General features: G+C 36.0%; 3 protein-coding genes across 3 annotated transcripts in view; all 3 read left to right on the forward strand.

Moving 5' to 3' along the window:
- The window catches only part of LOC136824766 (transmembrane protein 116-like), a 15462-nt gene extending 3078 nt beyond the window's left edge, over positions 1-12384 (forward strand). Inside the window, exons 6-13 of the mRNA XM_067080738.1 lie at positions 7018-7076; positions 7468-7563; positions 7839-7881; positions 8245-8340; positions 9387-9438; positions 9958-10050; positions 10574-10647; positions 11273-12384. Coding sequence (XP_066936839.1) covers positions 7018-7076; positions 7468-7563; positions 7839-7881; positions 8245-8340; positions 9387-9438; positions 9958-10050; positions 10574-10647; positions 11273-11494 — 735 coding nt within the window. The 3' untranslated portion in view covers positions 11495-12384. The remainder of the gene's footprint in view (positions 1-7017; positions 7077-7467; positions 7564-7838; positions 7882-8244; positions 8341-9386; positions 9439-9957; positions 10051-10573; positions 10648-11272) is intronic.
- A 7946-nt stretch (positions 12385-20330) lies between these two features.
- Positions 20331-50438, forward strand: LOC136824767 (protocadherin Fat 4-like). Its single transcript, XM_067080740.1, has 43 exons — positions 20331-20962; positions 24183-24320; positions 24671-24831; positions 25208-25381; positions 25835-25950; positions 26597-26718; positions 26948-27073; positions 27562-27692; positions 28115-28275; positions 28710-28864; positions 29047-29162; positions 29343-29652; positions 30018-30362; positions 30615-30779; positions 31185-31343; positions 32035-32140; positions 32546-32729; positions 32915-32975; positions 33451-33612; positions 34068-34256; positions 34682-34897; positions 35311-35705; positions 36021-36120; positions 37238-37445; positions 37739-37979; positions 38252-38458; positions 38711-38906; positions 39250-39456; positions 40109-40219; positions 40521-40774; positions 41030-41570; positions 41849-42928; positions 43331-43584; positions 43834-43966; positions 44334-44543; positions 44907-45002; positions 45300-45526; positions 45927-46389; positions 46735-47617; positions 47805-48030; positions 48706-48838; positions 49097-49312; positions 49824-50438. Exons 1-43 carry the CDS (start codon positions 20581-20583, stop codon positions 49973-49975), a joined length of 10212 nt encoding a protein of 3403 aa, XP_066936841.1. The 5' UTR covers positions 20331-20580; the 3' UTR covers positions 49976-50438.
- A 15198-nt stretch (positions 50439-65636) lies between these two features.
- LOC136824768 (ankyrin repeat domain-containing protein 53-like) overlaps positions 65637-72089 on the forward strand; it is a 13173-nt gene continuing 6720 nt past the window's right edge. The window contains exon 1 of the mRNA XM_067080741.1: positions 65637-65827. Coding sequence (XP_066936842.1) covers positions 65825-65827 — 3 coding nt within the window. The 5' untranslated portion in view covers positions 65637-65824. The remainder of the gene's footprint in view (positions 65828-72089) is intronic.

Here is a 72089-nt window from a genome sequence, read left to right on the forward strand (position 1 = left end):
CCGGCTTAAGAGATTAAAAGATGTGAAAGATGAGCTTGTTGAGTTAGTTGTGTTAGAACGTTGCCCACAAACTGCTAATCAGAACAGATCAGAAAGCCCAGTAATAATTCTATTGCAGAGCGAGTATGAGAAATAATCTTAACGAATAAAAAAACCAGCTGGAAGTTTAGCTCTTCTAAGAGATTACACATGCACTTTCTTGCCTAAAGAACCAACCCTACCCCCGCCCACTCATCCTCGACTAAAAATTTCAAAATTGGAGCTAAAGGAGATAAACATTATTAGAAGTCAATATCTCCAAGTTCTTGATTTGATTGTCCAGATAAAGTTTCGGGGAGAAAAATAGCCTAAATTAGAGGTCACGGGCTTTTAGCATTATTTTTTCTGTTGGGATAATACTTGAGGGAGAGTAGGATAAACCAAATAAAATGGTACAATAGTGTGTATGTAATAAATAGAAAATAAAATAAATTCTAATCAACTGATGAATGCGTAAGCAAGAAACTTTAAGTATTGAAAAGAAATACAACGTTTCTTAATCTTTATATATCAAGCTCTGCTTATGTATTGAGCACTCTTAATTGTGCAGAGAAACACAAGAAGAAGTAATAAATAGTGGTATATTTGGAAAAAACCTGTTTCGGGTTTGAAAAATCTTCAAAAGGAACGGTCGCCCCAGCCAATGAAATGACGACAAAGTCCAAAAAATATCATTTTCAGTTATAACACTGTGAAAATTTCTCCGATCTTGTTCAAATTTACACAGGAATTGTGTTTTAGTATCCTTTACTGAATTCTCATAGTGATATGTTTGTAAAAATCTGTGTCGGGTTTGAAAAATCAAAGGAACGGTCGCCAGCCGCGATGATTACGACAAAGTCCAAAAACGATCATTTTCAGCCATAACACTGTGAAAATTACTCCAATCTTGTTCAAATTTACACAGGAATTGTTTTTTTGTATCCTTTACTGAATTCTCATAGTGATATGTTTGTAAAAAATCCGTGTCGGGTTTGAAAAATCAAAAGGAACGGTCGCCAGCCATGATGAAATTACGACAAAGTCCAAAAACGATCATTTTAAAGCCATAATACTGTGAAAATTTCTCCGATCTTGTTCAAATTTACACAGGAATTGTGTTTTAGTATCCTTTACTGAATTCTCATAGTGATATGTTTGTAAAAAATCTGTGTCGGGTTTGAAAAATCAAAGGAACGGTCGCCAGCCGCGATGAAATTACGACAAAGTCCAAAAACGATCATTTTCAGCCATAACACTGTGAAAATTACTCCAATCTTGTTCAAATTTACACAGGAATTGTTTTTTTGTATCCTTTACTGAATTCTCATAGTGATATGTTTGTAAAAAGTCCGTGTCGGGTTTGAAAAATCAAAGGAATGGTCGCCAGCCGCGATGCATGAAATTACGACAAAGTCCAAAAACGATCATTTTCAGCCATAACAATGTGAAAATTACTCCAATCTTGTTCAAATTTACACATTAATTGTTTTTTTGTATCCTTTACTGAATTCTCATAGTGATATGTTTGTAAAAAATCTGTGTCGGGTTTGAAAAATCAGAAGGAACGGTCGCCAGCCATGATGAAATTACGACAAAGTCCAAAAACGATCATTTTAAGCCATAATACTGTGAAAATTTCTCCAATCTTGTTCAAATTTACACAGGAATTGTGTTTTAATATCCTTTATTGAATTCTCATAGTGATATGTTTGTAAAATATCTGTGTCAGGTTTGAAAAATCAAAAGGAACGGTCGCCCAATGTTTTTTTTTTGTGCGTCCATAAAACTTGAGAAGTTAGCCATATGCAAGATTTAATCACTCGAGCAGCTGACGATTCATGGCCAAAATTTCTCCACATTGTTAGACCAGTATGCATCAAACTTCTCATAAATCATGTCCAAAACATCATGAATAATGATGAAAATGATCACTATCTTTCACTGAGATTTGCAGCTAAGCCCACTTTCGGCAGCCATCTTTTTCTAAATACTTTCGCGATATTATCGAAATCCAGATAATCCGTTTTTATTAAATCGGATTAGATAAACAAAAAAAAATGTCTTGACCGTCGTTGTTGTCGTCGTCGGACGAGAGAGAATTTAAGGCTCCTAGGCCGGAGCAATAATGTAAGCACAAAATCTTCTTTTTGCCTGATGACAACAGTGTAATTGGCTAAGAAGAACATTTTTGAAGGGTTGTTAACAATATTTCCTTAGTTAGAGAACCCCTGAATATCCTAGATGGTTACTTAACTATGTACACGCTTTTTTATAAGAACATCCAAATTTTATGAAACCTTTGGATACTCGGGGTACCTAAGGCACTCCCCAATGGTCGCATGAGGTTTCGCCCCTTAACGTAAATGTTTTTTAGGGTTTTTCGAAGCATTTTGATATAGAAAATGGGATGGGGCATGGTCAGATGGTCCCACTTGCTGAAAAATTGAAAATTTTTGAAAAAAACCTAATTTTTTAGCCAATTTTGATGATTTTGATGACGTCACAGAACTAAGAATTTGAATAACTTCTAGTAGGTAAAAGCCTTTGACTTCAAATTTTCACCAAATGTGTAAATCAATAAAAGGAAGCGATTGAAGAAAAAAAAATTAAGATATTTTGCTGACGTCAGCATATTTCAGCAAAAACGGTTTTTTTGCGAATTTTGCTGACGTTGTCGAGTGAGTAAACGTAATTATCGATGAAACCCAAATTCTCAAGGGAAAGTAATTACGAACTTGTTGCTCTCCATGGGAGAGCCTCGATAAAAAATTAATAGCTTTCTCCATCGTATGGTCATTAACTTGATCTCCAAATGAAAGTCATTAAATTTTTATCGAGGCTCTCCCATGGAGAGCAACAAGTTCGTAATTACTTTCCCTTGAGAATTTGGGTTTCATCGATAATTACGTTTACTCACTCGACACTCCCCACCATGAAACAATCAAAGTTCGAAAGGGTGTGTCAAAACAACAACAATTTTCTCAATACATAAGTAACTCTGACATCGTCAGAACCCAGTTGTCGAACATCACCAAATTGAAATGAATGTTGATCGTCACGAAATTGAACGAGTGTCTCTGACATCGTCAGAACCCAGTTGTCGAACATCACCAAATTGAAATGAATGTTGATCATCACGAAATTGAACGAGTGTTGCACATCACGAAATTGAACGAGTGTTGCACATCACGAAATTGAACGAGTGTTGCACATCACGAAATTGAACGAGTGTTGCACATCACGAAATTGAACGAGTGTTGCACATCACGAAATTGAACGAGTGTTGCACATCACGAAATTGAACGAGTGTTGCACATCACGAAATTGAACGAGTGTTGTACATCACGAAATTGAACGAGTGTTGTACATCACGAAATTGAACGAGTGTTGTACATCACGAAATTGAACGAGTGTTGCACATTACGAAATTGAACGAGTGTTGCACATCACGAAATTGAACGAGTGTTGTACATCACGAAATTGAACGAGTGTTGCACATCACGAAATTGAACGAGTGTTGCACATCACGAAATTGAACGAGTGTTGCACATCACGAAATTGAACGAGTGTTGCCATCACGAAATTGACGAGTGTTGCACATCACGAAATTGAACGAGTGTTGCACATCACGAAATTGAACGAGTGTTGCACATCACGAAATTGAACGAGTGTTGCACATCACGAAATTGAACGAGTGTTGCACATCACGAAATTGAACGAGTGTTGTACATCACGAAATTGAACGAGTTGATCACCAATGAATCTAAATAAACTCAGCTTCAGAGAAGTTATCATAGGTTCTCAACATAGAGACTTCATGCATAACGTTGGCTTTGCTCAGTCAACGATATTGTAACATCACCGATGTCAAATTTGAATGCCTTGTAACGTCGATGTGAAGCGTCGACGTCATCTTGTAGAAATCACGAACACGAGTAGTATCAGTAGTATGTACAGTAATGAAAATAAGTAATACATCACCTGGAATAAATGCAACGACGAAATCATCAGTTGCTCCAGTGGAAACGAGAGTCAGCGAGTGCAGCCATTGTACCGAGCTCTTTCATAATGTCAATCTCATCAAACGATCTGATGAGAACGAGTGAACGAATGGCGCGTTTGGTGAGTCGAAATGCTTGTTCCTGATGGTTTTTGTACTTGACAGTTGAAACTTGAATTTTTTTTTTTTCGTAGATCGCTTCCTTTCGTCAATTTACACTACTTGTGAAAATTTGAAATCAAAAGCTTTCTCTAACTTAAAGTTATTCAAGATTTTCTTTTTATGACGTCATCAAAATGGGGCAAAAATGAGGTTTTCTCGAAATTTTTCAATTATGGAGCAAGTGGGACCATCTGACCATGCCCCATCTCAATTCCTATATCAAAATACTTCGAAAAAACCTAAAAAAACATTTACGTTAAGGGGCGGAACCTCATGCGACCATTGGGGAGTGCCTTAGGTACCCCGAGTATTATAGCTGCCTGAGTTATTAAGCCTAAAAATGTTCTTAAATTGTTCTCATTTTCACCATTTTGTGAGGATGTTTGTGCGAATTCCCAAAAAAACAATTGAAACCTTTTGCGTTCTTTATATAGCTTTTCTTAATATAAAATAACGTGTACATCACTTAGACTGTATTCTTCCAGGGATATGTTATAGCGTAGCTGGATGAAGGACGAGAATTCCTTAGCGGATTGCTTCTTTGTCTTTTCTATTGTAAACTGTTCATAATAGAAATCCATCTCTGTCCCCTTGAGTGTTCTGTTTTTATAAGAAAAATGAAGCAGACAAAGTATTCATGCAGTACGTTTGCATGTATTTTGCTATGATGTACCCCAAAAGCTTCTTTGTAAATGAAATCTAATTTTATCAGCGTGTGTTTTGAATTTGAGAAGCTTATCATGATTTCTCTTTAAAAATTTTGGATGTAAATATTTTGACAAATATTATTTCAATTGACTTGAAATTTTTTCCATAATCAGACATACCGACTTGCTATCTGAAAATATCAGTTAGAAAGTGAGGCACCCCGCGGTGTAGCGCGGTATTTCAAATGAAAAAGAGCTATTTATTATCTTACAGAAGAAATTTCTTATAACTTTACTAATGAAAACAATGTTTTTCATTTTTTTTAAATTGTCATTCACCAATGTTTTACAGACCCTCTTGATAATCAAAAGTTTTTAATCGTGAACAATAAATGCAGCAGCAGAATCATTGGCTAAAAAGAAATCCAAATTTCACGAATTTGTAATTAAAAAATTTTAATTTCATATCAAATTTTAATGTCAGGGACAGAGATAGAACAAGGCTTTTTCAAATGTGCGTTATCCAGCTACGCTATAACATATCCCTGATTCTTCTAAAAGATGAATTTTCAAACTGATCTCTTCAAAGGTATAAGATGAGAATACAGTTTTCTAAAACATTTAAGCCATTGGTAATTTTCAGCTTTTTTGGTATACTTTGGTTTGTTGTGAGCGTATGTTGATTGGTACCGGGTGTCCCAGAAAAAAGTCCCCCTCTTTAAAGTGAATCTACTCGAGTTCTATCAATTGTTAAAGAGTCAATTATTTTGCATGGGAAATAGAACGGATAAAATTTTGAGGGGTTTATTGTCAAATTTGGTCTACTAGATATAAAATTTTAATTTAAATGCTAAAACATACTTTTCAAAAAAGTTGAAAAAAGGCGAAAAATGAGGGTATTAAAACACTTCTTTTCTCAACTTATTAGATATGTTTTTTTGTCGTAATAGTCACTCATGGTAGGCTGAGCTTATATAAGTGAAAAACGTTTTAAAAAAGTGGTTGATTTTGTCAAAATTCAGATTTTAGGGCCATTTTATACTTTCTGAAGCACAAAGTTATCTCAGAAATTATGTTTTTCAGATTTCTGAAAGGTCTGGCTGTTTTTAGATACCTTTACAGATTGAAAGGCTCTATTATGGGTGTCAATGAGAAATAGAAATTATTTTATGACAAGCATAATTCAACCCAAAATCTGCTAAAAGTGTCTCCTGTTGACTTCCTGAAAGCCCTTTAGTTTTGCTTCAATAAAAAGACTATGTTGATTATTTTCCTTATTCAGCTTTGAATTCAGAGCTGACTCAAGTTTTCAAAAAAGTCTTTCTGAAAAGTTATAACAAAACATTTAAATTTTCAAAACCGCATAACTCTGGCTATAGTATAATTGAGCTTTTGTCTTAAAATTTGGTACATAGTAACTTCAAAGGTAATATAAAACAACGTGGACAGACAATAGAACATAGAATGAAAGGTTACTCGGGATACACGTGGGGTATTTTTCTCAAATTTCAACAACCGCAGCAATTTTCCTAAAAAAAAGGCCCTAAAATCTTTTTGAAATTTTTCACTTATTTAAGCTCAACCTACTTATGAGTGACAATTAGGATCAATAAAAACATCTATACCATCATACTTTAAAAAATCCAAATGGCTTTTTTAAAGGGACATTACAGTACTTGAGACATCTGTAAACAAACTGTATGCAGCGGATACAAAATCAAAACAAATGTCACATGTCAAAATAAAACATCAAACCAAATAGGGCTAATTTTGATTGTTCAATTGTTTTACAAGTTTTTTTAGGACACGTGATTTTAATTGTTCTCTTTAATGACACGTGGTTCGCGCAATGTTTACATTTTACTACTTTAATGTCCCTTTAAGGTTTTAGAAAACTTTCCATGAACTTCATTTTTGTAACGGGTTAGAGAAACAAGGAAGACAAACCGTCGATCCTAATGGGCTTTTCCAGAAAAAAAATCTTACCCACTGTTTGAGGATATTGATTTTTCGAAGTATCGAACCCCCTGGATATCCTACTTTATTAGTAAAGACCCCCTAAAGCTCAACGATCTGTGTGTGATCTTTGGATTGATTTGCTAGTTTTGGGTTCAGTTGTTAAACTTTAGGTGGGTTTTGGCCTTCATTAACAGCTCTGTATTGCTTTCTTCATGTTAATTAATTTAGATTTTTAGAAAGATTCTTGGTCGCTGCAACTGGTCTAAAGTATTCCCAATCCTATCATGGTATGGTTCATTTTTACTGATTCTCTTTGTATTATTTATATTCGTCATCGTTCGACCGTAAGATCAGCTCGACTTTCCATGTGAAATATGGCTTTGACAAATATGTGCTGATAGAAACTGACGACAATCTCAGAACATATTAATTGCGTCTTAACAGTTGTTTCAGAGGGATAACCACCAGATAGAACGTTTTTGATGAACTTTGGGGTTCAGATAAAATTCGGTTTTTGATCAAGTGAATGTCACAAAATTATTTTTTATTTTCAAGCTGTATAACTAATCATCCATTCTTTTAAAGACGAACTGCCTACCAATAGCGTCAGTTTTTGTTGCATCGGTTCTGACATTTTTCATCTGGTTTTCCCTGATTTATTGTTTGTCCATATCTTAGGTTGTTTCCATTCTCCTTTTCGATGTTTATAATGTTCATTGACAGCCACGACCCCCCTGGTGCAGAATTCGACCTTGATGATGACATCTGCACATGGTATGTGTTTTTAAACGTCTATATAGTAATACGCTAAAACGTGTGTGTTTACAGCGTTTTCTAAAAAGTTTTCGAAAATCTAACAAAGCTCTACAAAGCCTCTTCACGGCGTTAAAATCAACCTTCTTCCCAAATTTATGTTATGAAACAAGAACAAAACAAACTAAAACGCAAGGTGATTTTGCACCTCTTTGAACCAAAATTTTGATTGATTTTTTTAGTCACTGCTCAATATTTAGCAACAAAGCACATAGTTATTTCTTTCTTTTTTTCAGGTGTTTCCCATTATTCTTCTACGAAAATGGCGTTTCATGCCCGGTAGGTTCTTTCAACTGTATGTTATGATGCTTTTCAAGTTCAATTGTAAAAAGGAATGGAATGAATGGTTTAAGAAGTCTTATTAGATTGTAGGGTTTTTATGCTTTTAATTTTTCTCCGATTACCCCCTAGGAATGTTCGTCCAGCCCCCTGTATGGATATAAAATGGAATGGCCCAATCGTTTGAATCAAGACAGAGCCACTTATTTATAGCTTTCATAGTCCTCGCTCCTCGTCCTCCTTCATCAAAGACTTCTTAGGACGAGTTTTAAAAAAATGACCCAAAATAATACGTGACATAATATTAATGCTCTTCCAAAACGTTTCGCTAAACAGAAAAAATGATTATCCCCCCTCTTTCAGAGTTCAACAGACATGACTCCTGAACACTTCAATTATTACACAACATACAAAGCCACTTTCCTGGCGCTCATTGCTATTACTATCATTGCAGTCTCGGTAAGTGGATTTTCTAAGGCATTCTTTTTTGTATCAAACATTTTTTTTTTATAAAGCATCCAAAAGTTTTGAAGCCTTCGGATGGTCTTAAATTTTTGAGTTTTGGGCTTAAAAATATTCTTAAGTTGTTCTTTTTTCATCATTTTGTGAGTATATTTCTTTGAAATTTCCTGAGCTCCTAAAAATTCGGGGGTTTTAAAGTCCGCAAAGCCTTTTATGTCTTGTTGACTTGTTCTTGGTATATTGGCCACTAAACCCTTACGCTCTTACATAGCTTTATAGGTTTATATACGTATAAAAAACGTGTATAAAGAAACATGTTTTTCCCCGTAAATACTAAAATACTGGAATGACCATTACTCAGTTACTTTAATTGATTACTAGTCATGGAAAGATCTGTATTGTTACTCTCTCAGATAACTCTCTTTCTATGTTTGTTTAATTCGGACATCGCTTCGTTGCCCCCCCCCCCTAAGACCATGTTCGCACGTAACCATTCCGTTTCGCTCCGAATAGAAATGAAGCTATTATGCTATTATATCGGTTAGAAGTGACGTAAATATTGAATTTCACCAATAGAATGGCTTCATTTCGTTTCGGAGCGAAACGGAACCGTAGCGCGTGAACGTTGGTCTAAATCTATTATTCTCTAGGTGGCAATAAAGAAGAGTAAATGAATATTTTGTAAACCATAGTGTGCAGAGGGGTCCAGCCCCCAGCATTTTTCAGAGGGGGGGGACTAAGGGAAAAAAACTCTTTTTTCAAGAAGGATAAAACCTTCCCCCACAGCATGATATATTTTTAACATAATTTAAAATATCCTCAACCTATCAGCTCTGCCCCCAGTTCTATTGCACAACACTCAGCCAACCCCAGTAGCAAGCTAGCCCACAGTATTTTTTGAAAAAATACAGCCCCCAATCAAGCAAAAATGGTTTAGCCCCCCCCCCCTAAGCTCAGGGGGGGGGGTGCATTCTATGTAAACTGAAGTCAGGAAAAGTATCAATGTTTTTGAAAGTCGATTCAATTTCAATTCCTCGTTTTAGGTCTTGTTCTATTCGGTGTTCAAGAAATTCAAACAGTTATTGATGGCAGGTGGTAGGATTTTATTTTTGACGTTCCTTAGATGTCGCGCTCAAAATATTCTGTCGATGCGATGTGTTTTCTTTTATAAACATAACACTTACAAGCATATGAAGGCTCAAATTTGCAAATTTCCCAAGCATATAACATACGCCAGCCGGAAATGTTTTTCAAGTCATACATTTTTCTATTCAAAAGGGATTGGAAGTGGTCAAGTAAAAAAAATACATAAAGACATTCCACGACTAGCCACATTCCACTGTTTGCTAAATTTAAATGCTTTTTGAATCGAATGTTTATGAAATTTCTGAAATTTTACAAAAAATTGGCTCGGGTAAATTATAAACATAAAAATTCATAAGCATATCATAAGCATAGGCTATGACTGAATGCTTTGAAAGCTTAAGCATACAGGAGCCTGGTCAAGAGGCATACACTTGCTTATAAAAAAAAAAAATTGGGGGTTTTTCTCACGTATCTTATAGGACTAGACAGTCAAGCTAATATGTAAATGCCAGCTTCCTTTTCTTGTAGGAATAATAGGCAGGATACAATATGAATCAATCGAAAATGTCCGCAATCGAACTTTCATATTATTTGGCGCTCTTTTCATATGCTGGATTTTTCGTAAGTTGACGGTCACAGTTTTCTCGTCATAGTATATACATCTAAAAATGTCTTTTTCCTAAAACAAAAGTTAGTTACAAAGATATTTACAAATAGACAAAATGTTCTAGGAGTTTTTATTTAAAGCTCCGGGGGGGGGGGTGGGTACTTAGGTAAATGGAGGGTACGGTATGTGCCGTCCTTAAGGGTAGCTATTTTGGATTCCTAAAGGCCCGCTAAGGGTCGGAAAAATCGGAAAATCAAATTTCTGTCCCACTGACAAGGATCGGAGAAACAGAAAATATTCAACTTTTTACCGCTGGAAAGATCGAAATTCGGTCAAATTTGGTCAAATTTGGTCAAAGCTTATCGAATAATAGAGCGTCGTTTATGAGAAATTCTTGATGACTGGGACTTTAAATTTTATCGAATAAGTGAGCGTATCGAGTAGTAGAACGTCGAATTAGAGAGCGTCCTATTAAGTTTCAATCATCCTTACTCATCATCAGTGAACAAAGTGGCATTTTTCCTTTTTTCTTTTTAGCCTTGATTCTTGGACTACTGTCATTACCGTTCTCATTCAAGATGAAAAAATACTTCGGTCTGTATGTCATCGAGGTAAGAATTATCTCTTATCTGATTTTCAATTACTGTTTATTCCCGAATATTCGACATTCCAATGCCTTTCCGGTAGAATTTATTTACTCAATTCAGGCAAGACTATCTTAAACTTTACGTTACTCAAACTTTAATTTTTCAAACTTCTCAACGTATTCAAAGTGGTCATCAGTTTCTGATTTCGATTAGGGTTTTTTAAAAGCGTAAAAGCTAATCGTTTTTATTTAACCTATGTTGAGCTAAAAAATAACGTAGGTAACCTTACTAAAGCCAGAAATAAAAAAAACAAAATCTGGGCTATTACCTCCCGTAACATGTAAGACCCGCGAGCGTAAAAGTAAGGGCGAATCGTGTGACTCTGAAATGGTATATTGAACTTATTTACAAACCAACTAAAATATAACCTTACTAAAGTTAACCATCACTGATGCGATGAAATGGTTTTCCGAAGAAACTAACCCATTCAAGAGTTCCTTTTCTAAAGGAAGGTACGCGTCACTAAATTTTAAATTAATTCTTTCAATTTTTCTAATTCTTTATAATAACCATTAGTATTGTTGTACCTTTTAATAGAACACTACGCTTTAAGGATTAGATCATATTTCCCACTTTTCTCACTTTCTAGGCATTGACGTCTCCAATGCAAGGGTTTCTCAATTCCATTGTTTATGGTTGGTACAATTTACGATACCGTGGTGGTACCCAGGAGATCAGCCAAAGTGATGAACGAAGACCGTTAATCGACCCCTCTAACAGAAGACAACGATCTCCAACACCTGCGAACTTTTCTTCTGACAATGACGATGAAGAGGAGTTGAGTCAAGATTTCTGGTCAACCATGACTTGAATAACGACATTGGTTTAACTTTTTCATTCAAATGATTTCCCAGACTATAACTTATGAAGATAGAGCTAAAAATGGACAGAGCTAAGTGATCGATCCTTCCAACAAACGACAACGAGTTTCAACGCCTGCGAACTTTTCTTCTGACCATGATGATGAAGAGGAACTGAGTCGATATTTCTGGTTCATCATGACTTGAATAACTACATTGCGTTACCTTTTTAGCTGGATTAGCGACTGTAACATGAAGGTAGAGCATCCAGCTACGGTGCGCAAGTTTGTGGGTTCGATCCCCAACCGGGTCATACCAAAGATTCCTAAAATGGTACTTGATGCCTCTCTGCTTGATGCTCAGCAACTAAAGAGACGGATCAAGGCTAAGTGGAGAAATCCACGGAAAGGAGTGGCGCCCTACCTTCGGGTAGACAGCTATATGAAAAAAGAGCCTTCGGGTCGCCCTCGACTGTGGTCGCAAACCTACTTACTTTTAGCTGGTTAAACTGAGTGATTAAAAATCTTAGCTTTTCAATTTAATCAATTCCCCAACCTTAGCTTATGAATATAATGCTATAAATGGACGGAGCTTACTGATCAATCCTGCCAGTAAAAACATATGTGTTCAAACTTTTCTTCCAACCATGATTATGATGAAGAACTGAGAAAAGATTTCTGGTCAACCATCCCAGCTGCCATACAACGTTGTTTCAACGTTTATTTAACGTTCACAACGTCCATATAACGTTAGATGAACGTTGAAATAACGTTGTGTGCCAGCTGGGATGATGAATTATAAAGAAGTAAATAGAAGGCTGGCAAAAATCTTAACAACATTTCTTGTAGTTAAGAAATTTTAATATAGATGAAAGATTTGACGTATGTATTAAATTGGCGAATATATTAAGAAATTCTTTATTTAAAAAAAAAGACGCCTAGAAAACCTTTTAAAGCAGTTTTTCAAAGTTAGATTACGACAATCTCTACTTTAATATCTTGTAGGACTTCCTTGCAACAGTCTAAAAAAACTTTTTTTTCAGCGGTACAGAAATACAGTTCTTCATCCATATTTGATTAAAATATGCTGAAGTGACGAATTCTTTCTGAAAGATCACCTTTTCCCACCATTGTCTCTTAAAATTTGGTCGTTCAATAGCTGCAGCATATTCATGACAAGTCTTGATGATATTTTTGTCAAATATTTGAATTATAAGATGTAAATATTCTGATAGATGTTCTCACTGGCTGAGATTTCTTTTGTAAACGAAGCTTAATTTGATATTAAAATTGTAAATACATGATGGAGAATGAACTGAATAAGTAATATTGATTTTAAATCATTTTGCTTCTAAGCCAAATTTTCTAAATACCCATATAGTGCTATGATATTATGTTTTTTTTTAAAGAAAAATCAACCGAAATATTCTTAAAACTTTCCAACAATATTCCTTCAAAAACTCATTTTTTTAATAATTTTACTTTCGAGAGTAGGAGCCCCAGTTTGAGGTATAGACAATGGTACCGTTGGAAAGCTCGCTTTCTCAGTTTTTGCTAGCTTTGTTTTTAGTGCATAGGTATTCACGAAATACTCTTTCCGGGGTTACAGTTATTCCTTTGGATACCAATTAAGTCGTACACGCTTTTTTTTTATAAGAATACATTTTATAAGAATGTCCATGATGAAAATGGCCAAAAAAATTAAGAATATGCTAAGAATATAAGCATCATAGAATTTTGCTACTCAAGCTAAATGCCATTTTTATAGCATTTTCAATTATAAATTGACAATCTCGAATTACCCCCAAATAAACTCACTCATTTCACAAAAATGCCTTATACAGTACACAGTACTAGACGTATGTATTAAATGTTAAATCTAGTCTGAATTAGGACCCTAACCTAAGAATATGCTGTAAGAATATTTTAGTATGATTTTCCCAAAAAAGTGAAGAATATTCATGAAAAAATGGATTTACACCATTCTTATAAAAAAAGCGTGTATTTAACCAGCAAGCTAGGTCAATTATTTTAGATGTTGCCTCGTAAAAAATGCATCGATAAATGACGTTTGACGTCGATTATTACCATGACTAAAATCTTGGACGTCGAAAAAATGTGGAAACTACCGACCCTATAGATTTTGTTATCTGATGATAGACTCTACTGTTTTGCATGTTTGTGTCAAAAATCTAAAAAGACTAAAGAACTAAGCCAATGGTCATTTCGTCAAGAAGCAATGATATTTGAATTGGAGGTTTTATCTCACTACCCGTACTCTTGTCTCAAGAAAGGACGCCCCCCCCGCTAATTGTTAAGAGAAAAAAAATCCACCCACCGCTCTTATTAAGACCCCCCCCCCCCCCCCGCTAATTAAATTCGAATAATTCAATATTTTATTACAGTGTAGATAGACCTTAAGCTAGTTAAAAGTTTCCTTTTTGTTAGTATTGGTTCATATTTTACTTGTTCATTTGTCAATATTACGTGTTATCAGTCAAAAAATTATGCCTTCAAATAACCCCCCCCCCTGCTTATTAGAATTTAGAAAATTTTCCTACCCCCTGCATATTCGGACCTGTTCGGGAGACAGGAGTATGGCTCTGATAGTGCTGTAAAAAAGATGTCTACACAAGGAAAGCCATACGAAACGTACACGGAACAAAAGGACAAGGAATAAACGTACACGGAACAAACTGACAAAGGAAAAACTGAAAAAGAAGAAGAAAAAGAAGAGCGAAGCAGAAAGCAAAGACATTTTTCACTTTAACAGTATCGAGTATCTTTCGGTGAATTCATTGTCTCACTCAGTGTTATTTTATTTAAAACTCCTTTTTAAATCTTTAACCCTATTAGCCCCAGGGGGGGGGGGGTAGAATCTACCACGCTGGAGTTCTTTTGTTTATATCTCGGAGAAAAATTTTTCAAACGACTTGAAACTTTCTGACTTTTAATAAAATCTTATTAAGAGTACTTGTACAAATTTTTAGGGTCATAGATTGTCCAGATCAGGTTTTATGACTTAATTGTGAAACATGACATAAAACCCGGCTAAAATCCTTAAAACTCAAAATTTTAAAGTGCTGATAACTTCTAAACTATTTATTCAATCATTTTCAAATTTTTACACGTGATAGGCATTGATAATACAAATTTAAAAAATCTAAAGAAAATTTTTGAAAATGATGACGTCATGGAAATTGCAAAACCGGCAATTATGTTAAAGAACAGTCTTTTACCTTTCAGAATCTTCAAACAGAATCGAAATATCTTTATTGGTTCGACTGTAATAGACATTTTTGTAAACCATATATTTGGGCTTTTTCCGGCAGGTGGAAATTTTGTGATGACGTCATCAGTTTTTGAATGACGTCATCAAATTTTTTTTTCTTCCTGGAAAATTGTATCATGATGGAGAACATATGTACCAAATTTCATGGCCATAGCTCTTCTAGATCGAAAATAATCGAGGGTGGTAGATTCTACTCCCCTGGGGATACAAAAGTCAAAAAAGCTTGGGGCTAATAGGGTTAATATCATCTTAATTTATTAAGACAAAGATTATAGATATTTAGTGTAATGTCTTATTTTGATTTGGTTGCACATCACAAGGCTTCTTATGTTTTACTTATCTTAATTTATAACATAAAGAACGATATAAAATAAAAGGAAGGATTTCGTTCCAGTATCACCGAATTTTTCGAATTTGCCTGGGTTTTTGCTGTACTGTACCGGTATTGGAAAAAAAAACTTGGTAATACAAGAAAATATATATTCTCCCCTCCCGCTCTAAGCCTGGGGGGTACTAGGGTTGGAGGATGAGGGGTATGTGCGGACGGGACCTCCGAAAACCGACCCTTAGAGAGAGTGAATTTTGCTAAAAAGGTGACCCTTTAATTTTTTTTTCGATTTTTGAAAAAGGTTAACCTTATTAAAGAGACTTTTTTATAATTTTTTCTCTCGAAATCAAAACAATTTCCTAAAGTAAAGTTTCCTAAAGAGTTTTCCGACCCTTATAGAGACTTTTTTTAAACTTTCTGAATTTTCCGACCCTTACAGAGACTTTGAAAGGTGAAAACACCGACCCTTACCGTCCGCACATACCCAGCACCTATTATTGCTAGGTACCCCCTCTCTCAGCTCCTAAATTTAACAGATTTTCTTGTTTGAATAACAAGTTATGTGACCTATAAGTATAATGTCATTTGCTTTACAAAAGGGGTATGCTATTTAAAGGCAATTCTCGATCCTCTCGACGATTAAAGGCCATCACAAAAAATCATTTTTCCTTATTTGGAAACCGAAAGTTTTAACATTTTCTAATCACGAGTTTTACACTTAGAATTGGTGATTCTTTCTCTTCTCTCTATTACGACATCAAGTTTGCTTTAGAAACAATTTTCTCACATTTGTCATAGCACTAAAGAATGCTGACGTCAGCTTATTTCCTTATCAAGCCAATACTCAGTTGACAGTATCAGATTATATTTGGATATGTAAACGTTACGTAATGTTGTTTCTCAACTTATGATCCAAATTTTAGCCTGGACATATGTAACTTGATGACAGAAAGAGTTTTACATCCATTTCTTAGGAAGGAATTTCACATTTTTATACTTTAAAAGAGGAAAATTTGGCGGAATTAGCCTAATCCGCCAACTTAAGTCCTGCCAATTTAAGTTCCTGCGAATTAAATTCTTTTCGGCCATCTGCCAAATTAAAATCATTTTATTCATCCCCAAAATGAATATGATGTTTGATATTTCAGGCTTTAAAATTTTTAAAATCTTTTATCTTATTTCATAGCGTGTTATTCATACGCCAAATTAAATTCCCTCCAAGTTAATTTTTCCAGGCATCTCCCAATTCCCTATAAAAACTTTTTGACCGTCCGCCAAATTAGATTACCGCCAAAATTTTTTTTCCTTTTTAAGGTAGTGCCCGCTATTTGAAGATTTTTTTCATACCGCGAGTCTCAAGTAAACTTCGATAGCCTTCATATTGTCATCAGTATTTGTGATGTTCATTTTTTTTAAATCGTTAGGAAAAATCATGAGAATTTTTCGTTGTTTGTTTTTGTTTCGAGAATATTCTTCGCAATGCAATTTGGATCATACTCATTTTGTAAACGTGTGGTGCAATTTGAAGCATTTGAACTTTTTCCATTCCACAGCTAGAATTTAAACTTCATAATTTGATTCCTTGCTCGGTAATAAAATGGTAAAAGTAGAATTTTTTTAATTGTTATTTCAATTAATTTTAAATAGCTTTGTTTGGACTAAATAATATACTAAAATTATATGATTCCCTTTGCTTGGGTAATGGGTCCTAATCCGCACAAGAAGCTCCAGAATCTTTTTGAAGTTTCAAGCGCTGCCTGAATACTGCTGGTTTGGTGCATGCAACATCTTAGATACTATAATACATAGTGCTGACACTCGAACCTGGGGAAGCATTGTTATCGACGTGAGTGTCTCCACACAACACATTGTCAGGCTCGTTAATCTTTTTTTATAAGAACAACGAGGCTCTAAATTGTCAAAAAAATAAGAAGACTTTAAAGAACAATGTTGCACCTGGAATTGCAGAATTTCAAGAAATTCAGTTAAAAATGTGCCAAAAGAATAAGAACAACCAAGCCTGGAACAAAAATTTACTGGTTCTTGTAAAAAATAGAGTGTACATTTTTTCTTGTATCAAAGTATGGGTATATGAGTTATAAGAAAACTGAGGCACAAAAATGCCAAAAAACAAGAACAATTTAAGAACACTGCTGTAATTCTAAGCGAATAATGGTGAAAGTTACTAAAATTGTGGTACCAAATGAAAAACATTAATTAAGCCCTAGATATCAGAACAGAATAAGAACAATATAGGCTAAAAGTGCCAAAAATAAGAACAGCCGAGCCTCATCGAAATTTCCATGAAAATTTTTTTGCCCTACATAAGGCGTACAAACTTTCGCGAGCAGAAACTTTCGCGAGGTCAAAAAATCGTGAAATCTACGACATTTACTTTCGTGAATTCGACAAAAAATATTTTTTCGCGAGCATAAACTTTCGCGAATTAGGTATATTTTAAGTACAAATTTTCGGTGTATGAAACTAGTGTTTTTACCGTTCAAATGCACTCAAACCACATTTGATGGACTTTTGCATAATTTCTACTCTAAATTTTATACTTGTCATCATTAAAGATAAGAGCTAAAATTCGCGAAAATCGCGAAAGTTTCTGCTCGCGAAAGTTTCTGCTCGCGAAAGTTTGTACGCCTAAAGTATTGCCTTTGTATGAAAATCAGATACAATGAAAACTAACTGAATGTCAATGTTGTTTTCCGTCAATGTTGTCTTCAAAACATATGACATTATCAAACCTTTTCTTCATCATATTTTCAACCTCTCCTTAAAACAAGGCATATTTCCGAATGAATTAAAAATTGCTAAAGTTACACCCGTTTTTAAAACAGGAGACAAAAATGACCCAGGGAATTATAGGCCAATCTCAGTTTTACCATGCTTTTCAAAACTCCTCGAGAAAATCATGTACAACAGGCTCTATGACTATCTTCAGCAGCATAAAATTCTATATCAAAAACAATTTGGCTTCCAACAAAAACACTCGACTGAACACGCTCTACTCGAATTAATCAGTGAAATTTCAAATTCTTTCGAAAAGAATAAATTCACCATTGGTATTTTCATTGACCTTTCAAAAGCATTTGACACTGTTAACCATGACATACTAATCTCAAAAATGGAACGATACGGAATAACAGGTACTAACTTAGACTGGTTTAAAAACTATTTGACTGGACGTAGACAATGTGTGGCATATGACAACTCGACAAAATTGACTGTGGGGTTCCCCAAGGCTCAATCCTGGGACCGCTACTATTCCTGATTTACATAAACGATCTACATAACACATCGAAACTACTTGATTTTATACTATTTGCTGACGATACTAATCTTTTCTATTCAAACAAAGACCTAAAAACACTTTTTAAAGTAGTTAACAATGAACTTAACCTTATAAATAACTGGTTTGTCGCTAACAAATTATCACTGAATGTTAAAAAAACGAAGTACATACTTTTCTGTAAACGCAGTAAAGTTGACGACCTACCTTTAAGACTCCCTTCCTTACGAATTAACGATACAGAAATTAAACGAGTTTACGATACAAGCTTCCTTGGAGTAATAATTGACGAATCCTTAAATTGGAATAAACACATTAAAACCATTGAAAATAAGATCTCTAAAAACATCGGAGTTCTTTTTAAAGCTAAGCAAGTCCTTGAACTAAACTCGCTCAAAAAACTTTACTTTGCATTTATTCATAGTTATTTAAATTATTGTAACATAATATGGGGTAGTACTTTTAAATCGAACTTAAAAAAACTCTTTAGTAAACAAAAACATGCACTCCGCATCATGTTTGGTGTAAATAAATTTAGTCCGGTTAATCATCACTTTAAAGACTTAGGTGCGCTTAATATCTATCAAATAAACATCTACCAGACAATTGCATTTATGCAAAGCGTTAAAACTAAAACCTGTCCTGACTTATTTTTTAACCAATTTCCTCAAATAAATCATATATACCAAACAAGATACTCAAAAAATGCTTTTAAAATACAGGGTGCACGATTAGATGTCAAAAGGTTTGCTATTAGATATAGGGGTCCTTTTATGTGGAACAATGTTCTTAGTAGTGATCTCAAAGAAACTTGTGGAGAAAAATCAAAACTATGTTTCCAAAAGGCTGTAAAGAAATATATTTTTTAACACAGATGTTGAGAAATATTACTAAATGACAATTTATCACATAGGTGTAAATAAATTATATAATCCTTTTTTTCATTCTTTTATTTCTCTTTTTCTATTATATGAAACATGTAGCAGATGTAAATAAACACTTTCGCAATCAAGGGGATAGGTGAAAAGGTAGCAATGCCTTCTTCTATCTCCTGCGAATGTTTTTAGCGTAAACATTTTTTTTATCTCACAAACAATAGCTATAAAACTTTTAACGTGTAATTTTATGATAGCTTAGTGATTAAACGCAAATAATTAAACGGAAAAAAAAAAAAAAAAAAAAAAAAAAAAAAAAAAGCAAACAGATTATGTTTTTCTATTTTTTCTCATTCTAATAAGGCTAAATTTCTCAATAATAATTGTCCACACGAGGGTCACAAACTCCAACAAATTTGGTTTTATTTCCCTTAAATTTCAAGTCTTATTGCGGTATATGTGTACCAGTCATCCCACAAACTTTAGTACCCACGAGACGAAGACCAAGATTCTGTTATAGCCGGTATTGGAGAAAATGTCCGAACATGGGGGCGGTGGAGGATATATTGTCCGGGGGGTAGCGAAAAATCATCAAAATTTGCCTTGTCCAGGGGGTAATTTGGGTTGTCCTAGGGGTCAACTAATGCTTGTCCTATCCTTCATCCCCATATTCAATTTTTTTCTGTTGTAGCCGGTATTTTTAGCTTTTTGTATAATAACTTAACAGGATGAAAGAATTCGAAAAATAATTTGATATGAGACATGTTGTAACAAATCATGCTTGATCATGTATGTTTGTACTAACTCAACCCTCTATTTATCTTTAAAAAGGTATATCTTTGCAACAACTAAAATGCAACAAGCATAAAAATAAACATATCCATGGATTGTTTATATAATATCAAAACGCGTCATGTAAAAGAATTTTTCTCCCTTTTTATTAATCGATGAAGATGTATAACCTATTTTGGAATCGAAGCATTATACCACATGATCTTTGAACTGCGCATGCCCACAAAATTTGTCATTGTTTCACTGCGTTCGTATAAAATCAAGGAGTTTTGCGTAAAGCCACTTAAATACTAAGAGCTATCTTCTGGAAGGGGGAAGATAGTAAGGGACACAACATAACATCAAAAATAACATACACACATACTGAGCACTTGAGAACAAGCTGCTGGCCAGCTACCGTCCTATACATAAGAATAGCATAAGAATACACAACCCTTTGGAACAAGAAAAAGAAGAATAAAGTCGAGAAATATTTAATGGTATTAATTTAACGAAAAAACAGAAACAGGAACAATGAAGATTAGTATATTTTTATTAGTGGCATTGGTTATACAATGTTTTGCAAACGAATCAGTTCCACGTTATTTCCGGCGCGGTGATTTTTATCCCCGGAAAGGAGAACGTGACTACCGTCGATCGGAGGTGAAGTCAAGTGGCGCAATCCGTGATATTATCCGTCGTAACTCACCGCGTTTCCGTAAAGTGTTGGTTCGTAACACAAATAACGAGATTGTTTACGCGAACGAAGATTGTCGTTTGATGACGTCACGAGCGAAAAGCAAACTTGATGTTTTGGGCAGTTTAGTGCGCACGCGTATGGGACAACAATTGCGCGTCGAGAAATCGTGGACGGATAATGTCGATCGAAATGATTACTCTTCACTACATTACGAGGGTAAGCAGGCTTTTTGAAGCATGATCATGTTTTTTCACGCCTGCTCTTTTGGCGTCTAGGAGTCTATATATGTTCAATAAAGTAGACTTGCTCGTATCATTCTTTCAAAATTTTCTAGTTATTAGATCGGGTAAAGTAAAGCTATGATTACTCAGGCTTTCAGCGGGTTTGTAAAATAAATTAGAAATGCTACAAGGTATAATAAGGCTACTTCTTTGTAAAAAAAAACTACTAGATTACAATGAAGCACATATCATTGTTAGCGATACTGAGTAATCGAAACTCGAGCGTAGGTGTAGCGGAAACCTCATTTTTATCTTTCTGAAGCAAGACCAAAATGACTGAAACGTCAAAACTGATTCTTGCCATATTATTAATACATTTAAAAATTTTGTCCTACTCCCATGATTTTGCATCGGACATGCAACTTGAAGCTTCTTAGAAGTGTCCCTCTTCTTCGAACGATTATAAACTTTTCACAGCACTCAATTGCGAGTCACTTTTCAAGGTTTTATTTACTTTGGGAAACACTAGAGTCAGTAAAAAATAAAATTTGCGAAATAACCGCACCGGAAAGGTTATTAAAACACGCTCGTGGAAAGCTCGAGGTTACTGAAGTGAAGGCTATAAGTGAAAAATGCCCAAGTCGAAAATCAAAATCATGACGCTGCGGGTCCCGGTCGTGAAGGTCTTTAAAGGAAAACTACCCCTTTGCTTCGAAAGTTTTATTCATTTTTTTTATAAATGTTTCTTTTATAGGTTTCTTTTTACCAGGCTCGGAACCCAGTTAAGGATCCTTATACTCTAAGAAAACATGTTAAGGTTAAAACTCAAAAAGCTTTCACAGCTTGTTGGCTACTTACTTTAAACGAGGAATGGCGATCTTTTTTCGATATAGTTTTTTTTCTCAAAAAAACGTCACAAACAAAACCTTCTACGTGACCAATATATTATTTGGCAGCAAATTTCTTTTATTTGAGAAGGTAAGAAAAAGACTCCTTTCAATCATCTTTAATCTTTAATCATCTTTTAAACCAACTTATTTACGTTGGTTTTGAGATAAAAATTTTGACTTTGTGGGCTCTCACGGGAATGTTTATGTCGGGCTTAAAAATATGTGAGAGAATAAAAATCCTTTTTTAGGGTAAAAAAAATTTATTTTCATAAGATTGCAACCAAAGTTTACAAGGCCAACAACCTTATAATAGTCTATTCAAAACCCGGGGGGTATTCGATTTCTAAACGACGGCATGTGCTGCCAAAAAATTCACTTTCAAAATCGGACCGTTACAGTGCAGCTCTTGAGCAGTGAAAAGGTGCATTTTACCTAATGTTTCTCACCCTTACAGTGTAGTTTGATTGCATATCTTACTTTGCTAAAGCCACCTGAAAAAGAGCCTGAGATAACGTGCAAAAGAAATCAAAATGGGTGCGAGTCAAAACTATAAAGATACATCAGGTTTTTACTGTCAAACTTAGGATTCAACAATCCCCAAACACACCCTTACAGTGTATCTAGCTAAAAGAAGACCCTTGTACCTTGTAGTGCACTCTATCAAAAGTACACCCTTACAGTCCATTTCGAAAAACCTACCCTAAAGGGCGGACCATGCCGTGGGTCGGACCATATGAGTGCTTTCCCCAGGATTCACAACAAATTAGAAATTTGATCGTTGACTAAAACCTTGTCTACCTTTATGATGTGCAAGATCACTTGAAAAGTGGAGAGGCGGTTATTATATTTGGCTCTTTTTCTGTAAGGACTGCGAAAACCACAACCATGCCAATAGCTTAGGGAGACAATGAGTTTCCTGTGTGGAACTAATTCACATTACGGTAAATTCTTTGCTTTGGGTTTCTGAAATTAATTCGTCGATTGGGACTTACTTCAAACTCAATAGTCATTTTTCATAATCATCAGTACAATCTTTTCTGCTAGCTGCTAAAAAATGTTATGTTTCTTTTGTGTAGCCCAGTCCTCCTTGGCTGATAACTTTATCATCTTCACATTCTAAGTAAAGACCACGAAGAAAAATTTGTTTTCAAAATTTTCAAATTTGATTACGAAAACAAATAGAAAAGCAAGAGAATTCGTCAGGGATTCAATGTTATTTATTAACTGAATAAAAAGTCAAACAAGGATATAAGGTATTACACCCTATAACATCAAACATTGAAAACATGAAATATCAAAACTTATTACCTGTTTATTTTTGTTTTGTTTGTTTGAGGGGATCGTGAGGGATGAAATTTCGAGATCCGTTCAAACGTGTTCTACAGTTATTTTTCTACTACCTTTTTTATCGTTTACATAATATCTTAAAGCGGTATCGAAAAGTTAAACCTTTTTATTGACGGTTTTCGACACCATAATTTTAATCCTAATGACTTCTCGATGATCAAGTATTTAGCGAAATATGGTGAAAAATAGAAAAATAGCCAATAGTTCACGCCGTGCTTGTCTTTCAAAATATCGCTCCCTTCCCCAAATAAGTTTGACTATAAGTGCGGTCAAAAATACTTTTTACGAATTGTTTAGGTTAGCGGAATTTTGTTTTGTCACGTTCTTAATGTTTCCTCCGGTGACCTTAACTCTTATCTTGTTTATCCATTTTCGTAATTCTGTGCCATAATGGCGAAACTATACAAAATCATTTGATCAATAATATACAGTATCTGCTGACACAATGAAAATTATGAAACTGTATCACTGTTTACTTTCCATGGAACAAGTTATTTCATGAATTCAAGGGACTGCAAAAACAGTTATTTTATTACAAAATGTTTACAAAATGTTATACTTACTCTATGGTTGCACTCGGATCCCAAAAAAGCTTGTTTAAAAGTTATCCACTCTTTTCCCTTTATGTTCAGTTGACCAAACCACCTGATGAAAAGTCACACAACCACAATACGTACAGTTGACTCTCGCTAATTCGAACTCGAACTGTAAATATAATTTGTTCGAAATGTAGAGATATTCGAATTAAAGAAAGAATTTTACGTAGGTTTCTTTTTGATAGGGACTGAGAATTAGTTCGAATTATGAAAAGATTCGAATAATAGAAGTTCGAATTAGGGAGAGTCTACTGAATGCAAATTCCACTTAATAGAGTCTCAAATGCGGATACTCATTCCCAAACACGCAAGCGAGCTGATTGCACTCTAGAGAGATAAAATCTTCACATTCAAGTTATTTTTATTTCTTCTTTCTCTTCAGGTCGTGCTTTCAAAGTGCGTCTTCAAAGTGGTCAAACGAATCGATTGAGTGATTTGATGAAAACGGCCATCACAGCTGGTTTTGATTGGGTGTATTATGAAGATGATTCTTTCATCCACATCTCCGTTGTTCCTGACGGTATGTTGAATCTCAACCTCGTCCCCGTGTATCCCAGGCTTTATTTATGTTACTGATTTACGCTAGAGAATTATCTAGCTGATAATACGCAGAGAACGAAGTTGTTGAATCTTACTATTTGGTCTAGCATACGAATTTGGTACGCCTCTTGGACAATGCTGTAATTTTGAACTTCTGTTCAGAATTAAAGAGCTGGTTTCAACAATAGAACGAACCTATCCATTTAAATCAAATTAGATCTTTTTCTCATGCGGTGGCGAATTACCTTTAGCTTAGCGGACCATTCTCTTTCTTTCTTTCCCTTTCTATTGATACTGCTTCTCATTATTAATTCATTTCCCCTGTTTCAGTTTGTCAAACCAAATTGGATTTGGCAATCGTTGTGGATACATCAGGCAGTGTTGGTTATAACAACTTCAAAAAGATCCAAGAATTCTTAAAGAACTTGGTTGATTTCTTCAATATTGGTCAAAGCGAAACTCACATCGCTCTTATTTCTTACTCATGGTCGGTAAGTGAAAGCTTTCTTAGAGTTTTAAGGGAGAGGTTTCATGGTTGGCGGAGAAGCGAAATCAAGCCTTTTTCGAACGGAGTAGTGGACTTCGACGACAATCTGGATACAATTTTGGAAATTTGGTTCTTTGTCGGAGACGGAAAACCCTAGTTTTACATGGACTACTGTAAGATCAAGAAAATAAAATTCTAACAAAATGTAACTATCCAAGCGATTTTTCAATTAGATTACAAAAGATCTTCTTTTCGAGAATCTCGAAACTCTTTGGCAAATAAATGTAGGACTTTCTCCATTTTCCAATCCAACATTTTCGGGCATTGTTAAAAATGACTTTAATATTACCTGCATACCTTCTTGTACTCATCCCTTACAGGTACGCGTAGAGTTCCGATTGACACAACATTACAGCAAATACGGATTAAAAGATGCCATCAACCGTATGTGGTATCAAGGCTCAAGCACTCGAACTGGAGATGCCTTGATGACGTTAAAGAATGACGTCTTCACCACGGCCAGAGGAATGCGAGCTGATAAAAGTATACCCAAGGCGAGTATTTCCTTTTTGGTCTCAGTACCAGTTGAGGAGAGTATTCTTTTAGCCATAATTATTATAAGGAAACGAAGACTCTTCGTCGTAAACTTTGAACTCCCTCAGGTAAACTGTTCAAAAGGGAAGTCATATTCCTTATATATCGAATTAAATCTACTTTGAATTTTGGTGAGTTGAAAATGTTATAAAGTCTTTCTTTAGCCAAAAATTCCAATAATTCTTTCGTGATATTACGTGAAACCCCAAGTACAGATACGGTATCACCCCTGGTTTCTTTAATATTGAAGTTTCCATTACTCGAACTTACACGAGGAACTCAGTCAGCCAACTTGTTCCAATCGTGGAGGTTCGAATTATAGAGACTCCACTATAGGATTTAGACTCGACTCAGCAAATTCTTTATCTCTAGAGAATCCATTTAATTTAAATTTCTTCCTACTCCACCAACAGATCGGTATCCTTATGACGGATGGTAAATCGAACGGTGGAGGGAGATCAGTATACGATGCAGCACAACAACTGAAAAATGTTGGAATCAACATGTTTGTTATCGGTGTCACCAACAAGTGAGTTGACTTTCAATAATACACATTTTTTTATAAGAACAATTTTATAAGAACACGAGGCTCAAGTTGTCAAAAATTTCTAATTTCAGAAATGTCTGAGGAAATGCTGATTAAAAGCCCCTTTTCTATAAATAAGTTAAGAACAGTCCAGCCACAACCAAAATTTACTAGTTCTTATAAAAACTTGAAAAGCTTACACTCATCTTACGTAAATTGTGCAGGTTTCACTCTTGGTTAAGGCTCGATATATTTTGATTTATTATCGAAATGTTCGTTATAGCTTTCAACTAATTAACAAAAAGTGTGTTAAAGGTTTTATTTTTACATAAGTGTTCCCGTTTCATATCAGACACATATTTCATATCGGGACAGTGTCTGCCTATTGTTCTATTATGCTGATATAAACAAAAAATATTTTCCTTTTCCTCTTTCTGACCAAACTTGCTCCACATCCGTGTCAATCCAATGTGAAAAAGCTTGTGAATTAAAGTTGATGAGTAAGCAAACGATATCACTCATATTTAAAAACAAAACCTTTAATTTCGATACTTGGAATATATGTTTTATGCATGTCTCTTGATGAAAACTCTAAACTGTTTTCACTCATCTTTAATTCACATCTCTGTTTTCTTCTACCCTTCTTCAGCGTGAACCGAAACGAGATCAATGCGATCGCTTCACCGCCCGTCAATGAGCATTACTTCGCCATCAACGGGTTCAACGACCTATCCAGCTTCGTCGATCAGATCAGTGCAAAGTCTTGCGACGGTAAACATCATTCATCAAGATGGTTTGAAGTCTTTCGCCATTTTTATATTCGGGCATGTTTCCTGCATAGAATTCATCCTATTGTTGAGGATTTTGCTTGTAGTAGTGAGGTTCGGTACTGAATCGGCAGTACTAAGTCGTATTTCTAGAAGGGAAAACTAAACGTATAACATCTCAATTTATAATTTGCTTATTTTCACGACTTTTTATGATTTTCCTTTACTGACAGAGGGTGCTCAAATCAACACGTGTGAGAATGCCGTTACACAAGTCGAAGGAGGATCATTCAAATATTTCCGCGTTCAACTCAAACCGACCGTTGAAAGAGTTTCCGTTGAAGTCATCGATCGATCAGGTACACATTAGGAAACCTGTCTCCCTCTATTCTTTATAAGAACCAGTATAATTTTTTTGCTGACGATCAGCTGTTTGGCTCGTTGTGCCTTAAATTGTTCTTAGCATCAAAATTGAGGTATTTTACCCAGCTGGCACACAACGTTGTTTTAACGTTCATCTAACGTTATATGGACGTTGTGAGCGTTAGATTAACGTTGAAACAACGTCGTGTGCCAGCTGGGTAGGCTCTGTATCTGATGTCTAAGGTTGATTCTTAAAAATTATTTTTAATTTTTATTAACTTGGAGGCTCATTGTCAAAATTCCCAAAAGTGTATTTTATTACTCAAAATGTAGATGTTTTCTCATCATGGATTGAGAATTAGATTTTACCAAAAAACTCGAATAAGCTAATCAATGAGAATCAGATTCGTCTCCGTGCAACCTCTCTAATGAGAAAACTTGGTGGCATGATTTCTTTTTGAATTTACGATTTTCATTTCCATAGGAAAATCATTCTTATACACTTCATTGGTGGTGCAAAACCCTGGACCATTATCTGAACGAGATGTCTTAAAGAACACACAACAACAATCACCGAGAACCATATCTGTTCAATTGCCAAGAGGAAGACAAAATGTAAGTAGTTTGTCACCATCATCGCTTTTGAATATTTTTATTTTCATGCCTCCTTCTTTTAGAAATTAATTTTCTTAATAAATTTGTAAACTTACTTGACTTAAGTGCATAATCCCAAAATTCTGTTGTCTAATATGATTGCCCTAGTAAGGCATGAAACTTGAAGTAATGTACTGTTTTTAACTTCGAAATATTGAAATTCATAATATTTTTACCAAGGTGTTTGCCTCTGGTTATTGAAATGGACTATAGCAAAATTCTTCATCTTAAGTTTTTAACTCGATCTTCTGCTCCCACAGTGCTCAATAATCTTTCTAAACATCCTAAAATTTCGTCATAGGGTTAAGCAACAAAAATAGAACCATCAAAAATTCGGTTCCTTTTACCGTTATATCTAAGCCCTCTCATTTCAATTTTTATAGCTTCTCTACATCGCAGTACAAGGTCAGGAAGATAACAACCAGTTCGAGTTGAGTATTTGGGATTCCTTGTTCCCCAAGGATCGTGAAGTGGTCACAGTCAAAGAGAATCAAAACCCACCTATCAACGTCAAACAAGTACAAACTAAGCCGACCGGTGACAGGTAAAAACATTCTAGAAACTTGTAAGCCATTCATTTTCATAGAACAATGGCTGTCGTGTCTTCCCAGTTGGCACACAACGTTTTTTCGTTTTTGACCTTCACAGCGTCCATATAACGTTAGATGAAGTTTGAAACAACGTTGTGTGCCAGCCGGGGTGTTGGTTGGTTGTAATCAACACCCCCAGTAAATTTTATATGATTCGAACTTTGAGGGAAGAAGATCAATTTTAAGATGTTAAAGGTCAAGAGTATACAATCAACGTTCTCTTATTCGATACGCTCCATTATTCGGTGAAAATTCAATTGAAAACCTCCTTGAAAGTCGAATTAGAGAACGTCAGCTGTAAATACAATACAAAATTAAGTATTTGGGCAGTGTAATCGAGTGTTATAAATCTATCGATCTATAATATTTACATTGTTCCCTCCAACAGATTCCGGTATTCCATCAAAGCTGGTGCTCAAGGTCATTTCCGCATTAACCAAGACAACGGACAAATTACAACAACAGCTCGTTTGGACCGAGAAAATATCGCAAAATACCAACTGTCTATTGTGGCTCAAGACATCAATGAAAAGTGTCATAAAGGTTTCATTTTCTTTTCTATCTTCTCCTATAGTCCAATTATGTCACATTTCCTGACCATGTCCTCAATTTAAACAGATGGCCTCAATACAACGACTTCAGGCTCAACTCTGGTTACCCTAAACCCTTTTGGTGCAAAAATTTGATATGTCTTTATTTTCATTAATTATTTCTCCCTTATTCAGGTTTGATGGTTTTGGAAGTTGAGGTTGGTGATGAAAATGATCACAGTCCAAAGTTTGAACGTTCGTACGTTGAAAGTGTTCGAGAAGATGCTCCCTCAAGTCAATGGATCGTCCAGGTGAGTGAATTTGGAAAGGTGTACATTGAAACAAAAACGAATATTTTGATGACAAAACTCTACCAAGTGCATATTCTCCTGACCTAGTCGTTGTACGATTCGAAGAATTCTTTAGTTGTATTAAATTCACGTTATTATTTTGATATGCCAGAGTGATAATTTGATAATTTTTTTTTCAAGGTCAAAGCAACAGACAAAGATGCTGGATTGAACGCGAAAATTGTTTACGAAATCAGTGGACCAGCACAAGACCGTAGTGTGTTCCGTATTGAAAGAGACACCGGTATCGTCCGAACCAATCAAAAATTAGATTACGAAACTAAGCGAAAATACGTTCTCACACTGACTGCATATGATTCCGGAAGTCCCCGAAAATCTGGAACAACCACGTTGACCATCAACGTTCAAGATGTCAATGAAGCACCTTATTTCACTGGATGCGGAGCTGCTGGATCATGTTCTCATCAGCTGAAGGAAGAAATGGATCCAGGTATTCTTCAAAATCCAAAATGAGATTTTCAATCTACAAAGCCCCTTGAAAGTCCTTTGTTAAACTTTTAAAATCTTAAGTAAAGATATGACAATTTGAAATATTTAAAGAATGGTTTTTCACTATTATAAACTATTACTTGCAGAAGTAAGAAGGAATCTACAGGGAAATTATCTGAAATCATCTCACTATCTATCCCTTAAAGTAGGTTTAGGGTATATATTCAATCCGCATAGTTAAATTGTAAATCAGGGTTGAATAGGATGGAAATGCATATGCTCTACCAACCAAACCTCATACAGTTGACTTTCGGGAGTTCATAAGCTCACTGCTGACATTTGTTCGTTTTTTTTCTTTGTTTCCAGGACAACGAATCATGACAATGACAGCTCAAGATCCTGACGTCATCGCTAACTGTCAACTCACTTTCTCCATTACATCCATGGATCGTCAGTATTTCCAAATCGGGAAAACATCGGGATTAATTACAACCAAAACGAAACTCGATCGAGAAGTCAAAGAAGATTACGTTTTGGATGTAGTCGTTCAAGATTGTGACAAAAACCCACTTTCTGCTAAAACAACTGTTAGAGTGACAGCCCTTGATATCAATGATAATAAGCCAAAGTTTCCATACGGCTCACCTTTGAGGTTGAACGTTCGCGAAGATTTTGCAATCAATAAAAATATTCATCAATTCAGAGCCACAGGTATGTGTTTTTGAAGCTCTCTAACCATCCATATCTACTTGGAGTTCTTTTTTTTTTTTGCTGTGTAAAACTCAATTTATCTGGACGTCTTTTCACATACTTAAGTGCCGTCAACAGTATAACAGTTTCAAAAGAAATGAGCTCTGTTCAATCAACAATGGTTGAAGACGAAAATCGGTAGAGACCATTGAGAAGAAAAATACCGTACCATCCATGGTGTGTCACAACTTTTTTATATTTTCTTTGTTCCAGACGCTGACAAAGGGATCAATGCAGAGATCGAGTACTTCATCTCAAGCAACAAAGGAAGCCCTCAATTTGTCGTCAACCGTAACAATGGACAACTCACTTTACAAACGCAACTTGATCGTGAACAACAAGATACTTTAGAATTTGAAGTCACTGCAAAAGACAAAGGTATACAGTTCACTCCCGTTTATTCGATCTCGAATTAGAGAAAGATTCGCATTATGGAGAATATTATAGACGACTTTTCAGCTGAGGGAACCAATGTTTTAGTTCGAATTACAGAAAGATTCGACTAATAGAAATTCGAATAACAGAGGGTTGACTGTAAATAAATTTTCCACTTCTGAAATTTACATGATCGAGGTATTTCCAAACATCCTACATCATATGATATAATATGAATGATTTTCCATTTTTCGCGATTTAAATGAGTTCTAGATTACGTAATATGTCAAACAGATGGCACTTTTCGTACCTGTGTGACAGTAACAGTCCTGTTGCGATTAATAGTTCGGTTATCTACCGATACTAAAGCCCACCCAGATCTCTAGAAAACAAATTGCAATTCTTTAGGTACACCATCATTGGAAGGACAGATCAGGGTCATTGTGACAGTTGATGACGTCAATGATAACACACCAAAATTCCAAGGAACCAATCAAGCGCAAGTAGCGGAAAATGTTTCGCCAAACACACAAGTGATGACTGTACTAGCTACTGATGCGGATGCTGGTCAGTGTAGTTTTTCTCCTGCTTTTCTTTGTTATTAGCGAGTTTTTGTATTCGAGATAAATCGACGGGGACGGTATAAAGCAAAGGGGCCGAAGTCGCCGTCCACTTTGCTCGACGACGGTAAAAACACCAAAATATCGTCGTCTGTTTAGGTGGGCAAAGGCGTTATAGAGCCGTACATCAACTATCGACTTTGTTTCGTATCGATCTCACTTACCGTTGCCCTCGATATCCTCCGATACATAAACTCGGTATTACTTCAACGGATAACAAGTCCGAATTCGTGATATTCGTGATATTCATGACGTAATGTTTTATACGCAAGCAACCACGATAGCCCGGGCATTTTCCACTAGTTTTATTCTTTAGATTCAAAATAAGTGAAAAACATCCGGTTTTTTTGGATACATCCGTACACGTCATAAATTTCACGAATTGTTTGAAATTATTAAAAGTTTAGGAGGGTTTTCAAATTGCAATTTATTGCATCAGCTACTGACTTCGAAGTGTATAATCAACCTGCCTTCAATTATATGCTTAGCTCGATATACTTTGCTAAAGAATGGCTAAAATGGCTGATGTTTTTATAAGGGACGTGAAAAGAATTATAAAGAGTAGAAGTGTTAACTATTTTAAAGCATGACAAAAACTCTAGCTGTCATGTCTTACCATACCTCTAAACATCTCATAGGTTTCAACGCGAAGATCCAATACAGCATCACAGGCGGGAACACAGGTTCAATGTTCAAGATTGACGCCAACTCTGGTATCATCAGAACCAACAATATCCCTGACAGGTAGAAACACTTTCGTTGATGAATGTGACAATCATTTAACAAGTTCTACATCGTATACACTTCATGATCTTCAAAGGTTTTGTTTTTGAATAAAAGTGATATCGTTTGCTTGATTGTCAATTTTAATTTACAAGCTATCTGATATTGAATTGACACGTGTGTGTAGCAAGATTGGTCAGAAAGAGGAAAAGAAGAATATTTTTTGCTTATATCATCACATTATAACAATAGGCAGACACAGTCCTGATATGAAATATATGTCTTATATAAAACTGGAGCCATCAAAATTGCACTTTTCGTATTAAAAAAAGACGAATAAAATGTTACATGAAGTCTAACCTTACATCCAATAGATGCAATTTGGTTGTGTTATTTGATCACTGATTTCTTCATTTTGATGTTTAGAGAAACCTTGGACACCTACAATTTACGAATCCGTGCCAAAGATCTCGGTCGTCCATCACTGGAAGACACCAAAACATACACCATTCGTATTACAGACATGAACGATAACAATCCGGTATTCAACCCTTCAAGCTACACCAAAGAAGTTGCCGAAAACACACCAACCAACACTGAAGTCCTGAAGGTACGTTTACAAGGAATCTCAATTTTGGAAAATTTTCTCCGGCCATGTCTTTGGTTATTTTGAAATGACAAAGTAATATCATCGTAGGTACCTCTTAAGCTTTTAATATGAATGACGAAAAGGAGATGAGTGAGATATTCCTTTCAATAACTTCATAGTTAACCGTCATCTTTTAATTCTCTCAGGTACAAGCCACTGATCGTGATATTGATGTCAACGCCCAGATAGAATACTTCCTTGAAGCAGGTTAGTTTCGTTGGAACAATCAAATTATTTTCATCTTCTTGATTGGTCAAGTTACTCCAACTTACACTTATTCAGTAGCGTAGACAAGAGGGATGTAGAATTTTTGAAGGAGAGAGAATTTTATGACACAGTAATTACCCTTTCATATTATCAATAGATAACTACATTGTCATAAAAATCTGCTTTTCTACGCAAATTTTGCGCCCTCTGGTCTACGCTACTGCTGATTTACTTACACAAAGCCGGTGCATGACGTTAAAGTTCGTCAGAAATAAGGATCATCAGTTCTTCTATTCTGAACTCGAAGATTTTACCCTCCATCCAAAAAGCCTCTTTGAGATTCTCTTATCCATTTAGATTATACCCCTTTAAAAGATAACTAACTTCAAACTTTGCCGGGTTTGCAAATGTTTTCTATAATAACCTTTCATAATATAATTTTCGTCGCATTAATTTGTTTTCTTCATTCTTACAGGTCATAACAACGACTTCAAGATCAACAAAGCTACTGGTTCAATCCAAGTAGCGCGTCCCTTGCAATTCGGTGCAAAGAATTATTACAGATTTAGAGTGAGAGCCACTGATAAAGGAACACCCAGTCTCTCTGGTTACGCTACTGTTACATTCAATATCAAAGGTTTGTTGGAAAGAATTTGAAATCTTTTTAGATATTTTTATTTCCATAGTTTTTGATGTCTTCTTGCCATTTAAATGCTTTTCACGAATGCGCGCATTTGCCCTGTGATTTGAATACACGGAACTGACGCGCATTATGATCGATGGCCAAGTGGTCAAAGGCGTCGGCGTCTTAATTAAACCAGGGGTTCGCGGTTCGAATCACCGCTCCTTCCAATGTTCTGTTCAATTCATAGATAGCCGAGCCGGCTGGCCGTGGACCCCGCGAAAACAATCGAAAGACTGCCTAAAAGTCCTAGATTACTGGGCTATCCACGTTAAAAAAATATCGATTCTATGATTATAAGTGTAGTTGTTTTAGTCAATTTTCTTCACTATAATATTTTATCCAGATCCCTAAATGTTCAGTCTCACATTAATAAAACCTTGGTTTTCGTATTATTCTCTTTCCTTCAGACACAAACGACCACAAGCCAAAGTTCGAACGCGCTGTATACACAGCCTCCATCAACGAGAACGTCCCACGAAATACCAAGCTCATCCAAGTCAAAGCTACCGACGCTGATAGTGGACCAAGCGGCCAATTAGTGTATTCGATCATTTCACAAGATCGCGAAAACCATTTCTACATCGACTCCAACACAGGTGATTTGTTGTGTGCTATTTGTGATAGAGTCTTAATTGCGAATCACGGATTCTCTCTAAATTTCGACTATTTCCATTGCTTAATATGTAGTCCCATTCACAGACCACTATTTACTTACTATGTAGAAACTTTTTTGTTAGATGATGAGCAGAAGCCTCAAGTAGAAGGTTTTCAGATACTATATGATAACTCTATCGTTTTTCTTGCCATTGTTTGTTTTACATTATAAACAGTACTTGTCGAGAATGAGGATTCTAATTTTCAGGAAGAAAAGACACTTTTTTATTCTGCTACTGGCAGTTTCATGCCACTAAAAGTCTAAATTTTCTATGAGCAATGGGGGAGCCATTATGGATTTTTTTGGATGGGGGCTCGAGAGTTACGTGACCGTAAAATAATTTTGTTTATATTATCGTTCATATAGGCGATATCTACACTCGAGGGAATATTGACTACGAGCGTAAGACCTCTTACACTATTCAAGTTAAAGCCACTGACCGTGGAAACCCACCTCAAAGTGGGTCAGCTACCATCAATGTGGGTGTCAATGATTTAAACGATAACACGCCGACCTTTACAAGCAGCTTCATTAATGTCCGAGAAGGTTTTGCATTGAATACGGCCATTACTAAAATCCAAGGTAAAGAACATTCAACTTAATATGTTTTGACAAGAAAACAATATCTTTATGGTATATGGTATGGTATATGAGTTACTTATAAATTGGCTTGGTGCTTGAACAAATGCAAAAAAAAAAAAAATGGATATTACTAAGAATTTAAATTCAATTCAATTCAATTCAATTCAAAAATGATTTATTTGCCTGCATAATTTAAACTAAAATTTACAATATGTGAAAGCAAAAGGCCTAATATATAAGCAAGACTAAATATATAAATCACATTTCTACCTATAGCAGATACTGCACAGTAACTCTGGTAACTCTATGATTTTATTCGTGTTATTTGTCTGCCAGTAGTTGTTGCCAGTATACTTCTAGTCAAGAATTCTTTCGCAAGCCCTTTTAAACAACTTGCTGAATTTTCTGTACAGGTCAAGATGACGATGGTTCTGCACCCAACAATCAATTCGCCTTCTCCATGGAAACTAAAAAAATGCCATTCTCAATTAGTAAAGATGGTACCCTGACACTGAATACACCATTAGACCGAGAAACAAAAGATTCATATTCGTTTGTCGTCCGTATCACCGACAAAGGAACGAACCCAAAGTCGTTAACGAGTACTGGCACGATCAACGTCCAAGTCTTAGACGACAACGATAATACTCCCGATTTCGGAAAAAAATCATTTACTTGTTCAATCCCTGAGAATTCACCAAAGAACACGCACGTTTGTTATACCCGCGCGACCGATCGTGATATCGGAGAGAACGCGCGCATCACTTATTCCATCACAGGAGGAGAAAACAAATTCTCTGTTGATGATGTGAGATTTATTTATTTTTCTTTGTGAATTCTTTAAAAGCCATTGACCAATCTCTTACGTCGATTGTTACATTTTTTTTCAATAAGAGTAATGAATATGCAGGGATGGTAGTATGTGACCAAGGTTAAGATTTGGGGTGGCTAAATATGTCGTTCTTTATTAGTCAGATCTGTTGGTCTGGAAACGTTACATGAACAGTCTCTTGATTAACCTGAGTTAGAAACCCTTGTCACTTTTGACTTTTTTTGGTTTGAAAAAAACTTCAATTTATTCATTTATTCATTCATTCATTTGTTTATTCATTCATACTTTTAGTCAAAGGGAGCGATCAAAGCGAAAGTGTCATTGGATCGTGAACAGAAGGACACTTACACTGTCGAAATCACTGCTCGTGATAATGGAACTCCTTCACTCAGTAAGTTGACGCTTTATTTGTAACTAGCTTCACCTGAAGAAAGAGTTGGCTACCAGGTTCAACTTTCTTCATGTTGGTGGTTCCTTCTAACGTATTGGGTTATTCTTTAAAAATATATTCGATGAGCAGAAGCCTTATATATCGTACTATATTGAAGTTTCCCGAACAAAATTTATCTCTGGTTGCAGCAATAACTCCAAACTTTGGAATGTTTTAAAGCTTTGTGCGTTTTTTAATAGGAACGTCTAAAACTTTCGAAGCCTTTTTCTTGATATTTTGATCATCAAAGGCTAACTTAAGTGTTGGAAATAAGATGAGACGAGATTCATTGTTTCTGACATTGGTGTAAGAAAATATTTGGATTAAAAAAAGGCCTGTAAACTTTGCAATCCTTCATCAAATGACAAGATTTTTCGATCAACATTTTCTTCAAGGTGAACTATATTGCTTAATACTTTCCTCCAAAATTCTCCAGCGACTTTTTGTCTACAAATTGGGTCTGAAATTGTGTGTGCTTATACATAACTTTTTATTTTCTGGCTGGAGAAAATATCTTTTCAAAACAAAATTTAATGGATGACAAAATTAAACGCAAACTTATTTCGTGGAGCTAAATTTTATTTTATTCTCCTATATTAGAAGGCTAGAAATCTTCGATGCTGATAGTAAGAATGTTCAGAGCAAACTTGAGTTCTACTAAAAAGTCGTATTTCTTCGGGCGAGCCTAGAATTTCTTTTGATTTATTACATAAAAGAAATCAAAAGACTTTAACGACCAATTACCGACAAATTCATCTCCTGTCTTTCTTTATACCTCTATGCTCTTATAAAAACGTGTGTTCATCTTGTTTATATGTCTTTGACTCTTTGATTCTTCAAGAAATCGATAGTGCAAACTTTGACCAAACTTTTTTTGGGCGTGGTCGAATAATAGCGTGCTAGAGTGATAGCGTGCTCGTCTCCTGACCGAATGGTTGTTGGTTCGAGTCCCATGCAAACCGACCACGTAGCAAGGTCACCTCTCGCAACACTCCAGGAGACGGTTCGGACCACACGAAGAATCAAGCCTCAGGGTGGATGAATCGTTAGATTAAAAAAAAATTCTTTTTTTCACTAGGCTCAAAAGTGACAGTCACCATCCAAGTCAAAGATGTCAACGACAATAAACCTCTCTTCAAAGGTGCTCCCTACAAACTCAACGTCCAAGAAGAACAATCCGATAACATCAAAATCGGGGAATTCGAAGCAACTGATCGGGATATCAATGAGAATGCTAGGTTGACTTTCACGATCATGTCGGGTCATATGTTCGGGAACAGAAGAATGTAGGTTTATTATTTATTTACAAGCGATTCTTTCTTTGGAAGTGTTTTTCTGTCTCATAGCGTGATTCTAAACTTTGTCTTTTCAAACCCGTCTATTATGATTTTGAAATGAAATTTTACAGGGCCGCTGACCCCGCCCTTCTTGATAGTGTAAAAAAAAAAAGGTTTGACCTTGCCCGTCGTTGTCGACTCCCAAAATGACAGTTACCTTTGTGTGTAAAACGAATACGATACTTGTTAATGTTTTTTGCAACCCTCTGTTCATGTTCTACCCCCGTCTTCGTCATTGTCAGGTTCACTATGGCAACCGAAAATGGAAAAGGTGTTTTACGAGCCAATCAGTTGGATCGTGAAGTTCGTGACAAATATGTGCTCAGAATCCGCGTCGAAGATGCCGGCAAACCTCAATTGTCGTCGGAAACGACCGTCACTGTGACTGTTCAAGACATTAACGATAACAGCCCCATTTTATCGGAAAGCACATATCGGGGGAAAGTCAAAGAAAATGTTGGTCGAAACACTTTGGTCGTTAAAGTAAGTTGATTAAGACCATACTTTAAAACTTAAAAGAATGAAGTAGTTCATTTGTAACAAAAGGGAAGATTTATGATTGTAACTTCGACTGTTGATTCGCTACTGCGTTATTTTAATCCTTCTGCTTTTACGGTAACATTCTGCTTGAAATCGGCAGAATGCAATATAATCCGAATCTCTCGTGTATTGCTAATCGCCCTTAGTCAGATAAGATATAGTTTTGTAGGTGTTTAACTTGTACAATGATGCTTTGAAACCCTTTCTTACATCAGATCCAAGCAACAGATAAGGACATTGGGAAGAACGCAGAAATTGCTTACACCATCACGGGAGGTCAAAACCAAGATCATTTTAACCTCAATGTAGACAACGGCGAATTGAGAACTGCTAAAGGATTGGATTACGAGACCATTAAACAATACACTTTCAATGTGAAAGCACAAGACAAAGGAAACCCTACTCGTCAAGGAACTGCGACAGTGAGTTTTTCTTCTTGATCTTGTGTTACTTGCATACTGTGCAAACTCCCTTCTTCCATGTTCCTTGGTGACTTCCCTCTGAACCGAAAAAGTGATATAAGTATATTTTTAAGATATTGTGAATTAGTGCAACGGCAAGGTCGAGCACTCAATGCTAAAAAACATTTCAGCTTTAGTTCTACAGCCTTCTCTACAGTTATCTAAAAGCTAAACTTCAATTACTCAATAACTCAATATCTCGTTGTATTTAAGATCATTGTTGACATTGAGAACGTTGACGACAATGCACCAAAATTCAAAGACATTAAGAAATTAGAAGTTCCCGAAGATATCGGTATCAATCAACCCATTGTGAAAGTAGAAGCCACTGACCAAGATCAATCCACAATCACTTACTCCATCTCTGGTGGTAATCAAGAAGATAAGTTCAAGATCGATTCAAAAACTGGTAAGGGTGGATATTTAGTGAGGTTAAGGCGGTAAAGCTAGTAAAGCTAGTGAATTTCAATTAATCTTGTTTCCCATTTTAACTAGCCTATTACAGAAATACTTGATTTCTTCACATAGTTTGGACTTTTCACTTGATGACCTCTCCTCTCTAACTAACGTTTTAAACTTCTAGCTTTTCTCCAACCTTGTTATAAATAAAAACACAATTATCTTTCTAGGCAGTTTCAAGATTTCCATAGCAAAAACAGTGAAGCCAAATTTTGAATCTTGTGGCGATCGCTTGATCATTTAAATAACACGATCATTTTTTTATTATTATCATGTATTTTCCATCGTTCCAGCTGTCTTATCCATCAAGAACTCATTAGATCGTGAGACCACGGATAAATACAACATCAGCATCACCGCCAAAGATTCCGCCCGCTCTTCAGTCACTTATGTTCCCATTACTGTGTTGGATGTTAATGATAACACTCCTATCTTCGGAAAAAACGAATACACACTTAGTGTTCCAGAAGATGCAAGTCCGGTTCTCTTCGCCAACCCAGGTATGATGTGTTGTGTTGTGTTTTCTAACGAGAAACAATTTTTTCTAGTTTTTCATATAATTTTTTCTCAAGGATAGCCTACAAAACCTTTTCCTCACCTTGTTCAATCGGTATTTCTAGTTAAAGCTTGATGAAACTATCGCATTTAACATAGTCCGAATTTTGTAGGGTAAAAGTACATTTCTTGCAATGAGACCATGTTCGCACGTGACGGTTCCGTTTCGCTCCGAAAAGAAACGAAACCATTCTATTGGTTAGAAGTGACGTAACACTTGAATGTAACCAATAGAATGGGTTCATTTTGTTCGTCACGTGCGAACATGGTCTGAATCTGTATGTAACGTCCATTGAAATTCCAGGAAAACAAGCTTAAATACATATAACGTCGAAACAGCGTCCATCTAACGTCCATTAGAATTTCTCAGAAAAACATGTCAGATATTATCCTACTGCCACAGAACGTCCATATAACGTTAGATTAACGTTGAAACAACGTCCTGTGTTAGCTTGGTTACTTTTCTCTATGCAAAGCTTTAGTATCATTCTCGAAAACCTTCTTTTGAGTTGCTAAAAAAGTTTTTGAAAAAACAGCTCGTTTGTCAATTTTTATCATAATATGAAAGGAGAAAACTTTTTCTCTCTTTTTTTTCAGTCTTGCAAAAAGTGACGGCAACCGACCGAGATATCGGACTAAATGCAGAAATCGAATTCTTCATCACCTCTGGAAATGTTGGAGATAAATTCCAAATCTCAAAGGACAGTGGTGAGATATTGTTTCTCGATTTAATTTTTACAGTTGACTCTTTGTAACTCAAACCCGCACGAGGAACAGAAATTTGAGACTGTACTGTATTTTGTAAGAACTTGTCAATAGTTCGTTTTCCAAACTACAAACTATTTATAAAACAGAATTGTCCTAAAGTTGGACAACCGCCATAGTATTACCATAAACTCTAAACCTCTGCTAGGGGATTTGTAAGTATTGTACATTTTCAGTATTTTTGAACCATTATTCCGTATTTTCTAAATATTGCTAACGTGAAGCTGTTTCTGATATCTCACAGGTGAATTGCGAGCTACTGGCAAACTAGACCGCGAACAAGTCGATTTCTATGACCTTATTTTGACCGCTAAAGACAAAGGAACACCATCTTTAAAAAGTTCAGTCCATTGCAAGATTACCGTGACCGACTTGAATGATAACCGCCCCATCTTTGAACAAGCTTCTTATGCTGTTTCCATCAATGAGAACACAAGCCCTCAAACAAAGATTTTGGATATCCGTGCCACTGATCTCGACATCAATGATAATGGAAAGGTAGGAGATTGTGCATCCTTGACCCTTGGCCATTTTGTCTTTTTCGAAAGACGCGTGTTTTTTTCTATCATATCTTACAGATTTTGTTTGGTCGGGTTTATTAGGTTATTTTTAGTTCAGTATTATTCATTAAAGTTCCATTATATTAGAACGTACAAAAAACCTACTTACCAGTTTATACCACAACAAACTCTTCTCAATAGGGGAGAAATCAAATAATTATGGCTGCATTCTTTTTCACCGTTCAACATATAGGTTGGATACTCCATCACCTCAGGAGACACCAAGACATTCTCCATTGACCCAGTATCTGGAGAACTTAAAACCATCAAAGCTTTAGATCGTGAGACCACAGATTCGTACAAACTTACCGTACAAGCGTTTGACCATGGAAAACCAAAACTGACCACTAACGTTCGAGTGACCGTCACCATCTTGGATATTAATGACAATGCACCAAAGATTGCGTCATTCAACGTTAACCCTGTCAACGAATCTGAACCAATTGGATACAAAGTTGCAACTATCACAGCCAGTGATGCAGATCTTGGTGTTAACGCTGAATTAGTCTACTCTTTGGCAGAATCACAAAATCAAGACTTCTTCCGAATCGATTCAAAAACCGGTGAAGTCTTCTTGAAGAAACAGTTGGATCGTGAAACACAAGAGCGACACAATGTGAAATTCACAGTCAAAGACAAAGGAAACCCTGTTCTCTCGTCATCTGTTGATAAAGTCATTCAAGTCTTGGATGATAACGATAATGAACCAGTTTTTGGAAAAGCCAGATATGAAGGTACAATTCTTCTTTCATTATTTTTTTGTAGTTTTCTTCTTCAAAGTTATTATTCCTCTTTTCTAGAGTCTCTCGTTTTTAAAATTCGTTCAATATTTGAAATTATTCAAAGATGAATTATATATATTTCCAAAAAGTTTTAAAACATAACTTAAATAGTCTGGGTGTTTGCCGCACATTTGTTATTCAAATTGTTGAAATATAGATAATTTAAGATTCGCATCCTTCATTTGCCAGCGTAGTATCGAAGTTAAGCTAATACTATTGTCAATTTACAGCATCTGTTCGTGAGGGAAGCACCAAACCCATTGTTCTGTTCACCGCATCAGCGACAGACCGTGATTTCGGAATCAACGCTGAAATCACTTACTCTCTTCTCGATACCTTCGGTGGGAAATTCTCAATCAATGCAGACACAGGTCTCGTCAGAGCTGTCAAACCTTTAGATTATGAAACCAAGAAATCATACACTTTGAAAATCAATGCAGCCGATTGGAAATACAAAAACGTTATCGTTGATGGGATCATTACAGTCATCAACGTTAATGACAATGATCCTAAACTGAGCGCTAAATCATACTCTAAAACCATTCCGGAAAATACTCCTACTCAAAGCAGTGTCCTCGTTGTCAAGGCAACAGACGAAGATCCGTTCGGTGAATTAGTTTTCACCATCGAAACAGCAGATTCCAAACTTCCGTTCAGTATTAACAGTAAAACAGGAGAAATTTATGTTTCCGGATATTTAGACCGTGAAACCAAAGACAATTATCAATTCAAAGTCAAAGTCTCTGATGGTGGAACTCCAAAACGCTCAGTTACTGCTGACATCAGCATTACCTTATCAGATATCAACGATAATAAACCCGTTTTCCCAGAATACAAGAAATCGGTTAACATTACTGAAAACAACAATGTCGGGGTTGCGGTTCACACTATCAAAGCTACAGACGCTGATCTTGGCAAAAACGCTGCAATCCGATACCGCATCAAACCGGGAACAGAAGATTCCGAATTCACAATCGGGGAAACGGACGGAATTATTAAAACCAAGAAAGTCTTTGATCGAGAAACACAAACCAAAGCGACACTCATTGTTCAAGCTTACGATTTAGGTACGCCATCTTTATCATCCGATGACGTCATCATTACGGTTACCATCTTAGATGAGAATGATAACATTCCAAAATGGAGGGGACAGTTCCAAGTGGAGATCAAAGTCGACATCAAAGAACATACTGCTGTAGGAACACAAATAAGAACAGTAATTGCTGACGATGCAGATGAAGGGGAGAATGGAAGAGTCAGTTATTCAATCAAAGAAGATTCTTCACCAGTGGCTATCAATTCTGATTCTGGTAAGTTTTTCTATAATGTCTAGTTCTAGTCTTTCCAATAAATTGTGTAAAGAGGTTTTCGTGTTTTGTAAAGTGATAAAATTTCACCCATTATGGAAAAAAACGTTCGAATTCGTGGAGGAGATCCCTTACACAAATCGAACGTCTGTTTCCATAATGGTGGAAACTTTACCAAGCATGAGAATCATCTGTACATACACATAGTACTTGGTAGAAGGGCAATCCAGCTTCCCACTTGTTATGGTTAACTTCATCATTAAGCATCTTATATTCGTTTTGTGCTCTGAAGAATCTAACATCCCCATGTTAAAACAGTTCAGGAATTACATTTTTTCTAGAGTACGCTTACTTTTTGAATTAGCTAAATTTACAGATTGCCTTCGAAACTTTTTCTTCCTTCAGGCTTAATCACAGTCTCCAAAGATATGGATCGAGAAAAGGTCGACAAACATGTCGTCACTCTGGTTGCCAGAGATAACGGTATCAAGAAACAACTTCAATCCGAACTAATCTTAACCATCAACGTTCTGGACATCAATGATAACGCACCAGTTGTTCAACCACCCAAGAATGGTAAAGTGAAAGAGAACGAACCAGCGAACACTCAAGTCATGAGAATTATTGCTACGGATGCTGATATCGGAATCAATGCACAAGTAAAGAAATTCACATTAATCTTAATTTACCTTTTTGTATTGCTTTTCTTCTGCAAAATGGCATTACAACGTGGTGAGCTTGACAGCTTTTTTTCTTCACTCAGGAGACGGAAAATCTTTACAGTCAAATCGTTCGATAACTGATATGACATTGCTCTCCCTGAGTGAAACCTTTAAATTTATTTATAAAGACAAGGCCTAAAGATGGATAGGATAGGTGATTTAATATAGCTCGCATTTTTCCCATAGATGCGCTACACGATTGAAAACTACCTTGATTTGTTTACATTGAACGAAGACACTGGCATGTTGACCACCAAGAAAGCTCTCGATCGTGAAGAACAAGAAAGATACATCCTCAAAGTCCGCGTCTTTGATCAAGGTAAGAATAACAGGAATGTCTTTTGACAGTGATTCCTACTGATCTCCAACTACTTGACTGGATCAGGCTTCCTGTATAGAAGGAAGCATAACTAGTCCGCCATCTTTTCGTCAACAGCGCGATTCGAATGTTTTGAAATTCGAACGTTCGCGAAAACTGAACATGGCAGACTAGTCGACTTCATAACTGTACGCACTTCCACGGGAAATCTGTGAGCAGTTAGCCTATCCAGTGCTTATCCAGTGCGTAAAGGAATATGATCTATGTATTACTGAAAGAAAAAAGCTAACGCTCGAACGTGCCATTGTGTCCGAAGGACTCCAAATTTCTTAATCCACAATTTAATCAAAATGATCACCTTGTTTAGGAACACCGACATTGAGTGGAACAGCCAACATTACCATCATCATTGGTGACGTTGACGATAATTGCCCGGTGTTCGAACGACAAAAGTACGAAACAACGATCGAAGAGAATGCTGCTTTTGGTACGTTCGTTCTCACTGTCAAAGCTACGGATCGCGATACGGGACGTAACGCTGAATTAGATTACGGAATCTTGGAAAGTAACGATAGAGGTAAGACGAAAGAATTTGAGTATGGTCGACTCTTCAGTCAGCTCGTTTTATAATACATATTTATTAATGAAAGTTTTCCGCCTTCTAGAGTGTATTGATAAAGCGGTGGTAGAAACTGTATCTACGATTTGTAGAATTCCCACTTTTTGAGGTACTTTTCATCAAGTATTTCCAAATCAGTAAACTTTTCTTGTTTAAAAATTGGTTTGAATTAAAATGGAAACTTGTTTCGAATGAAAACGGAAACTTGTTTCGAGTTGATTCAGATTAAAAAAATTAATACAAAATTTATACATTTCCAAAAAATTCTGCCTTCTCAAGAATTATTAGCAGCCCTTAATAACCTTTGGTCTACCTCCACAGGAGCATTCAAGATTGACGATATCTCTGGCAACATCACAGTTGTCGGTGAAGTCAACAAAGAAACTGAATCCAGATATTTCCTCAAATTACGTGCAGGTTGGTACTTCCTCTCTTTCATAATTAACTAGGTTGTTTTAACGTTTATTTCACGTTCACAACGTCTATATAACGTTAGATGAACGTTAAAACAACGTTATGTGACAGCTGGGAATTGGCTAGGTGTGCTAGTTAGGATAATTGACCAAATGTGTTAATCATATCACCACCTCTTTCCATCAAAAGTATTAACCCCTTCATATGTTAAGTATTACACAATTTTGAATGTTAAACAAATCAGAAAAGTGAAATGACCTAATGAAATATTCATTTCACTATGAAAATTTTATTTTTCAGGTGCCAAAAATTGCGGCTTGAAAGTCAACGATTCTGATGTTGGAGAAGGCGGCAAACCACGCCCAGAGAATTACGCCACCACCACAGTATACATAAATGTGATTGATGTGAACGATAACGCCCCTACCTTCTTGAACGGTAAACAAAGGATTGAGTATGCTGATGTGATGAGAAGTGATATCATTACTTTAAATGCAACGGATAAGGATGAAGGCTTGGGTGGTCAGGTAAGAAGATTCAAGGCTTTGAAATACAGTCGACGCTCTCTAATTCGATTAAGGGGAATTGAATTTCCATCGAATAAGGGAGCGTATCGAATAGTAACTCGTCATTTATGAGAGTTTCTTGTTCAAGATTAATATGTTGTTTAATATTATCGAATAATGTAACGTCAAATTAAAGAACGTCGACTTTACTTTGTGAACAAGAATACAGAAGATATTGTTTCTTGAAGTCTAAGAAGGTCTAACTCTGAGTTTTCTCATACAGGTGACATGAGTCTTTGTCTGTTCTTGATGAAAACTAGGTACTTGTAATAAAAGATTAACAACCGAATGCTCTTTTAATACCGTTATCGGCTGTATCATCATTTCCAAACGTTAACAAAATTTCCTTCACCCGTTTCAGGTTGAATATTCATTCGTTTCACAAATTCAAAAACAATCACCTCAAAACGAGGTTGAGAATCACGTCACCATTATGGCAAAAGATAAAGGAAAATCACAACAATTGAATTCCACCCTGACTCTGGTTGTTGTCAACAAAGTCCGTTGCGAAGCCATGCAATATTTCGTTGATTCAATGAATGGAAAAGTCACCGTTCAAAACTTGTGTTCCGTCACTAATGCAAACGCTGGTGAGACTATTGCTCTCCTCGGATCATCAAAAACATTAAAGTGTTCGGCAGAATCTAATATCGGCTCGGTAAAATACCGTTGGATGAAGGATGGTACCATTGTCTCTGATTATCAGGATGCTGGCGTATTGCTCCTAAAAAATATGAATTTTGAAATGGCGGGATCTTATTCATGCATTGCGCGAAATTCAGCTGGAACTCTTCAGTCATCACCCACGGATATTGTACTTCATCGTAAGTTGTGTTTTTGTATCGTAACGTTCTTTCGACGTCCATATAACGTTGTTATGTGTTATGATCTGTTATGTCCAGATGTAGAAAGTGCTCGTTTGTACCACGCATCAGATTATTACCGCCTTACTTCAAACAAACACCCCCTCCGTTTGAACGCCTCCTCTCCTCGAATGAAAGCCCCTCCTAAAACTCCGCTATGTGACGCTATAGACAATAGATATAGGTTAGATGGACGCTTTGTGATGAGTGGGTATGTTTCAATAGGACATGACTTATCTAACTGAAGGCGTTTGGCTTCAAAATCCACAATACTATATGGTTTACAACGAATTCTTTTTATTTCAGAACCACCAAGCATTATCACTCAACCAAAATCAGTGACAGTCGGCCAAGACGAGAAATTTATTCTGGAAGTCAACGCACGTGGTGTGCCTTCGCCAAGTTACCAATGGCACAAGAACGATGTCCAATATGAACGTGCTACGTCGAACACATTCGAGTTTGAAAGCGCAGTCAGTGAGGACTCTGCTGAATATTACTGCGTTGTTGAAAATGTCGCTGGAAAAGTCACAACCAACAAGGTGAAAGTACAAGTATTTGACAAAGAGACCGTCGTCAAGGTTACTGTCCGAATCACTAAATATGATGCTGTCCGTAAATGTTATTTATTCGATTCAGATGATTTTGAGAAGTTAGTCAGTAAAGCAACCAATGAGCGTGTTGTTGTTACCAAGGTTACCGGAGCATCCGCCAACGTCACTTTATGTCCTGTCACCGTCTGCACAAAGAATCCATGTGCACATGATGGAAAGTGTACAGAGTTGGACAACGGTGCATTCCAATGCCAATGTAAGACCGAATGGACCGGAAAAACCTGCCAAGAAGATATTGACGAATGCCAAAATGCCAACATGTGTAACAACGGACAATGTATTAACCGGAACGGCTCATTCACATGCAAATGTCCTTCAGGATACACTGGGCGTCGCTGTGAATACAAAATCGATGCTTGTAAACCAACCCCCTGTGCTTCAGATGAGAACTGTGTACCCAGGGAGACAGGAAAATTGTACGCTTGTTTGAAGAAAGATGATGAGATGACATTGGTGGTTACAGATAAGGATGGGACTTTCACCAAGGATGATAAATACCTTTTGGAACATCTCCTCAATCAGTTGTTGAAGTCAGGACAAGGATCGACCACTTTCTTAAGAAGAAAACGTAGAAGGTGAGCTTGAGAAAACTCAGATTCTTTTAAAATACTGATTTTAATTTTTTTCGTTGATAAAAGTCTCTGAAACTTGCCTGACGTTGTCAAGACTCAAGACATATCAATTGTCATTTTGTTGCTTTTGAGGAGTTAAGCCCTTCTAATTCAGTCAAATTCAATAATCGACATTTACGTTCTTTTCCAGACGTGCCACTCAATCCATTGATGTTGGAGACTGCACATTACACATCATCCGTAACCAGCAGGTCAACTCCACCAAGACCGTCTTAAAACTTGCTCTTGATTGTCCCAACAGTAACATCACAGATACTTCAGCTTTATTGAAGACGCTATGCGCAAGATTCTTAGCTGCAGGTGGTAAGAATACCGTCATTGAACAATGTGGGCGTGAAGGAGAAATGGAAGAAAAGGTTTGTGTTTTTATATTCATGATATGCACCATTGCAATGTCTTCTGGCATTACATCACGGACCCAATAGCCGATTGGTTGTGAGTGACGTAAAATCAGTCACTACGTCACTTTCAACCAATCAGCTGTTGGGTCCGTGGAAGACATTGCAATGGTGCATATCATGAAAAGAGTTGTATCAGAACGAATCTGATTAGTGGAGAATTGTATCGAGGAGGGCAAATAATTGTTCAGAATACAATTATATAAATAAACTGTTAACTCCCTAAAACCGATTCGAACAAATAATAGTTTTCTCCTTGTTCCTCATGGTTGATCGCCAACTGTCAATGTTTGATTGCAAGTATGAAAGGTATTTAATAGAATACCTTTCATCTGAGGCAGAGAGTCGGATATGTCATATTGAATAATCAATTACTCGAGTATCTAAATAATAACAGAAAACATTCAGTTCTTGAAGACTAGTAATTATGCATCAGCATGTTTTGATACGTCTTTAACACAAAAGCTTAGTTCAAAAGATTTTCTGAAATTATCGGAACTGCTCCCCGAAAGGTATGACTTTTAGAGGTTTTCTTCAATTACCTAATCAAAAGTTGTACCATGAAATTACCAATTATTAGTCAATGAAATGTCACAATTAACTAACAAGAACTTCCCTACTTGAATCTTTTAGAAAGAAGAGAAAGTACCAGGTGGTAAAACTGACGTCAATGTTGTTGTGGAGAAGAATGGAAAAGCACTTGGTTCTAAAGAAGCTACCGACCTCTTGAAGAAGAAAGATCTTGGAGAGAAACTTGGCAAAGATGGTAAGGCTATTTCAGGTTTTCTAAAGTGGCACTGTTACTTGTTTTTGCATTGGAGATATTTTGAATGCGTAGATTAAATTTGGATTACAAGTGAAAGAATCCTCCTTAATCAATGTGTTTTCAAACAGATTTTCTATCTCAATCTTCAACTTTTAAAAATAATGTCAATTATGAATCTACAATGTGTCTTCAGAATATTTAGAGATATCTGAGTTTATCTATATCAAGCTAATCTTTACCTTTGTCTCATATTACCAGGAGATTACGAAGTTGACGGTTTCGGCAAAGCTTATCCCGGCAACGGCAAATCAACTAGTGAAGGCGACAACTCGACAATCATTATCATCATTGTCGTCGTTTCTCTTGCCGTCATATCCGTCGCCATTGTTGCCGTCGTGTTGCTAAGGAAACGCAAAGAAGAAGAAAACAAACAATCAATGGTCATGCAACAAAGAGTGGCCATGTCACACGGAGGTAAACTATCCATTTCTGTCGTTACTAACTTACTAGCGAGTTTATTTATCAGAGGATATCGAGGGCATCGGTAAGTGAAATGCTACAAAACAAAAACGATAGTTGATGTACGGCTCTATAACGCCTTTGCTCACCTAAACAGACAACGGTATTTTGGTGTTTTTACCGTCGTCGAGCAAAGTAGACGGTGATTTTGGAGACATGTCAACTTTGCTTTATACCGGCGCCCCCCCCCCTCAATTTATCTCGAATACATAAACTCGATACTACGCTGTGTTTGCGGTTGCCTTCTATCGGATAAATTTTTATTGGAATTGCGTGTTTTAAACCAAATCATAAGGGTTTTTCGCTTCTCAGCTGTCATAGTTTTTATGGTCGGGTTTTAAACTAGACAGTTTTCTATCTTATAAAACTAGCTTAGAATTTTCAAAGTTTATAACCTAAATACAAGAAGAAAAAACTTTGATACTGAAGAGAGATATTGATATCCTTTATGTTTTTCTTCATTCAGGTGTCAGTACAAGCGATCTCATTCCAAGAGAAACGACCAAAACGAACGCCGCGTATGACGGAGGTGACGAAGTGAACGGTGATGGAACTTTCATGTTTGAAATGCCTGGAAACTTAAAAACAACCAAAATCGATAGTGCTGCCGAACCTTAAAGTATTTGTGAATTTTTAGATATGTATTTGAAGTTACTCTTCTATTCCCCTTTGAAAAGAATGCTCCCTTTTGAAAACAAACGATTTTGTCGAAAATGTGATTGAAAATTGATTGAAGCAATTGAAAGACTTTGATCTCAGAGCCAGATTTCAGGTTGCAAGTCATCAACCTTTTAACTAAAAGGATTTAAAAAATCATCTGTTATAGGGGGGGGTGCTTTGAAATTCTCCTCAAATTGAAAGTCAGATGCCTAAAACATTTTCTATTATAAATAAATTTGTATTGTATTAAACTGTAAATATCAGAATTCGCATTATTTTTCGTATTTGTATAAATTTTCGTAATATATTTCCCTCTTTACCGTTTTTTTTGTGTTTGTATTTTTCTTTTTTCTCATTTATGGAGATTTGTTTTCTAGATTTAGTTTTAAATAAATTGGATTTTGTCGCTAAATATCATAAATTATTTGTTTTTTTCTTCTTGTGTTTATCTGTACAATACTAGAGCTTGTTACATAAAGATTAAGAAACGGTGTATTTCTTATGTATATTGACTACATGTGAAATTTCAACCTACTGAAATTTGTAACGAGGTGAGTTTTTGGAATTCGACCTAATTTTTCGTTATTAACTCACTTCGGTTTCTAAGTTATGTTATTAATCATTTTAGAAATTTCTGAGCAGTTACTTTGATTTGACTGATTCGATTTTTTTTGAATTGATAACCCAACTTTACCTTTTGCCGTGGTAAAATATACTCGAATACTTCCTGTCGTGGGGCGTGCAGCGACTCCGCTGTATAAAGACAAAGTGCACTGATTAAAAACCTACCATCGTGTAAGTCTCAAAGATTCCATTTCGTGGATCGCACAATTTTGTGCCTTAATGTCAAATCCATAAATGTTGTTGTTAATATACGCATTATTAGCAACATTATAAGTATTTATTTGACATTTTTGAGTTTTGTTTAGAAATGTTTCGTGAACAAGACTAAATTTCAGTTGGGACTTAATTTCGCGGAAATTTAATCTCCGCAAAAAATCAACCCATTAAAGTGTTTCGCTTCTGTATTATTGAGAGTTGAGAGTGAGAGAGAATGACTGTGTGGAACGCCAGAGGATACAGTGGTGTACTATCTACGCAATGAAAAGAAAAGTATAATTAGCACTTGTTGATGATAAAAAGGTGGAACTCCTTGCATGCAAAAATTTTAAGCACACTCGATAATGATTTTTAAGTACTCTACAGTGGGCTATTTCTGGAACTTCGTCTTTAAGTATTCTAAGTTACTTCTAAAGTGTGAAGTTTTTGTTCCTATAAGGCCTCTTGGACCCCCCTCCGAAATTGAAATGATAACACGCGGTGGTAAAACCTTTTTTGCACGAAATCTTATGCTCTTGCTACACAATCGAGTGTATAAATTTCGAATGTCGCCCACTTAACCGCCCTGTTCTTTCGAAAAAATTTTTAAAGGAAAGGCGGAAAAAAGTTCTTGAAGGCAAAAAAGGAAAAGATGGCTGCCGTGACCACATGCAAATTTGTCTGAAAAAAACTTTGCAGTTGTTTTGCTTCTTTAGGAATTCCTTTTGCTTGTAAGATAGTTGGTTACTTAATTTCTTGTGCACTATTTGTGAGGGTGTTCATAAGGCAAAGTGCTCAAATAGGATTATATCAATCTGTCGAGAGAAAAAGAAAAGAATCTCAGGGGATTTTTCATGCCAAATATTGAATTCGAATTAGCTCTCCTGTACACAGTATATCCATAAATTTGAGGTTCTTCAGGGATTGACTTCAAGTGAGTGTCAAGGGTATTTCCATACTCTTCAATTGAAGTATGATGACTTTCTGTGACTGTGAGATACCGTGAGAGGTCCTAAATCCGACACCACTGCTTAAATCCGATGGGGTCTTTCAAAGATACAAACTAAAATAAAAATAAACCTTTCGCTGTGACGCAACGAAGATACCAAAGTGTCAACTAAACTGAGAGATTTGATACACTGAACCAATTGAACCAAATAACAATAATTGCTTCTTATAACAAAACATATTTTTTATTGCAATATGCACAACGTCATAAATGACAACAGTAGTAACAGCATCATAAAAAGTAATGAAATGTTTTGATTTTCCAAAGCACACAAAAATATAAAAGAGGTCTGTGTACGAGCGTGCTCATTTTGAAACGTTACGTAATCAAGCCTGGTTTTTATTACTTTACACTGGCACTTGGCTTGATTGCGGGCCTTCCGTAAATAAACATCCGGACTTATGGGTGGTAAAGAGGGCGTTGATAGTGCAAATTAAGTGCTACCGCATCCGCCCTTTTCATCCAACTTCACGCCATTTTTGCAATTTAGTCTGTTTGTTTCTTGATGGAAACCAGCCCAAGTTGTTTCGTATTTTTCCCGCACAAGTCACTTTTATTACAAAACTGTTATCGTTTTAAACATGAGCAACTGATCCAGAATAAAAGGTAATTATTTTTACAACTCACACTTTTTAATTACATTAATTGACATCTTGACATTGCAGCTATCTTGTTAGATGTTTTGTTTCCAAAGTTCTAGCAATAGTTTATCGTTCAACTTGGAGAGGGAATGTTTGTAAACATATAATTTTTTTCATAACAGTTATTTGGGGGGTCGGAATTAGGCAGTGGTGTCGGCTTTAGGACCTCTCACGGTAAAGAAAATCAGGATTATTATTTCGACTAGTTTCGGGTAGTTTCTTTTGTATCTCTAAAATCATTATGTGGTGCCGTGGTATAGTGGTAGTTGTCCTTGGCTTCTATGCAGGAGGCCAGGGTTCGATTCCCACTCACGGCAGTTCACTTGGCAAGTGAACGTTCCTTCGCACGGGTCAACCCATGCCATGTGAGGGGAATTGGGTAGTCAGTTCAACAGTCAGGGACAGTCGCCTTATTAGGAGACGCCTCCTGATTAGGAGACGTCTCCTGATTAGGAGACGTCTCCTGATTAGGAGACATGTAGGTCGCTTGGGGTCGCTTGATCAGGAGACCCGTCTCCTAATTAGGAGACATAAAACTTTGATCTCAATTTTAAGGGCTTTAGGCTTTTCCGCGCATTTTGAAACTAGTTTTAATGGAAAGAGCAGCCTCGAATTGGTAAAGTTTTAAAAAAATTATCAAAATTTCTCGGTGCAATCGATCACAATCCTAATATAAAGCACTACAAGGAAGCCCCTCTTGATTTTTTTCATGTCCGCCATTTTTCTTTTTGAGACGCTTTTGTTCAGAAGACAGATTCTTACTTCTGATTGGTTCTTATGGATTATTAGAATTGTGATTGATTCCACCGGTGGATTTTTCTAAAAATCACCATATGGAATCAATTTTTTGTGCTCTTTCCATTGGGAGCAATCAAATCATGCGCAGTTTGCTCGTTCACGAGATAATTACACCCGTCTCCTGATTAGGAGACGTGAACCTCCTGATTAGGAGACGGGTCTCCTAATCAGGAGGCGTCTCCTAATAAGGAGACTGTCCCTGACTGTTCAAGGTGCTGACGGAATGCTAATTAGTAAGCGTCTATAGTTGCGAGAATAGGCCTTTAAAGCCTCCTGCAACTCAACCAAATAGAAAGAAAAAAAAAGAGATTTTATAACAAGTCAAAAGTAGAAGAAAATCTCGTGTCCATCATTAAAATTTCACAACTTTATTATGCTTCAAGTCATGTGAATAAAATAATTTGCACACTTAGCCGGCCTGGTTTCCCTGTCCTTATTTATCACAAAAACACAGGCACAAACTCTATGTGCTAAGAGGGGGGGTTTCAGGGGTCTTAAATACCGTCATACTGACAAAATTTTGGGTCAAATACCGTAATACCGTCGGTGAAGGAAGCCTAATACCGATACCGATATTATATTTATGTTTTTTTTCGAAAATAATGAATTTTCAGTTATCAAATCTATTGTGTAGTAACAAATTAGAAACTATACAAACAAGTCTTGTACTTTATGAGGCCCCCCCAGTCAACCCTCAATTCAGGTATTCACGCACAGATTTTTGCCAATTCACGTATTCACGCGCGAAAAAAACCATTTTCACGTTCACGCACCAATTTTGCTTTTACATCTTTGGTTAAACGATTGTGACCTTATTGGGCTAAATTTAACATTTTTATGGTCTCTTTTAAACAGATTGACCTATTCTTATACCAAAGATTTTCGCCAATATATAAAGTTTTTTGCTTGTTTTGTGACCTTATTCTCGATATCGTCGAATTTTTAAGGCCTCTTTTACAGCTATTTGAGCTTTCATAAAGCAATATTTTAGGTCTGCCGTGCCAAAGTTACTTGCTTGTTACTGGAGGCAAATGCAAAATTAAGCCTTTCCCCCAATAGTTTCTTCCTCGCAGACCCGTAAGATGTCTTTTATATTGAGAATTAATTTAAAATCGAGGTTTGGGGCCAATCATGGTCTGAGAAGCCGTAGACTTCAACACAGGCTTCATAGAGGTAGTGTTGTGGTGCAACTAGAGGACGCGATTCTAAAGTTTAACCCCTCTCTATGGGAGGAAAGAAAATAAATGGGAAATAAGAACGCGAGCGAAGCGAGCGCGAAAATTTTTCGACAATTTTCGCTCTCCTTTGTTATTGAAAAACGGCCTTAATACGCTATTGTTATCCAAGTATGCCTTCACAATGTTTGATTTTATTTAACACTGACCATTTGTTGGCAAAAATATGGTACGGCGAGCGACTTACCTGCCGTACCCGGTGCGGCGTTCCAAGAGTTTCGCCCAAGAAAAAATTTAAAATTTAAAATTTAGAATGCCTAGATTGCCTGAAAACGCATCATGTGCCTCATGATGTGAATTATTTTTTAATCGTTCGATGCTGCACAAGATGTTTTTAGAACTACCTACTTTTACTAATTATTGAAGGAGTAAATACCGCCTCTACTGTCTCTAAGTTACTACAGTATCAGTGTATTGTACTGTAGTAGCAATATAAGTGAATACGGAGAGGCGACCATATCATTTAGTGCTGACGGAGAAAATTTTATCTAGACTCATTCGTTGGATGCAGTATTTGCATCACAAAAGTTGTCATTAAAAAAATGCGCCTGCAGAAAAATAACGAAAATATTTGTTTAGGTAGATATCGTAAAGTTTTGCTAATTTTGAATAACCTCACCATGACAATAAGTCAATAGGACATCCAAGATTGTGCGAGCGAAGCGAGCAAGAAAATTTTACTGGTTAAATGGTGGAATAGACTTATCTTTTTTGAACAATTTTCTGCATGAAACTCGTGAAGAAACTAAAAGGTAAATAGTTTTATACCGAACTACCGTTTTTTATTGATAAAAATATCGAAATACCGACAAAAAAACAGGCAATTTACCGATACCGGTAGAAAATGAAATACCGTAATCCGTCGTTTTTTTTTCGTAATACCGATTTACCGGTGGTAAAAAGGCCCAATACCGTCGTACCGTAAAAGTGAAACCCCCCCCCCTAAGAGGCTGCACGCACATACGAAGTCCCTATTTTTCAATACAATCTTTTCAATACAAATTTAATTTATAAATAATCAAACAAAACATTTGCTGCACCTTGGAAATAGTGTTTATTATTATATATTCATATCTCATTTGTGTGCCATTAGGCTAGGCTAAGCTAGACTAGGCTATATTTATTCATTTATTTATTTTAGTATGTTTTAGGCACACTTGTCCCTGACTGTTCAAGGTGCTGACGGAATGCTAATTAGTAAGCGTCTATAGTTGCGAGAATAGGCCTTTAAAGCCTCCTGCAACTCAACCAAATAGAAAGAAAAAAAAAGAGATTTTATAACAAGTCAAAAGTAGAAGAAAATCTCGTGTCCATCATTAAAATTTCACAACTTTATTATGCTTCAAGTCATGTGAATAAAATAATTTGCACACTTAGCCGGCCTGGTTTCCCTGTCCTTATTTATCACAAAAACACAGGCACAAACTCTATGTGCTAAGGGGGGGTTTCAGGGGTCTTAAATACCGTCATACTGACAAAATTTTGGGTCAAATACCGTAATACCGTCGGTGAAGGAAGCCTAATACCGATACCGATATTATATTTATGTTTTTTTTCGAAAATAATGAATTTTCAGTTATCAAATCTATTGTGTAGTAACAAATTAGAAACTATACAAACAAGTCTTGTACTTTATGAGGCCCCCCCAGTCAACCCTCAATTCAGGTATTCACGCACAGATTTTTGCCAATTCACGTATTCACGCGCGAAAAAAACCATTTTCACGTTCACGCACCAATTTTGCTTTTACATCTTTGGTTAAACGATTGTGACCTTATTGGGCTAAATTTAACCTTTTTATGGTCTCTTTTAAACAGATTGACCTATTCTTATACCAAAGATTTTCGCCAATATATAAAGTTTTTTGCTTGTTTTGTGACCTTATTCTCGATATCGTCGAATTTTTAAGGCCTCTTTTACAGCTATTTGAGCTTTCATAAAGCAATATTTTAGGTCTGCCGTGCCAAAGTTACTTGCTTGTTACTGGAGGCAAATGCAAAATTAAGCCTTTCCCCCAATAGTTTCTTCCTCGCAGACCCGTAAGATGTCTTTTATATTGAGAATTAATTTAAAATCGAGGTTTGGGGCCAATCATGGTCTGAGAAGCCGTAGACTTCAACACAGGCTTCATAGAGGTAGTGTTGTGGTGCAACTAGAGGACGCGATTCTAAAGTTTAACCCCTCTCTATGGGAGGAAAGAAAATAAATGGGAAATAAGAACGCGAGCGAAGCGAGCGCGAAAATTTTTCGACAATTTTCGCTCTCCTTTGTTATTGAAAAACGGCCTTAATACGCTATTGTTATCCAAGTATGCCTTCACAATGTTTGATTTTATTTAACACTGACCATTTGTTGGCAAAAATATGGTACGGCGAGCGACTTACCTGCCGTACCCGGTGCGGCGTTCCAAGAGTTTCGCCCAAGAAAAAATTTAAAATTTAAAATTTAGAATGCCTAGATTGCCTGAAAACGCATCATGTGCCTCATGATGTGAATTATTTTTTAATCGTTCGATGCTGCACAAGATGTTTTAGAACTACCTACTTTTACTAATTATTGAAGGAGTAAATACCGCCTCTACTGTCTCTAAGTTACTACAGTATCAGTGTATTGTACTGTAGTAGCAATATAAGTGAATACGGAGAGGCGACCATATCATTTAGTGCTGACGGAGAAAATTTTATCTAGACTCATTCGTTGGATGCAGTATTTGCATCACAAAAGTTGTCATTAAAAAAATGCGCCTGCAGAAAAATAACGAAAATATTTGTTTAGGTAGATATCGTAAAGTTTTGCTTATTTTGAATAACCTCACCATGACAATAAGTCAATAGGACATCCAAGATTGTGCGAGCGAAGCGAGCAAGAAAATTTTACTGGTTAAATGGTGGAATAGACTTATCTTTTTTGAACAATTTTCTGCATGAAACTCGTGAAGAAACTAAAAGGTAAATAGTTTTATACCGAAATACCGTTTTTTATTGATAAAAATATCGAAATACCGACAAAAAAACAGGCAATTTACCGATACCGGTAGAAAATGAAATACCGTAATCCCGTCGTTTTTTTTTCGTAATACCGATTTACCGGTGGTAAAAAGGCCCAATACCGTCGTACCGTAAAAGTGAAACCCCCCCCCCTAAGAGGCTGCACGCACATACGAAGTCCCTATTTTTCAATACAATCTTTTCAATACAAATTTAATTTATAAATAATCAAACAAAACATTTGCTGCACCTTGGAAATAGTGTTTATTATTATATATTCATATCTCATTTGTGTGCCATTAGGCTAGGCTAAGCTAGACTAGGCTATATTTATTCATTTATTTATTTTAGTATGTTTTAGGCACACTTGGTTTCCATGGCCTCGTTTCAGTATCATGTCACAGTGTGAACTCAGTCTCTTTAAGGCCTCACTTCAGAGCTACAATTTTTGTGTCATGTCATGCTGACTGACCATAATGGCATCATAACTCATAAGGCTCTAACTTTAATAAAAGCAATTCAATGTGTCAATGATAAACCTCAACCTCAAGTCAATCATAGTAAATTCATTCACAGCATTTTTATATTGACTACCTGGTAGGTTTCATTTTTTGTTCTTCTTCTTTGGCAGCCATCTTGTTTTTACTTTCAGGCAGCCATTTTGTTTGTTCTTTCAGTACACTGATAGATTAGGGCCTTGCCTTGACATGATTCATAGATTCAGTATTTCATGTAAGCTTTTCAGTACAGTCAAGTATCAATATTTGAGGTATTACGAAAATTGCTACTTTTTGCCGTAATCGCTTTCGCTTTTAACATAAGGTCTTAGCAACGGGTACCCCGGGCATAGTTACAGGGCATTGAGAAAAAATCCTGACATAGAATTTCAAAAAGATTCACGCTATCATATTCTACATTACAAAATACACCTGTTCTATGTTGGGTTTTTTTCTCTGTGTTTTGTAGGCTTAATTATCGTCATGCAAAGTAAATAAAACCCCCTGGAATTCTTTAGGTTTTGATAAGCAAAATACTTACATACTATTGTTTACTTTTCAGGTATTCATCCAATCAGAATTCACGCTCAGAAACTTTCAACCAATCAAAATTCAACCGTGACGCGGGAAATGATCCAATCAGAATCCCGAAGCTAAAGACCCACAGCCAATCAGAATTTGTTAGCGAGCGGTATTCATCCAATTGGAATCGAGTATATAACACGAAAGCGAAAGTGAAAGTAGATGTGGAAATATATTTTTTTTCGACGTGATTTGCATATATTAGAACAGAAAGAAACGCCAATTTGTCAAAGATTTGTTTAAAGCCACCTTATTTTTTGTTGAGTATCGCCTAAATTTATCGAAAAAATATGCTTTTCAACACTAATCTTAAAATCTCTTTTATTGTTAAGTATCCCCAGGGCTCAACGCCGAAAGAAAAATAAGCGGGCGGAACCGCCCTCGTAGTTTAATCCCGGGATTGAAAAAACCTGGAGAAAACCTTTTCCGTACATATAATGTAGCTAAGGAATTTTAAAACACGGCATTTAAAGTGAATATTATTTTTCAATGCTTAGAAGCTTGTGTTTTTTTGTTTTTCTAATCTTTACAACAGGAAGTTTTGGAAAGCTTTAACGGTTTTCACCCCTTTATTTTATGGTGAAAAGTTCCTAATCAGAATATATATATTTTCTTTCAAAAAAATCAACATAAAAGGGGTTGCGGAACGACCGTTCCGTTTTCGCAAAGCGAAGAAATTTCGACACTAACAAATTATTTCTATACTAGCCGGTACCCGGCGTCGCACGCCGGTTAAACTGTAGCTGAACGCACTAAAAGTCCTTTGGATGTTGAAGCTGGCTTAAAAAAACGATCCCTCGAAAGCATCCAGCGAGGTCCTTTTTTTTAACATCTGTTTCCCAGGCATAGCCTTCCTGGAAAATTTGATCTGTTGGCCAAAAGTTTCAAAAATCTTATTCCTAGAAATGAAGATCTGTTTCTCCTCAAAACCTAAATTTTTAATCTCAAAGTAGTATCTTCCCTGGAAAATTTGATCTGTTTTCACAATTTTCAAAATTAAAATTGTTATATGTTTTCCCAAGCTTTTATAAGGAATAATACCCATAATAGGATATCTGTTTCCCTCTCCTGGAAATTTTCATCTGTTTCCTTTGCTTTTTGTGATTGATATCTGTTTTCCCCCAGAAAGTTCAATCTGTTTCCAATGCAATATCATCTTTTTAAGAAACAGATATCTGTTCCCAATTTATTATGTCCTCTCCTAGAAATATTGATCTGTTTCTCTCTGATGACGTCATCAGCTGGAGCGGGGCAACAGATAGCTTTAAGGAAAAGGTCTTTCCTAGAAAATCGGATCTGTTTCCCCATTTTTCAAAAAACGCTCTCTCCTGGAAAAGGGAAAGATATTTCGGGGGAAATGGGCTCGTTGGCTGCTTCTGAACCCTCCCCCGGAGATATTTTTCTCGCTTCGCTCGCATTAAATACGCCGTCGACGCCGTCCAGTTTTCGACAATTTGAGAAATAGTCATGGTAAAGAGGAGCGAAATGTAGAAATGACAATTCTTCAGGAAAAAGCGGAAAAGCCACAAAGAATAGTGCAACTTTGTTTTTATCAGACTTAAAAAGATAAATAAGTCAATTCTAAATTGCTTTTTTTAAACCCTTGTCATAACTTTTCGAATTTAAACATGTAAAATGACGTACACAGTTCTTAACAGTATCAACCACTTGAATGTTTTTAGATGAAGAAAGAGATGGACTAATTTCTTCTCTTGCTTTTTATCGCCCTTTGAATGCTGTTAATGTTCGACAAACTTTTTAATTTTTATGTTTTGATTTACATTTGAAATGTTCTTTTCTATAAAAGAAACTTGTTTTGTTTTGAAAAGAATTCGAATGTCATTAATAAATACGATCGTTAAATACATTCGAAAACATTTCAAACATAAAAGAAAAGAGAAAAACCGGATCGGGCAAAGCTGGGCAAAAATTAAAATTACTAAATGTAGATGGGCCTTAAATATCAAAACAAAGGCTCAATAAAGTCTAATGTGCCCCGTCTTTTGCAAATGGCGCGAATCCAATAGAACAAATTTGTGGAGCAAGAGACTAAAAGTCATAATTTTAAAACACAAACAAAGCGAAAACGAAAGTGGTGACACACAGACACACAAAGCACCGCTATTAATATATAGAAGTCAAACTTTTATTGATAATGTTTTCCAACTCAACTCTTTCTTTTTTATAAGAATTTTATAAGAACAATACGAGGCTCAAAAATTAAATACGCCGGGTTTTGAGCAATTCAAAAACAATTTCAGGCTCAAAGTGCAAAAAAGGACAGCCAAACCTTTAAAAAAATTTACTGGTTCTTATAAAAAATAGTGCAAGTGACAAAAAAGAACACACATGTTTCTTGTACAATGGCTGAATGACCAACAACAAAGATATTACATTAGGCTTTAGGCTGGTAGTTTATCTGAATAAATTGAAAGACTTTTATCCCATCTTTTTGTGAGTTTTTGAAACAATTACTTAGCTCTCTATAAAACTTTTACAAAGACAAATTTATCAACAATTCAAAAATTATATTATACATTTCCCTTCAAAATTTAAAAGAAAATAGTGCGTAGTTTGAACGATGATCTTGAGCTTTTCAGCCATTAGAATCTAGTATACAATCTCTCAAAATGTGCTACCTCTTTATGATATCATTCACTTCAAATGTAGTATCAATTTTCCATAAAGGAATCAGCAGCCTAGCAATAATTTCCAGTAACTTATCAAGACTAGTGAGATTTTTTGCGTGATGAAATTTTGTCTTTTTGTGAGTCTATTTTTGCAATATTGTGTGTTCGGCAAAAAGATGTTCCCAATGTTTCATTTATAAAATCAATCCAAACCAGTCCAAACTAATTTTTTCAAGAACCTTTCCTTGCAGAATAAAATTCAAAAACTTCTATAATTCATATAAGTATATTAAAGTAATGCCATTATACTATTTATTAGGCGGTAATAATAACAAGCGTTATCTACAATCTCACGTCAAAGAGTTTATGAAAATATAAGTTGATTCGCCAGTAAAAAACACTTTTTTGTGAAAGATATCTTGTTTGAAAATATATTCGAGCTAGCATCAAAAGTAACATATAGGTACTTTTATCATTTAAGTTGGCTTTTGGGCTAAAGTCATCAATCATGCTTTTGTTATCACTTTATCGTACAAATATAAATCGGCATTATTCTAATTGATGATGATCAAGCTCCAATGTTAAACAAAAATCTCTCGAGAGTCAGCAAGCGGGAATCAACAATCAATCAAGCCAAATCAAAATGATTCCATTATCGAATAAATATTGAAGAAATCCTCAATGACGAAAATAGCAACTAGTAATTATCATTTTGATTCTGCTTTCCAGTACAGTCTTCTCTTTTGTCTCGTAAACATTGCACGGAATAACATGGAACTGGCACAATTTATATTCAGCAGGACCATTTTATTATTCTCCATCAATCACAATCTGTTCATACAGTCATAATGCTATGTATATTTTGGTTTTATGCTGCTTCTTTGTTGTGCACGTTCACCCACCAAAACTCTGAAACACTGCTGATTCAGCCAGTCGGCCGATCGGTAGCGTTAAAAGTCACCCATCAGCATCACATCAATCAAGCTCCTTCACCTGAACCCTGAGCCTGAAGACAGAAGAGATGAAAATAATTATAGTTAGAGTAAAATGAAATAAACACACGACCCATATGAATAAAAATAAGGCTGTGGAAAGAAAACATGGCCATATGATATCCATGAAACACAAAAACATTTTGTTTTGTGAGATGAAATCCAATTTAATACAAAAAAGTCAACACAAAGAAAATGTACTAATGTAACATTCCAAAGGTAGTTGAAACTATAAAGGTGAAAAAAAATGAAGATTTACCTTTCAATGGGCCATAATCAGTCCAAAAGTTAATGCATGCACCTCAAAAACCGAAGAGATTCGTTGGTTTTCAGGGGGAAAACATAAAAGACAAACCTCCAAAATGTGATCGGCTATTGCTCATTCCGACATTTCAAATTTTCCGGGGGTTTTGCTGTTTGGGATTGTTTAGGTCAGGGTTGCTAGTAACGGCTTGTCACTGTGCCGGGTGCATACTCGGCGCCTTGGGCCCCGCAGGGTTGCTAGTAACGGCTCGAATTTCAGTCAGGTTTAAAAAAGGGGTACTTTTACCCATATTATAATAACATTACCCCCGTATTTTGCCAGTTTCATATAAAATGTTATGAATTGCGTGATTTTGCTGTGCGGCGATGGCTCAAGGGATAGAGCGCTGGCTTCCGAATCTGAAGGTCTTTCTTTGGTGGTGGTTCGAATCCCACTCGGTGCGAAAATTAGACTGGTCGAAATTGATGGTCAAATGATTGACAGGTATGAAAACTCAGTCAGAAATGAGAAACTCAGATACTCAGACAGTCAGAAAAGAGAAAGACGGGATCAGAGATAAGGATCACATCTCGGAGGTTTGTATCTTACGTTTTCCTTTTCAGGGCCATCTTTGTTGTTTTGAAAATGAAACGCAGAAAAAAAGACTGGGCCCAGACATCTGGAAGAAGCGGGAAAAAAGCAAAGGAGATAAAGTTTTGGTACTATTACTATTATTTGTACAAAAGTTGCAATTTTAATCAAAAGTCTTACTTTATAATACTTTTGATATCAATCATATACTATTGCAATAAATATTTTTACAAAACAGATACTTTTAATAGTGCTACAGAAAATTGATCCCATCCAACACGAAGCAAAGTCGATATGTCACCCTACGATTTTTTTTGAAAATTTCGTGCATATACAAATTTTTTACGCCACACGCCCAGATCTAGAGAAAGGATGCTACACTCCCTTTCGGGCGCTTCGCGCCCTCAAAACGGTCGTTCCGCAAAAAAACAAAAAAACAAAAAAAAAAAAAAAAATTTAAAATGAAACAAGATGGCGGAGAAGTAGTGATTGGAGGTTTTTGTAATTAGACAGCATGACAAAGGTTTGTTATATTTTAGCATAACAAAGACAAACTCAGGAGGTAAGGTAAATTGCGTTTTGACTGCTTTTAACTGTTTTTCTAATAAAGAATATCTTCAAACTTGACTTCACTGCCTTTATTTTCATTTAATAAGAACTTAACTTTTTCAATCAGACTTATACTTTTTCAATCAGACTTATACTTTTTCAATCAGACTTATACTCTTTTCATCGAATTCAGACAATTTCAATTTGAACTTAGACTTTTTTTTTATGAACACAATACTCATATACCTTTATTATTTATTTCTACAGTTTGAACACATCATCAACAAATATCAATCACAAAGATTGTTACAAACAGCGTCATTTCCACAATGAATTTGAGGACTGCTCATCACTTAAATTGTTTAATAAGTTTTAACTTATAAAAGATTATTAAAGTACCTTTGAAAGTTATTTCCATTTAAAACATGGCTGGTTTTCAGTGATTTCGGTAGTATTTGTTTACAATTTTCTCAAGCAGTCTCAAGAATTTTTGTATTTAAAGTGTCAATATCTCTTTTTATATGTTTTTTTATTTTCAAAAGGAAAATTTTACTTAAAAAGCTTTATAACTATTGAAGGAATTAGTGGATTGAATTTTAGAAAAGTGCTACCTGAAATGTTAAGTTAGCTTAAGAGCCAGTTTTTACCATTAAAAAACTCCTGTAATTTTGAAAATTAAAGTCGATTGATGTTGATTGATGGTCGGATAAAATGCACTCAAAATAACCAAACTTTATTTTGAGTAATATAAATAGAATGAGAAAATTATCAGATAATTTATCAGAAAATTTATAAAGACAATATCCAGTCAGGCACATCCTGGCAAATGAACGGGGTGAGCATTTGCATGGGGTATTCGTCACCCAGTGTAAATGAGATAGGACGTCTCAGGCTAAAAGCGTGAAAATGAATAAAAATGAACTTCAAACTGAAAATGGGAAAAAAGGAAGAAAACTGGGAACTTTATTTTTTTGTTAAAAGTTTCTTCAATCTTCGAAGAAAAAATTGACCCATGGGAAAAAAATTTCATCTATGCAGTTCTTCAAAATGAAGCAAAATATTTCAAACCCGGTTCAATTGCGTGGGGTATTCAGCACTATTACATCACTTTTGTTTTCGACCCCTTGCATTTGCCACCAATCACAAGTGAAAAATACCCTGTTCATTTGCCAGGATGTGCCTGACTGATATCTGCATTTTCCGCAGACATGTGTTTGTCCCTCCCAGGACTCATCAGTGCGGCTCGGGTAAGCAAACAGAGGCTGCTGTTGTCACCAGAGTTACACTAAAGACATTAAAAGTGTTGAGTTTTGCATAAAATACAATTTCTCAAAATATTATCCGGAAGGTGCCGGAAGGTGCTACCACCACGGTCGATACTAAAATGAAACATAAAGTTGACTAATATCTTTATGTTAAAGGAGCAAACACAGGCAGAAAAGGAACAATTCTCGCTTTTATTTTCTTTATGAATAGTGTTATTTTTAATTGCTCTTAAAATTATTGAATTTTGTGCTCAGGTTAGTCAATCTATAAAATTACCTGAGTGAATTAGAAACACAGAAATTTCCTGGATAAGGTCATTATTAATTAGAAAATTTTCCATCTCGTCGTTCTTTATCTTGGAACAATATTTCAGAAATTTCTAATTTAACAGTGTTGGTTGACACCCCCTTTCGCAAAAAGAGGCCAAAACTTCACGAAAAAGAGGCTAAAACTTAAAGTCAGTCTGGAGTCAGACTGACGTTGGTCGTCGGATTTTGCTGACATTTTGTGAATTTGTTTCTTGGATAATTACTATGGATCCTTTCTTTTTTTTAACTGTGGTTGTAGAGGCTTGTGATGAAGTTTTTTTTTGAGTGAATAATAACAAAGTTATATAGAATATAGAATATTCTTCCTGATTAACCAATGAATTGTTTTGAAAACATCACCCAAGCACTGGAGACTGAAAACTGGACCACATATTTGTGTAGCCCTTGAATTTATTGACCTCTATTTAAACAATTTCTTACTGAGACTCACCTTTTTCTATCTTTAGTGTAAACGAATAAATGAAAATATATGATTTTTAACGATGGATAAAATTCACATCCAACTACAACACAGCTGGGTATAAAGCGCAAAAGAATGTCTTCTCAAATCATGGATCATTTTTAGCAATAATGTAAAGAGTCGATCATTGAGAAGCTACTGTATGGTCTTATAATCAAAATAAATGACAAAGCTGTAAATGGTAAGTCTGTTATTTTGATGCTTTCAAGTTCTACAACAAATGAAATATTAAACCTTAGCCTTTAAACTAGTTTCATCTGATAGAGCTGGATTTATGTTGCAAAACTTAGCTGGAGATATTCCAGCCATATTATGTTATTTTTAAAGTAATAGTGCGGAAAGGGGTCTGATCCCCCCCTTCTTAAATGATGCCCCCCTTCTTGGCATCCCCCCAACCTTTAAAAATGCCTATCCCCAAGGGTTTTGGGCTAAATTTTTTTATGGTAAAAAGGGAAGGGAAACAGTAAAGAAAAATTAAGTCTGGCAAATATAATACCACTTTTTAGTGAAAATAAAGAGCTTTCTTTCATGCAGACCAAATTTCATAACAGTGCTGGAAAATAATCTACATTACAATATATGTAAGCACCCCTTCTTAAACGATCCCCCTTCTTAAACGATCCCCCGCATCCTTGCTATCCCCCCCTTTTTAATGAAAATTTCTGATCCCCCCTTCTTCATTTTTTTGGAAGGTGTCATCCCCCCTTAAGAAAGGGGGGGGGGTCCGAACTATGAAAGTACAGCATTACAAATACCCGATCAAAATGGTAATAATCAATTCTTCCTCCGAGACAAAAGTCGATGACCCGTCTTCCTGGGGAGGGGATAAGATCCCATGGATGGCCGGTTGAGGGCGTGGTATAATTGTTGTTCGTGGATCCTTGGTGGTTTGTTTTGCATTATTTTTGATGGAGCCCTGTTTTTTGGGTATTCTTTACAAATTTGCATGTTTCGTGGCTGGTGAAGGAAAAAGGATGCGCTAAAACATCACATCTATAAAACTTCCTGATACCTTAAGGGAACTTATTTTGGCGGGAACTAATTTTGGCGGATTTGGCGAATTTAGACGAAATTCGCCAAAATTAGTTCCCGCCAAAATTAAATATTTTACTCACTCGCCAAAATAAGCTCCCGCCAAAATTAAAATTTTTTAAGATTTTCGCCGCTCGCCAAAATTAGTTCCCGCCAAAATTAGTTCCCTTAAGGTAGTCGATATTTTTGCCGCAGTGTGTCTATCTTTATTATTTAGTGAGACTTTTGCATGATATTTGTCATCATGTCATCATGTCTCTAGCTCGTAAAGCAGAGTGTTATAAATGTCAACTTTCTTTCATAAATATCTTTTTTAATGATGATGGTAATGGCTGCGTTTAGACCAACTGGCATTTGTAATTTGGCATTTGCTCATGAGGGATTCGAGGGAGTCATTACTGAAAAGGTGATTCCCTCAAGATCAACTTTGACAGATCAAACAATGAAAAGCATGGAATTTTTCAAAAACTGCAGTCATTAAGACTGAAACAATTTGCCGTTTTGGGCTAGGCTATGGCAAATCTTGCAAATTTTACAATCTATAGAAAGAACTGAATAAAAAACGTGCAAATACTTTAAAAAATCAAAAATGTCATTTTTTCTCTTTGTTTTGGTTCCTTTGTTTGATTTGAAATGCCAGAAAAGGGGATTCCTTTGTTCGAAATGGCATTTGAAATGCCAACGAAATGCCAACACTCTGGCATCATTAGGCATTTGACAAACCGAACAATTGCGCGGAACAATAGAATTCAAAAGAATACTGCAAGCAATTACAAATGCCAGGCTGGTCTAAACGCAGCCAATAATTGAATTCGTTTGCTTAAGGGCTCTGACCATAGTCAAAAAACTGATTTTGGTATTTGAGCATAAAAGTTATGTTTCAGGTTCCTTTACACTTTTGACAAAGAATTGCTCTTTGATCAATTCCCTTAAAAGTGATTAAGAATTTAATTTAAAAAATGACGTTATGAACTTTAAAAAGATGTTAATAATATGTTGCTTCACCCAGTGGCGTTGTGGGAAAACTTTTCTGGAGGCGCTAAAGTAAATTGTTTTTAAATGGCGCCCCCACCCACCAGTTTCTAAACTCTTACTAATTCATTTGCCTAGGCATAACGAGGAAGGAAATATTTAGTGGATAAGAGTAGGTATATCTTTGATGAATGGCAAAGGGAGAAACAGGCCCCACCAAGGTTGGGGCCGACTAGAAAATTTTTGAAAATCGACTGCCAAGATACCCTAAATCACTAATGAAAATAGTCAAATTTGACACTTGCTAGAGTGAAAAGAAACTTAAAGAAACAATGTGTAATGCGAGCGAAGCGAGCGAAAAAATTGATGCTTTATGATTTCAATATTGTTGTCAGCAAATTGGTCTTGGGGCGCAGTTAGATTTTCATTTAATAATGCTATTTTGTACACAAAAAAACTTAAATCCATTTCAATAACCAAAAACCTACTTTTCTCTTGTCTTCTCTTCAGATCACTTACAAATAATATCATTACAAAATTTACACAAAAAGCATGGTAAAAGCGTCGCCATTTTGGTTTCCAAACCCGGTTTCAGACCAGACATGAAGGACCGGACGAGATATAGTGCGGAAAATAAACATAAAAGGAAAAGGCAAAAGAGCCGCAAAGATATGGATAACAACGATTACCAAATATAAGTCAGAGCGTACAGTATATGGCCCCCAAAACGGAGACGGCCCCCAAAACGTAGGTCGTCGTTAAATGAGGATTCTGACCTGTAGATTTATCAGAATTGGACGATTTTTGTTTATTTTGAAAGAATGATGGTCATACTTAACCTTTCCAGCGCGCAACATTTTTATATCTTCAGCCCGTCTGCGCGCAACGTTTTTTGATGAAAATGCAATTTTCACGATAACCGTTATAACTTTTTGAAAAATTAACTTCAGAAAAAAACCCTTATATTTTTGGAAAGCCCTACCTTTCCCCTTTCTAAATATGTTTAACTGAGTACTCCAAACAATTTTGGACAGAAATTATGAAGCCAGACAAAAGGTATATGAAAAAACAATGTCGCGAAAAAGTCATTTTTGGTGCAAAACTTCAAAAAATTATAGAGAACTGAAAAATTGATAAAAACACTTACTTTTTTCTTTAGAAGGTTTCTTTATAGTTAGGTAATACAATTCCATACTTTTGAAAAGCCAAATAAAACTCTAAAACACTTTTATAAACCCTTACTTTCATAGCTAATTTTCTGCCTCCTCAGTTTCACAAAATCACGCAACATAGCTTGGTCTACCATTTCTATTTTTGAAAAATGTTGCGTCATACCAAAACAAACCCCGATTGTTTCTTATCGGAAATTTCACGCTGATTCCGATTTTTTAATCGGTTTTACCGTACCTCTGACGGTTGGGGCGTAATCCGACCAAATATAAAGGTCACCTTAAAAACGTATCAGATACGTCTTTCGGAACGTATGGCGAACGTATCAGATACGTCTTTCGGGGCGGAAAGGTTAAAAATGAGCATGTTTTTGGTGGTTTGAGATGGATTCAAAATAAAATATTTGCGTCTGAAGGAAATATTACAACACCAAAATTAGATAAAAATTGCATATAACTCACTCTAGCTCGATAAATAGTGAAAATAAGTTATGAAAATGGGGTATAGGAAACTTTCTACACCTAATACCTTTCAGAAAATGCAGATACATCAGTGACTTTAGAGGATGAGCAAAAGATCATATTAAAGGTCAACCAGTATTTTGGGGCCCTAAAAAGACTACCTGTTTTGTTGGCACATTTGGAAACTCAGGTAATCGTGTTTCACGCCCATCCCTTTGATTGAGGTCTGGAGTAGCAAAGTTGTTTATTTTCTCCTTGTGGTTATGTGCAGGTGGCTTTGGTATAGTATAATTTGAGGGCAATGGGCGTTGAGATACCAGGTGATCAGAGTTGGTATAACGACATGGCTTTTCATCAGCTTATGTAAAGATAATGAACAAAGAAAGTGGAAATCAATTCGAATCTGATCAATTTCCTTGGTCTGATACATCATTATCGTCTGTACAAAAATTTACAAAAAACCATTCATAAAAATACGTTTTAAATTCGTTTTCTACCATCGTTCGCGCGCTTCTTTTTGACGAGCGGTGGAGCAGGAAGATGATCTGCTTCAGCATGGCTTGGCAGCAGGTTTTAGGTGCCCCCTAAGAATTCAGGTGCCCCCTAAGATTTAGGTAACCCCTGGTTGCCAAATATTTTTGGTGACCCCTAAGCCAATGACACGTCAAATTCTTTCGAAAATCCTTCTCAAACTATCAAACAAATACAACAGTTAGTTTAGCTTATTGCTAAATAGAATAAATGCCCTAAGAAATTAGAGATAAGTTAAGTACTGAAGGTTACTGCCAGATTATCAAGTCAGGATGCAGATCCCTTGCCGACAGATTTTTTATCTAAGTAAATGCAAAATGATTAAAGAATTTTTACAGATCAGTACCGTAGGAAGCATTTTCATATTAGGGGGCTGAAGTTTAGTGATACCGCGAGGGCCAACCATGGTTTGGCCCGAGGGGGAAAATTTTGAAAATTTGAGCTCTAGATTGCTTGAAAATGCACTCAAAGCATGCACTTATAAGACAATTATGACAAATTCAAAAAGAAAAACTTTGCAAAATGACCATTTTTGAAAAAATTATTGGGGTTATAGTCCCCCTTGCCCCCCCCCCATGCTACGGCACTGCAGATAATATATTAGATACCAAATTGTCAGTTTTTGAGCATTGCTTAGATTAAGTTGAGAAATGCCAACCTATGGTCTGGTAGGCTGCTTATAATTCAATCACCAAACATAGAATGTAGCCCCCAGGTCCATCTGAAAAAATTTAGGTGACCCCTAACATGGTTAGTCCCCCCTAGCCACAGGCTAAAATCAGGTACCAATCGCTGCTCGACCTTTTAGCCCCCCCCTGCGGCCAGGGGGGGGGGTTCCAGCCATGTTCAGGTATTTGTTGTGGATTCGGCATGTCAAGTGGTCAAATTTCCTGAAAAAACGCAAACAGAGATTATTGATGGATGAAGTTTACACTCCCCCCCCCCCGACTCTAGAAACCGGCAGGAAACTTAGGCCAAGTTAGGGGTTGGGAATTAGATTTGCAGTTCTAATATTAACAAATGTTAAATGTTAACACTGTTCATTGGGAGTACCTATCTGTTTTGATGGAGGCTCTGGAGGCTGAGAAACTGTTTATCTAGCTGTTTTTCAAAGTTGATCAATATTTCAAATCGTTGCTACCTTTAAAGGGGACACGAAAAAAGAGGGCTGAAACCATGTAAAAACAATAGGATGTTCAGTAGCCATGTTTTATTTTTTTTTTTCTCGGTAGTGCTAATAGCAAGGTATATCCACCGGGTATCTGAGAATCCAATCCCAATTGGCGATTGAGTTGTCTTGGTTGTAAAACCACACATTTATACAGTCAATACTTACCGGTTCTGTGGAGACGATCTTTTGTCTCGGTTCAGCCGTCTGAATAAAAGAAGTCCCAATTATAGATTGCTCCAGATTTGAGAAAGTTTCAAAGTTGTCAAGTCAAATTCTCAAAAAATTGAAAAATATCACACAAAATTCGACACACCAACAGAATCCAGGAAAAATGATAAGAAACAGTACACTCAGGTTCCAAATAAACGCCCCGGTTGTTAATTTTTTTGAAAAAAATTTCAGCTTTCAAAGAGAAGGTCCCTTATTTTGCTCTAAATAGACTGATTTTAGCCTATATTTACCTTATTTTTAGTTTTTTCAGACGTATAATTTTCAGACCCCCTGACAATAATGTCTCCCCATTTATTAAAATGTTGAAAATTTTCCAACTCCTTTATTTAGAATCTTAGGGTAAATTAAAGCTTAGAGAGCGACCGTATCATAAGGGTAGAGCATCCAGCTGCGGTGCGCAAGGATGTGGGTTCGATCCCCAGCCGGGTCATACCAAAGATTCCCAAAATAGTACTTGATGCCTCTTTGCTTGATGCTCAGCAATTAAAGAGACGGATCAAGGGTAAGTGGAGAAATCCAGGGAAAGGAGTGGCGCCCTCCCCTACCTTCGGGTAGACAGCTATACGGAAAGGGAGCCTTCGGGTCGCCCTCGACTGCGGTTGCAAACTTACTTACTTTACTTTAAAGCTTAGTTGATAAAGTCGAGCAAAATTTCAAATGACTATTCAATAAAATTATTGAAAAATATTAATTTTTTCACAAATTCAACTTTATCTCAGGTTTTTTTGGAGCGTCATGCGTAATAAGAGAGAAATACTTATACTCCACCTTCTCACTGACAGACCCACTGGGACCCCTTTGCACCGGAAAAATTGGCTAAAAAATCGTCTCCGGTGGAAGATTATACTTCAATTTTTGTCCCCACTGAAAATAAT

The sequence above is a fragment of the Clytia hemisphaerica genome, unplaced genomic scaffold (assembly GCF_902728285.1).
Source record: "Clytia hemisphaerica strain Z4C2 unplaced genomic scaffold, Clytia hemisphaerica genome assembly, whole genome shotgun sequence".
Lineage (NCBI taxonomy): Eukaryota > Metazoa > Cnidaria > Hydrozoa > Leptothecata > Clytiidae > Clytia > Clytia hemisphaerica.

What these genes read in the sequence shown, in the direction of transcription:
- LOC136824767 (XM_067080740.1), top strand. Translation starts at nt 20,581, where the DNA reads ATGAAGATTAGTATATTTTTATTAGTGGCATTGGTTATACAATGTTTT. An exon ending in ACTAAGCCGACCGGTGACAG is followed by an intron (nt 28,276 to 28,709) that starts GTAAAAACATTC and finishes TCCCTCCAACAG; the next exon opens with ATTCCGGTATTCCATCAAAG. An exon ending in CTTGGAAAGTAACGATAGAG is followed by an intron (nt 44,544 to 44,906) that starts GTAAGACGAAAG and finishes CTACCTCCACAG; the next exon opens with GAGCATTCAAGATTGACGAT.